Source organism: Brassica napus, chromosome C5 (genome assembly GCF_020379485.1).
Source record: "Brassica napus cultivar Da-Ae chromosome C5, Da-Ae, whole genome shotgun sequence".
NCBI lineage: Eukaryota > Viridiplantae > Streptophyta > Magnoliopsida > Brassicales > Brassicaceae > Brassica > Brassica napus.
Genome location: NC_063448.1, coordinates 10046172 through 10103952, shown reverse-complemented (window position 1 = coordinate 10103952; position 57781 = coordinate 10046172). Strand labels below are relative to the sequence as shown.

Here is a 57781-nt window from a genome sequence, read left to right as displayed (position 1 = left end):
GTTGACTGAAGGAGGGATCTTGAGAGGGGGCAGTATTATACTCAGTGCCACTAGGGTGAGAGTCAACTGGAGGCTTAAGGGCACTGTCTTTCGGAGCAGTATCAGAGGCCGTGGAGAGTCTCATGGGTACATTGTTCAGAGGGCAGGATCTGGAAAGGTGGGTTAGCATATCGCATCTGGAACAATTGTACTGGAGGTCTTCATGCTCCAGCGTGATGGGAAGTTCTTCACCAGAGGCGAAGTTGATGACTGTTTTCTTGGTCAGGGGCTTTAGACCATCGAGAAGGACTCTTAGTCTAGCAGAGGTTTTGGAGATTTTGAAGTCATCAAGAGTTCCCAATTCATGAGCTATAGAATAAATCATCTGGTCATGCCAGAAGTGGAGGGGAAATCCTTGTAAGCGAATCCAAAAAGGAATTTGCGAAGGGAAGAGTGGGGAGATGACTAGTTCCCATCTCTGGAGAATAACCACCCAGTGGTTGTAGTGGTAAGGTCTCTCAGCCAGGACCTTGAGGAGATCTTCCTCGAGTTCAAACCGGAACTAGAAGCAGTTGAGACCTAGATCTGATCCTGAGACTCTTCCTTGCAGGGTCCATTTACGAGGGAGGGCAGAGAGGAGAGCTCCAATGGGTTGTTCCCTTGCGTTTACGACTCTTCCTATCATTGTAAGGAAGTTTTCACTGATGAGCGTGGAGGTGTCGATCTCTGGAGCTCTGATGCGCTTGTGGCAGATGTCTTCTTCAGTGGTGACATGTTTTCCTTTCTCTTCGACCGTGAATCGTCGTGGAGCCATAACGGGATGTAGAGAAGATAGAGGTGTTGAGTAGGTAGACACAGAGAAAAACCGGTATGGACTAACGTTGAAGAGGGCACTGAGGGTCTTCTGAGGATGAGTTTCCAAGTGTAGAGGAGTCTTTGTCCACTCTACACAAAGCTGAGGCTTAAGAGCAGATGAGTGGGAGGATGCGATGTGAGAGGTAGAGTAGGAGAGCCATAGCCGTACCGTAGAAGCGGTGGTCGGAGACAGGGAAGCCTCCGACTGACGTCGGAGAAACCGACGGGTAAGAAAGATCTGTATAAAGACCGAAGGAAATTACTAAAGAGGGTAAAAAATTCAAAAGAACCGTTGCGTGTGCAGAGATCTTTTGCCAAAAGAAGAAAGTTAACTAAGGGGAGAGCGAAAAAACTACGGTGTAAAGACCGTTATCGAGACTCGTGCCTGAAAGCGTTTTTTGTGTATACAATCTTACTCTCTCTAGCTATCACTCTCGCAACTTTATACTACATATTTCAATTGGGTATAAATCAGTAAACCAGTAAGAAGAAATGTATGTACCTTGACTAGAAGAGTTTTCGATGGTACTGTTCATTCAAATCAAATTCAAAGAAACATATCATGTAAGAGAAAAAAAAATCGTTTTATACTGTAAACAAAAATATAAGAAAACCATGTCAATGGAAAACATGTATAATATACGGTTTGTCTATTATTGATGCTGGTTAAGTCGCATTCAAATTTAACTGAACCGAAATCAATTACATACATTTGTTCTCTTATGGTTAGAATTGAAGAAAAAATTTAACGTTAACGTGATACACATATATAAATGATACACATATATAAGATAATGGAAATTTATGTAAAAGTAATTATTTTGTTTTGTCAATAAAAGAAAAAACATAAATACAGAAAACTTTATTACCAAATGAATTTTATATATCGTATATTTTTCCTTGCTACACAATTTTTTAGAATTTAACTAGGAAATTTATATTGAAGATTAAGAAAAAAACTTTGAAACCAATGAATGAATTGCCTAATTGTTTTTCGTAGTTTAGGAACATGCTAATAATGATATTTTATAGTAGTTAATGCTATATATCACGTCAACCTCACCCTATATAAAGTATTGGTTGCAAGCAAATAATATCATCATCAAGTACTTGAAATAAAGTATCGTTGCAAACAAAAAACTAATTTCAACTTCTCTGGGTCTTAAGTATAATAATAGTCGGGCTGCTAAATTTTATGTTGTGTTAATGTGGTCCATAACCAACCATAATTCAAATTATAAGTCTAACTCAATTTGTAATTATTCTTTTTAAAATTTTAATTTTCCATCATATGTTGTCAAAAAAATATAAAAATCTGATATTCTGAAAATTAGGGTAATTTCAAATCGAAAAATATATTCACCGATAAGTTAGTAAAAACATATATCTAGATTTATTGGGTCCATCATAAATTTTAAGTTTTGATCCAAAAATCTAATTAAAATTGTTCTCGACCCAACATATTGATGATTATATAAATAATCCAAAACTGTACATATATATATATATATATATAATTTGATCATATATAAATCTTAAATTTTTCAATACCATATGTTTTATATTTTAACTATATAATTCACCATGCGCAAAACACATGTCTTATCCTAGTAATTGATGTATATGCACATTTTTTTAATGTTTAAAATTTTTCACACATTAAAAAAAGTTAAATACATTTTTATGTTTGTTATTTTCAGTTTTTCCAATAAAGTTTCTCTACTCATATTTCTATATTTTAATATGTTTTAGTTTTAAAATAAATATATTAATTATATTTAAAACGTCAATCATTCATATTCAAAAACAAAAAAAAATTTTGTAAAAAGAAACCAAAATTTAAAACATCAATCATTCGAATAGGAGGAAATATAAAACAACTTTGGACAAAAATCATACTCACTGCATTCCATAAAAATCAAAATGTGTAAAACCCAATAAACAATTATGCCTTTTTTAATCGTGGATCAAAAATCTAGTACAAATTAATCCTCCATCATAAAGTCAACTCTTACTTTAGATTTCATCCATATACATATTATTATAACTATATATTGGTTTAAAAAAATTATTAATCTAAAATTTCAAAATATTGAACTCTTAAGAATTTTGTATAAACATTATATATCATTTTGCCACGATAATTTTTGTTGTAGTTACAAACATATACCTTTGTATATACAAAATTAGGGCCGGCCCGCCCTACGGACGGGATGAATATTTAAAAATAGTTTAAATTGTTAGAGTAAATATTTAATATAAATTTTTATTAATCAAAAATATAAATATTATTTAAATTTTGTACATGTTTTTTTTTTTTTGAAAACTAAATAAACCATGCTATGTTGGTCATTAGTTATATCTTTTTTCTTGGAATGGCATTACATCATTTTTTCCTGAGTATTCATGTTGTTGTGCTGGAAGTTATTATCATATAATAACTTATGTGGTGCATTTTATATTTATTATAATTGATTATTTATATATATAAGTGAGAAGTTATTAGTACTTTGTAAGTTGTGATTGAAATGTAAAAGTAAATCGTAGGCTAAAAATATATTATTATGTTTAATATTTATTTTTTTCAAATTATAATTATTTTGGGTTAAAAATACAAATATTAAAAAAATATCTTTATATATTTAGCATTTAATTAAATAGTAAAATTGACCAATGGTAAATTATAGGGAAATTATCTCAAATAGACATTTTTAAGTTTTTGCCACAAAAATAGTTCTCATGGAGAAAATGACCAAAATAGACCATTTTTATATTGAAATTTTAATTTTAATTTTTTAAAATTTAAAACTCTATCCTCAAAACCTCACCCCTTAACTCTAAACTCTAAACTCTAAATCTAGATTAGTTAACCCTATTGTAAACACATTTTTACCCTTTAATAAAATTTATTTTGATCATTTTCCTTTTTGAAAGCTATTTTTGTGAATAAAAATTCAAAAAAGCTATCCTAGCGAATTTCTCTAAACTATATTCTAAATTTTTTTTTCAATTTTGTTTTAATTGATTTACTTTTTTATTGGATTTTGAAAATAACATAAACTGTGAAACAATAAAAAACTCTTCAAACTATTTAGTTAAATAGTAAAAGTGACAAATGATAAATTATATTACGTTTACGTGCCAACCAATAGCTGAGTTACACATCAAATTCAAATGCATATAACACATACGGAGCTGAGATAATTCTATAATTCACAGAAGTGTTAGTTTTTTAACTGTTAATTATTATCTTCTATACTCTTTTGTTTTTATAACTTTTTTGACATATAATGGCATTATATTAAAAGAAGCAAAAGTTTCCTTTTTACATAAATCAACTTTTGTTTGGGTCCAAAGAAGCTAAATCCTGATATGCCAAATTGTAAGGCGAAGGATAAATATTTGCAAGGTTAAAATTTTTAATGTGAAATCGTAGGCAGTTAATTAATTTTTTTGGTCTTAAATCAAACCAGGAGAACATATTTGTTGGAACTTGGAGAGAATTTATTTAATTTCTTATAATATGTGAATTAAGAGAATTATAAGGTTTAAATTCAACTCCCTTAAGACATTAACTAAATTATCTTTGCACAACAGTAGCAGTGCTTAAAGATTTATATTTAGGACTTTTCGTGGTTAGAAGGTTTGAAAGTATAGATGAAATCTACTTCTCCACACTGTTACTATAAATAAATGTTTTCCTTTCACACTTACCACATAGTAAAATATGTTACATATCTCGTGAAGTAAATCACGGCAGTTCACGTCCAGCATTAGCATACAACATTCACTTTGAGAAACTGTATAATATTTTTTGCTTTCTCGTGAAATAAGGGCTTACAGTATCAGAGAACTCAGAAAACTCAGCAAGAAAGCTGATGAAGATATCCTGATATTGGTTTAAGTTATGTTGCATCACCAAACTATTCTTCATACATCGCTTCAATCATCGGTTCATACAGCAAACTCTCTAATTAACAAAACCAAATCACAACTGGAAGTTTTTCAGGAACCAGAAACCACTCAAATCAAAGTGACACCAAAGAGACAATAACAAAAGTTTCATCTATACTTCTTGTATTACTTTGTTTTTTCTAGTCATGTCTGCTTCGCAAGCCTGATTTTCTCTAGTTCCTTTGGATATCTGGAAATATATTGAGATGGTTATTAATCAAGTAAAGAAAAGCAAGAATGATGTCTCTTGATCAACACTTACGAATGAAGTAAATGCTCAAAGAGTCAAGTGCAGAATATAGAGACATACTTTTCAGGTAAGCCTTTTTGCGGTCTCCAGACTTGTCTACCCACGAAGCTGTTGATGCAAGTCTCACTACAAGAAAAACCGATATTAGTAGCACCCGAAAAATGCTATTATAGGGTTTTCGTAGCGTTTCGAAGAACGCCGTGACAGCCGCAGCTATAATAGACCTCCCACTTGTTGCAGCGTTTTTTCATGTGCTACAATAAATAGACATATTATAGCGTTTAACGTCTGCTTTTGATTAGTCTTTTTATAGCATTGGTTTAGTGCTATAATGTATTTTTCATGACGTTTTTATAAAGCTGTAAAATATGTTATAATGACATAAATATAATGCTATGTTATTATTTCTCATTTTTATTTTTAAATTCATAATTATTAATTAAAATTATAAATTAATATATTTTAATCCACGTTTAAAAATAAAATAAAATTCTGATATAATTGGTTTGTGAATAAAATTATTTATTATTAAAATTTTGGTTTACAAATGTATTGGTTTATTACAAAAACCGGTTTACATACAAATCCGGTTTATAAACTAACCATAACCAAACCTAACTAAACCTAACTAAACCACATTCTTCTTCGATCTCTGCCGCACTCCTCGTTGACGCCGAGACCAACACCGTTCGATCTGCTCGTCATCTTCCTACTTCATCCTCCTCCTCCTTGCGTCTCTGTCTGCTCTCCTTCTCCGCCTTTCTTCTTCTTCTTCTTGCTCGGCTCCACCACATCCGCCGTTGCTTATTCCTCTGCCTCCGCCTCTTCTCTCCATCTCCGGCTGTTCTTCATCCTCATCATCTCGTTCTTCCTTGAAACCCAATTTTCAAAACAAAAACAGAAAAAGATTCAAACTTTCATCAACAGTTTCAGACAGGGAAACAATCCAAATTTGGCACTTCACATCATAACTACAAGACAGATTCAGAGAAACCCCTTAAACAAACAGGAAATTCTGATGAAGAATCATCAAATCACGGACTAAAAGTTTAGCCATATCACCTTCAAGTCTCTGAAATCAGGGCTTTCGATTTCCTCAAACGTACATGGTGTGGTCTCGGCGTTTGATCCAAGTGTTTCGTTTCCGACGAGCAATTGAAAAAAAAAGAAGAGATGCAATGTCGTGAGAGAGAAGAGAGGAGGAAAGAGATCTGAGAAACCAGAAACAAGAAAAGGAGGAAGAAGAAAAAAACAAAAATAATATTAAATGTGTTTAATTTTATCCGTTGGATAAGAGTTTATGAATGGTTGTGAACCATTGATTGTTTGGTCCATGCCATAAACAAATTGGCCAATAGGAAAAAAATGTAAGGATAGATAGACAAAATGATTTTGGGTCTTTGATCTAAATCAAAATCAATGGCTCTAAAAAAATAATACAAATTATCTCTCTATTAATTTATAGTTATTATAAAACTTATTTAAACTTTAAATAATTTGATATCATAATTTAAAATTATAAATATAAATTTAGTATTTGAATTTTTGGTTGTGTGATTGACTAAAATATTTAAATAATAAAATTTAAATGAGAATATTTCTTTTATTTTGTATTTTGTTATTTATTACTTGGTGATTTGATTTATCTTGTAAATTTATAATTTGAAATATTATGTATAATTTGGAGTGATATATTTATCTTATAGGAATTAATAATCTATTTATAATTTAAAATTTGATGTTTTATGATATATGTTAATATGAGGTAAGTGGTTTAGGGTTAAGGGTTAAGATTTATAATTGATTTTATAGTTTGAGTTTTAGAATATAATGGAGTTTAAGTTTAAAATTTATATTATAAATTTGAAAATTTTAGATTTATGACTTTGTAGTTTAGGGTATTAAATTTAGGTTGTAGAATTAAGATTAGTGTTTGAAATTTATGTTTCATTTAATGATATAAGATTAACAAAATGATTAGATTTAAAATTTAAATAAACAAATTTAAGCTAAATAAAACTAATGATAAAAAATTAACAAGATGATTAATGAGTTTAGGGTTTGGAATATAGTGTTTTGAGGTGTGTGGTTTAGGGTTTATGTTATTAGTTTTAGGGTGTAGATTTAAGATTTAATTTAAATTTGAGACTGTACATTGAAAAAGATTTAATTTTAGTTTAAATTTAAGATTTAAGTTATACTATCAAAATATTGAAGTTTTAAGGCTCAGTGTAGGGGCTAGGGTTGAAACCTAAAACTTTAATCACAACTCTTAAAACTTAATTATTTTCATAGAGTATACATTTTAAAATATTATATTTTATGTAAACAATGATTTTAATGTTTAAAAATAGAGTTTGGAGTTAAGAGATAAATTCAGGATTTAGGGAATGTTTAGGGTTTAGAACATGAAGTAAAAAAATTATTATTTTTGTTAGATTTATTATTAGTGTTGGATTTTTTTTTTATGATATTACTTTTATGTTATCTTTGGATTTTATGGTTAATTATTATCAGTAAGTAAATAAATAAAATAAATTTTTATTGACCATTTTAAACATAATCTTGCTCATTACTCATTAGAAACCAGAAGTGCTCCAACATATAAAAACTACAAATGCCATGATAATATCAATGGCAATCGGACTTCTCCTGCATCTCCAAGGCAACCACTACATTGACTAACTACCATCCAAAATATACACAAGGCCAAAATAATTCATAAGTTAACAAATATAACATATATAAGACTAATAACTTCCTTAATATTTCCCAAGCTGGACTCAATCGTACCCATACGCTCAGTCTCTTGTGAGCAAGTGATTTTGATTTCCAGCTTTGCTTCAAAGTCTTTCAAAAAGTTAAGCATCACTTCTGGTTGGTAATTGATGGCCAGAACCACTTCATCAACTCCAACTGCTTTAAGCTCATCTGTCTATAAGAACACATGCTTGGTTAAAAACTGAGACAAAAACAATAACAACTAGCGGAACCTAGTTTGGAACAGAAGAATGATCATTAAGTTAACTTTAGCTAAGAATGAGAGGCTTCATCTTGATCAAACTAAACTTCTTTTTTCTTCCTGTGATTGCCAAAGTCAGACTTAAAATTGTAAAATAGAGCATAGAGATGGTAACAAAAACAGGGGAAAAAGTATAACTTTAGCCAAGAACGAGGCAAAAAGACAAACTTTAGCCAAGAACAGAGCAAAGGCAGAGACTTTTAACTACCTAGCAGAATTGAAAACTAAGAAAGAAGGGAACAACATTGCAACATCAGCGAAGGTTCTTACAATGGACGCAAAAGTTGCAGGAAGCAATGCAGTTGAACAAAAAAGAAAAGTTGGAGTCTTTATCTATCGAATCACCCACAAGCTTAACTGTGACCTCTTCTTTGAACATCAGTTCATGCAATCACAAGAGTCTCAGACTTACTCATCAAAACTGAAAGTAGAGAATTTTACGCCTAATCTGAAATACCTCATTGACGACCTAGTCACACAAACACAATTGTGCATGCACATGAGTGAAATATAGAAGAGCGGAGAGAAACGAACAGAGGTAAATCTACATCAAACCTTCAATGGCGTCACGGGGAGTCTGGAAACCCAAACCAATGTTCTTCCGGAAACGGTTTCCACCTTTAACATGTTTCTTTCCTTTCCCAGATTTCTTCTAGCTGAAACACACACATAATCGTCATCATAAGGACCAACTCGTAAAGCAAAATGATAAAGCTTCATTCTTGGGTTGCTTAAGAAAAGCTGTCTCAGTCTGCAAGAGAGAGAAGAGGATGAGAATATTTGTAAGAAGTATATAAACAAAGAGACAGAGAAAGAAGAAACAGAACCTGTGCAGCCATGGCTACTGGTGCATTCGTCTCTCTTTATCGAATCAGAGGCGTTGGGATCTGAGGAGACGCACGAAAGAGTGAAATTGAGGGGTTTGCGAGGTCTTGCGGAGATGATTATGAGACGTAATCGTCGTTCAAGGAGAGATCGTGGTTTAGGGTTTGGTGGAGACGATGATGATTGATATACAGAGTGCCAAATGGAGGAGTTTGGGAAAGACGAGATCCCATCCTTATGTGGTTTCTTCGATTGAAAAAAAAAAACCAAACTGAAGTAGAAGATGGAGGATGAACAGAGAGATTGAAGTAAACAACGAAGAAGAAAACAAAGAAAATGAATTAAATTTTTCTTTTCTTTTTTGAAAGAATAACATGACTTAGGCAAAAAAAAAATATTATTTTTATCAAAATGAAATACTTTGCCAAGTGTTTTCGCCTCCGAAATGACATTCTAGCTATAGAGCAGTGATTTTTGGGTTTTCACTTAATGAAAATCAGCACGATTTTAATGCTACGACAGAGTTGTGCTCTGATTTTTTACACTTTTAGCAGCAGTTAGTAAATTCGTGCTACCGCGAACTGCTGCCAATACCCATATTTTTTGTAGTGTCTCTCGGTCGTCTTCACATATGCTCTAAATACCTAATATGTGGTAGCTTCTAAAAGTTACAGATGCAGGTGTACGCAAACTCTTGCGCAGCAGCATGAGCGAAAGTGTTAATGAACATACAGTTCCGATATAAACTATATCGGTTCCAAATAGAATATTATATATATATATATATATATATCATATCACCATAAAACACTCAAGCCACCCTCAAATCATCAGCACTCAAGCTTCCTGTGTTTAAGAAGCGCTCGTCTATAAGACAAAATATCATCAAGCTACGAATCAGTGAGTTCCCACAGCTGGGGAAACAGCTCAACTACTTCGGTTAGCGTCTCCTGCAACTATGTATCACCTGACACATGTTCGGACTCAGCTTCCGGTTAAAAAGCCTCCGTTGTTTCAGTCTTCTGAAAAAAATCCTCCATAATATCATACTAACTCTGCGAGACTGTGGCGCTTCTTCAATAAGAATCGCTCTGTTTAGCAAAATGAAAAAAAAAATAGTGACTTGCAGAACTAAAAGCAAAGATTGTTACTTGTGACTACCTTGGAACCTTTTAAAACGCTGGAGATATTTGGATTCATCAGTTGGCTTATTATAGGTGGAAGAACACCGCCATGAAGAGGGATAACTTACAATCATTTTCAGATCGTGTTTAGGTAGCATATATGAAATTAAGAACACGATAATGATGTTGGATTTGTAACTCTGACGGCTTCCGTTGAGTAGATTAGAAAACTAAAGGACGTGAGTGGAGATAAACAAAGAGATTCTTCATCTCGATTTCATCATCCAAATCCCTCCAAACACCATTGAAGGTGTGGGAGATCACTGAAGAAACTTTTTTTAGGTATGGCTTATCGAAGAAGAACACGGCGTGAAAGAGATGAAGACTAAAAGACCACTCAGTTTTGGGCTTTAATTGTGAAGACTAACACAAAGCCCAAATTTTCTTCTGTCTATCTTTAAATGAAACGGTGAGTTTCAAAAACAGGGACACGTGTCAGATGTAGAATGCACGAATTATTGACTTGTCATCCCATGTGGATATCCTATGAGAGAATGAAACTCTATTTTATATAAATAGATTTTCAACAGCATATAGAAGTTATTACGCAATGGCTTTCTCCTGGTCCCGAAGTGATTGACTAATTTTCAATCTGTGTTTCTAATTCTCGTAAGAAAAAATATATTTTACGTTTCAGAATCCAGCGGTTTTATTCCCACGTTCTTCCATAACTTTCGTTACAGTTTTTGTTTAGTATGGTTTAAAGTTCTGTATCCATTTCAGATAATTCATTTTTTTTTGTTTAATTTTGAGGGTATTGCAGATCTATGAAAAAATCCAATCTAATTTTCAAAAGAGTGGTGCGGTCCACGGATGAACTCTTACTTCAGATATTTAAATAGACCGTAAAATAAATTCATATCCGGGTGGCCACAAGATGAAGTGTAGTGGGGTGTTTTCCTAAAATTTGTCTACCACTGGACCACCGCCTTGTGGTTAAGAACGAATTGCCTGATATCACTTTTTTTTCAGGTCAATCTAATTGTCAATGAATCAGTATTTTCTAACATTATCAGCGTCTAATCTCTGCTTGTAATTCGACTGGTATAGAAACTCAGTTTCAGGATCTCTATGTCAAAAAGAGTGTAAAAGAGGATGGAAGAGGCATATATGTCACGGGACAACTGGACATACGAAATTGAATAGTGGAAGATTATTACATAAACCAGAAACATGATTGGTCATCTACACTTATTATTAAGGCAACAAGGATTATGGTCTGGGTGAAGAAGGGGAAAACATTGGAGCTCGTGGTGCTGCTCGTGGTAGAACTTGGATAGTTTGTTTTCTATGGTTTATAGTGATTGAAACATGGTTATATATATATATATATATATATATATACTAGAATCGGTCCGCATTACGGTCGGTATATATTTTACTTGTGATCTAGATTATTATTTTTGTGTATAAGTTTGTGGTTTGTGTTTTAGGATTTCACTTGTAAGAAATGTGTTAAATGATTTTTTGTCTTTTAGAAAGTTTTAGGTCAGGAAAGATTATATGTAATAAGATATATTTTTCTTGTTTACAATACTTGTTTATGTTTTCAAAAAAAAATAATAATAGTTGTCTCTATATTAAAATGTTATGATATTGATATACTGTGAGCATTTTAAATGGTCTTCATGTTGTTTCATTTTACAAAATTTTGAGTATATACTAAAGTGTACTAATGGAGGTTATATTGTTTTCTATAATTTTAAATTATGTTTTGGTTTCATATGAATTTAAATATACCTTAAATATAAAATGAACCGGTTACGCAAATATATTATGGTAGGTAAATAAAAATTTTGTTTGGTTTTATTTATTATGAACGAACTAAACTTATTTGTACTAATATTATTTAATTTTGCATAACTGAAAAATTATATTCAAGAAAGCAAGCTACACGAATAAAAGTTAATTAAACTTTAGATACGATCAAAATAGTCTTTTATCTTGTTCATTCAAATTTTTATGTAAAAATTAATTTAATTTACAACTGAATTTTTCTTTAAAATGACCTTTAGAATAATTGAATTATCACCTCCAATCTTAAAAACAAACAAACATATAAATAGTTTTTTTGGTTTAGTGATTAAATAGATTTCTATATACAGTTTTGCAATCGACAATATATATATAATTTTTAAAAAAATTTGATTAAACTGAAACGTGTAATGGAAAAAAAATTCTGGACAAAATGTTTGTGTTTTAGCATAAAACTATTTTTTTACTAATCGTCATTAATTGTATTTATATATCAAACGAACGGTGGAGAAAAGTTGTCAGCACTATCTCTTTAATTTCAATTATTTTTTTTCCTTCTTCCTAGTCTTTCTCTCCTTTCTTTTCAAATTTACTTTCTTGTGCAAAAAAACCACCGTGAAACTCCTGGTTCCACTGCAACAGATGCTAATCCCTACACCACCACTCTCTGCACATCTTTCACCGCCACTGCCGCAACTCCTTCATCGCTTCTGCCCCAACTCTTTGCACCGCCACTACCACAACTCCTTCACCGCTGCTACCGCAACTTCTTCACTGCCGCTGCCGCAACTCCTTGCACCGCCATGCCTCTTTCTTTGCATCCAGCCACCGCAACTCCTTGCACGACCACCGCTACAACTTTGTTTACCACTTCTTCTATTCCGCTCAATTATCATCCGCTATCAGCACCGTTGCATCGTACACCACTAATTTTATCAAATTTATTGCCAACAGGAGATCCGTTCTTTCCTTTTGATTTTTTTGTTATTGAATTTTTACATTTATTATGCAATGAAATATATGAAGATTTTTAATATTTGTTATATTTTAATTAAAATAATTTTTTTGTATAGATATATTCAGCTGTCAGAAATTAATCGGGGTGTATTACTCAAAAATTCATCGGTACATTCAGATGATTTTCCGATGAAATTAGGATTATCGAAAAATGATAGGAAACACTCGTTCCCGATAAACTTCCGTTTAATATGGTTGTCGGATATCACTTCTTTTGCTTGTAGTGGATGAACTTTATTAAGCAAAACATAAAACACAATTCTAATCGAAGCTCACAAATATTGCTTACCAAATTAAATGAAACTATGTGTTTTAAAGACCATGATACACGAATTAGTGAGCTGGAATCTTAGGTGAACACCTTGGGAGAGAAGCAAACCCAACTTTATATATATATATATATATATATATATATATATATATATATATATATATTCGCATTTACATCAAAATTTTATCATGGTTTATTGGTTATATGCGTTTAAAAATTGCTTAAAGTTCAAAGGTTTCAATTTTCCATTTTAATTTTTAAATATTCATGATTTTAATATCTCAGATATCTAATTTATTAATTTAGAATCCTATTTTTTTTTATCTACTACAAAGAAATCATACGAAGACCATTATAATAACAGCTTTAACATATTAATTAACATTTATATATCGAACTACTTAAATTAAAATCCAATTTATCATTCTTATTTAGAAAATATATCTAACTTAATGATCCGACGTACAATTAACTACTCTCTATCATCCCACATTACAAACAATCGACTTTTTTCACATACAACTAGGATAACGCCTACGCCTTGCGTAGGGTAAATTTATATGAAAATTATTTAAGAAATATCGTATGGAAAAAAATTTATATTGTTGATCGAATTAATATATTTGGCTCTTAACCAATTTTTTAAAACTTTTTTTGTTAATTACATAATTTCTTTGCTAAGAGAGAATCAAGCCCAACTTTATATATATAGATAGATATTCGCATTTACATCAAAATTTTATCATGGTTTATTGGTTATATGCGTTTAGAAATTGCTTAAAGTTCAAAGGTTTCAATTTTCCATTTTAATTTTTAAATATTCATGATTTTAATATCTCAGATATCTAATTTATTAATTTAGAATCCTATTTTTTTTTATCTACTACAAAGAAATCATACGAAGACCATTATAATAACAGCTTTAACATATTAAATAACATTTATATATCGAACTACTTAAATTAAAATCTAATTTATCATTCTTATTTAGAAAATATATCTAACTTAATGATCCGAGGTACAATCAACTACTCTCTATCATCCCACATTACAAACCATCGACTTTTTTCACATACAACTAGGATAAGGCATACGCCTTGCGTAGGGTAAATTTATATGAAAATTATTTAAGAAATATCGTATGGAAAAAAATTTATATTGTTGATCCAATTAATATATTTAGCTCTTAACCAATTTTTTAGAACTTTTTTTGTTAATTACATAATTTCTTTGCTAATGAACTGATCTCATTTTTAAAAATATTTTAGTTCAAAAAATTATTTATCGCATAAAAACCTAACGTTTAGACCGAAGAATCTCATACTTACTATTTGGTTATAATGAAACTTTGCCAGCTCGGTTTTATATCATGATTTAGCAATTTAAAAGTTAATTATGGTTATGAGAAGTTTACGTTCACGTGCCAATCCTATCTATCTTCGATATTTTTCTCATTTTTGTGTCATTTTGGTTATTGCTCGATATAAATATTGATTTTTGAGTTTATTCTCATTTCTTTCTTTTATTTTGGTCTGAGATTTAGAAAATGTTTAAGATTCAAAATTATTAAATAAATTCATACTTAGGCTAAGATCTGCGCCTTGTGCAGAATAAATATTTATTTTATATTTTTCTGCATATTATGAAATAATAAAATAATAGTTATATATTAAGTAACTAAGAAATAATTTACTATTATGTAATAAATTGGCTTGCACATATAAATCAAATGACCGCTATTGTTTATTCGCAATCGTTTTAGAATAAATAAATCAAAACAATCAATCTTATCTATTGTATATGATATATAATTAAATTTAAACGATATGAAGTATATATATATATATATATATATATATTAACATAAAAACCTACTAGAATAAACTTATTTATTTATATGATTTTATTATCATTGTATCTTATTGTAGAAAAAAATTAAACATTGATCACAAAAGTTTATGTGAGACTTTTAAAAGTTTTAGTAATTTATACTCGTTTTGAAAAATTCAAAATACAACATATACAAAAAAATCTAAATTTTTAATATATTATTAATGTAATTGTATAATTTATTTTAATAGTAAAAATTAAACAAAAATGATAGAAATCATACAAATTATCATCAAATCTTCATTATTTAAAATCATTAATTACTATATATATCATAATCACATTAGATAATTTCGTAGACTTTATTTAAGGAAATAATATATAATAAATAGCCACATTGTTTTAGTTAATATCATATGATATCATATAGTTGGCATTAAATGTTTCTAGTGAGATAAAAAAATCGAATTGGACCAACATGTGTTTTAATTTCAATGTGAGACTGACACGTAGGACTAATTAACTACTTAATTGATTGACACATAAGCAATGAGTTTTTTTTTAATTATTACAAAATTGAGGTTACATTTTTTTAAATATTCCTCAATTAATCAATTAATATATAGGGGATAATCTTTTCTACGATGATTCCATTGAACCAAACATACAAACATTAATCATCCTTAGATTGATTTCATCAAACAATCCTATAATTATAAGGTTTGTCGAATACATCATATCCTTAGCTTTCAATGTTCACAACCTAAATTTCATCTGTAATTTAATCATCCAAATCTTCAGATACATTTATGTAGTGCTGTTTCTGGGTTGATCATCTATATTATTATTGTCCCTCTATTTGGAGCTTCTCATGATTTTTTGTGTTGGCCCTGTAGAAGACGGTTTCAAAATTCTTTACCATCGATTTAGTTGGTTTGTTTTTCAATACAAAACCCAATTCTGATTCAAATGAAAACATCAAGTAACGTTTGGTTAGTCTACCAAAAATGAGTATATCATTTAAAACCATTTTGAGTGAATATTCTCTTTTTAAACTATATAGATTGTGGAAGCACCCTAGCATACTGGTTAAGGTTTAAAGGTTTCTACACCCAGGTCTGGGGTTCGAATCTCAGACTATGCAATTTATTGCAGATTACAGGAAATCCAGGTTTCAAGTCCCGGAGAGAGCGATTTTTTAAACAATTATTCAGACTACAGAAGAAAGGCTTACAAGAGATCTTCAACATTGTGCAAGTAAATCTGGCTAGGCGTGGATCTTCATAGGACGGCTCAAGTGATGCAGTTAGACGTAGGTCTTCATAAAGCAGGTAGTATTATCGGTTGTCGAATCGTCTATCTAATCTTTCTCGTATCATAATTGTAAGATCTTAATAAATCAGCGTTAAAAAAAAAAACTATATAGATTTTGTTTCCTATATCATAACAGCCAATTATCCCATAAATATTATAACAACCAATTATGCCACAACATATATATATATAAATGACTTATTCTTGGATTTACCCCCTATGATGAACCTCTAAGTTCACTAACCAATAAGATTGTGTTATTTCATATTTGATATATTTTAAAAATAGAAAAAAAATATTGTCAAGTTATATTATGTTTTTTAAATAAAATAAAAAAATAAAAACAAATAAATAAAAAATAGTAGTAGTTTAAAAAATATATATTTTTAACGTCGTCAGCAAAATACTAAATCCTAAACCCTAAATCCTAAACCCTAAACCCTTGGGTAAACCCTAAACCCTTGGATACATCCTAAACTCTAAATCAAAAACACTAAATACTAAAAAAACTCAAGGGTTTAGGATTTTGGATTTAGGTTAGTGTTTAGTGTTTTTGAATTAGAGTTTATGATTTATCCAAGGGTTTAAGGTTTATCCAAGAGTTTAGGGTTTACCCAAGAGTTTAGTGTTTTGCTAACAACGTTTAAATTTTTTTTTTTAATTTTGTAACTACAATTATTTTTATTTAATTTTTACCTTTTTATTTTAAAAACGTAATATAACTTGAAAATATTTGTTTTCATTTCTAAAAGATATCGGATATGAAATAAAAAAAATATTATTGGTTGGTGAACCTATAGGTTCACCCTAGGGGGTAAACCCAAAAATAACTATATATATATAACTAATTTTACGGTAACAATCAAAACAACCTTCTAAATCATATCTACAAAATATAATCCAATGATATACAAAATTTAAAAAATGAAAATTTTGGATAAAATTATTATAATTTAGATTTGAACAAATGTTTTAAACTAAAAATTTAATAAGATATTACAATTTTGAATTAAAAATATATGTTAACATAAGCCTTCCCATAAAATCTGAGAACCAAACAAAAAAGTTGAAACCAAAACAAATTGCATAAATAATCGAACAGTGAGTATATCTCTAGACCTAAAAACCGAAAACGTAACAACCCGTACAGAATACCGAACACCCTGACATATGTTAACATTGTAATATTACAATTTCATCTGAATATTTGTTTTCACCAAATATAAAAGTATCAAAATAAAATTATATACAAAAATTTACAAATTTATAAAATGCATATTTTTATAACTTAGTTTATATTTACAATGTTATTTTTTAAATGAAACTATATTCGCACAGGTGCGCGAGTCAACTCTAGTACAAGTTCCAAAATATGTTCACATATAAGAGATATTAAAAGATTGATTGTATGGAAATTTGTTGATTTGTATTTTTGTTACGATATGTTAGATTTTTTGTTGCAAATTCGACTGAGGTGACATGTCTTTTAATATAAAATTCAAAAAAATCATCATTTTGTTAACATTGCAATATGAAAATAGATTTATTTTTTTAATTGTGTATCTTAATTCTATATGGTGTAAGAAAAAAGTTTTAGAAAATATAAACACAGTCGATTCTAGGATAAAAATCCCAAGAAACTGAAATTGGTGTTTTGAGCGCTAAAATATATTTTTTTTGGGGTGTAAATGTTAAGATTTATACCAAGCTTTTCTGTTTTACATAGTTGTGGAGATCCACTTATTACAAAAGAATTGCAAGAAGAGGAGAAAAGAGAGAAACAAGAGCTAAGGATTTTTCCCAAGCTTTTCTGGTACTGGTGTTTGTTTTCAAACTAGGGGATTTTTCCCTTCTCTTTCTTTGTCCTTTTGGACTTCCAATCAAATGAATTTTCAGTGTTAAAAAAAAGAGCTAAGGAGGCCAAAAGGTAAGGGAGAAGAACAGCTGGAGCAGAAACGGAGACTCTGGTCTGGAAGGAGGGATGGAAAGGAGCCGATCCCGGATCAGCCAATCAACAAGCGTGATCAACCCCTGCTTCAAAAGTTGCCACCTGCTTGAAAATGCGAAAATTCCTTTCGCACCAGATGAAATAAACCATAACCCCACCCGAAATCGAGCAGAGACAGCAACAATATCTGCCACATCGAGCATAGAAGACGGAGCAGCTTGCCAAACGCTTCTGGAGAAGTGAAACCAGACAGCATAGACAAATGGGCACAAAAAGAACAAGTGCTGATGGGATTCATGGCCCGAAGAGCACAGAACGCAAAGCGTAGGGACATCCATGGCCCACGAGGACAATCTATCTTTAGTAGGGATCCTGGAGAGTATAGCCATCCAAGACACAAAGGAGCATCTTGGTATCTCTTCTTTAAACCGTATCAGGTCAAACCAAGGAACCTCAGGTGTTATCTCTCTGATACGGGGCCAAGTTGCTTTAGAGGAAAATTTTGGAACGAAATGGTCAACCCCATTACGCCAAAGATACTTGTCTGAGCCCCGATCTGAGTGAGGTGGGGCCATGGTTGAGAGCACGATCTGCAAAGTAGCCTCTTCAGATCTTACCGGAGGAAGAAACCAATTTCCTTCTACCACTGCTGAGATAACTGGAGATTCGAAGTTCATCCTCAGATCACGTGGAACCCTGGTGCCCAAAGCCAAGATCAGTGGACCTAACTCCGTCCAATAGCCGTGCCAAAATATATAAATGTATGTATACTCCGTCAAATGTAAAAAAAGTTATTGATAACAAAATATATATTATTTATAATATTTAAGTATAATATATTCTTTTTAAATCACTCCGCATAGGGCATTAACTATATTTAAGTATAATATATTATCTAGTAACTAAGTAAGTCGAAGATGGAAAAGTTTGATAGTGCATTAACTAAGGGTATAACTGGTTTTTCGCTACCACCCGCAAACGCAGCTTTTGCGGTTAGTAACGGTCGTTGGCGTTTTGCAACAATCACTCAAACCACTCTAAACCGTTTCAAACCGCTCTAAACTTCATAAATTCAAAAGCTAGTTCCATCTATCGTTTGCGGTTGCAAGCGGTTGCGGGAGGATAATTCTTTTCTTTTTTATAAAACAATATAAATGCAAAAATAAAAAAATTCAATAAAAATTTTAAATTGGAATTATAAAAATAGTAAAATATATCTATTATATTTTAATTAATATATAAAATTTTAAACTAAAAATATTTTCTATAATTTTTAAAAATTTAAAACTATAACTTTCTAAATATAATTTTTATATTTATTATAATATTATGATTTTTGATATTTTTATAATTATATAAATTATAAACATTGTTAATTTATTATTTAACTGCTGCTGCATTTGGTAATTAATCAATCATAAGTATCCCACAAACGCACCAATTTCTAACTGCAGAATCATTAGTACAAATTTCTTAAAACCGCTAAAAACCGCAACCCCCCCATCCGCAAATTCCCGCAGCCGAAACCGCAGCCGCTGTGTTTGAACCAGTCAGTCCCTAAATCAGTAATATGTGAAATTTTTTATTGTGCATCTTATTCTCATGTTAAATATCAGGCGAGCAACGTCTGTGTAGTTACTTCTGTAGTTTAATGCAAGTAGCATTAACAAGGGTATGCATCTCTTGACAATAAAATCTTAACCATTATTCTACAAATATAGTTAATCAAAAATCAAGTATCTGAGTACTCTCGTACAAGACAGAGTCATACGGTGTCGTCTCGTACTCCATTGGGTCAATGTCCATATAACGTCTAACTTCTCCATCGTCCCATATCAGAAAATCATCTTCTTCGCCAATCTTCTGGTCCCTCCTTAATCCTCCTTCTTCGTCTTGATCATTGATAGTGATTTTCCGGTCCAACAAGATGTTCTTAATCCTGTCGAGATCGTGTTGTCTAGATGCGATACCTGCGGCAAGCTTGTTCAGGAGACAAGCCGACCCGGAAGGTGAGGAGGAAAAATGGCTTTCCGTCGTCAGCGACGTATTCGTGGGAGAGCTACTTAAAGTTGCACAAACACAAAGATTTTAAGAACTTCTCTTCTTATTAGATTTAGAAACTCTCTCAAAACTAAACATTTCAATGTGTTTTTTTTAATAGAACATCTCTCCATGAGAACTTTTTATATAGGAAGAAGCTACATCTTTTCCTAAGGGCGAAGCTACATCTTTTTCTAATAATAATATAGAAACATTCCTAAGCTCGATATGTTTTCTTTTTTCCTTAACCCATCAAACTTCACTTTAATAAGTTAACTTGCTCCTCAAGTTAATTGGAATTATCCAACATTCTCCACCTTAATTCCAACTTGAATCTTAGGTATGTTGATCTTCTCAACTCCGATGAACTTGCGCATTGCTTCGAACTTGATCCTTGCCAATGGCTTAGTGAGTATGTCTGCCTTCTGCTCCACTCCAGGTACGTGCTTCACTTCGATAAAGTCGAACTCCACACATTCTCGAATGAAATGGTACTTCGAGAGTATGTGTTTGCTTTTACCGTGAAACACCGGGTTCTTGGTGAGGGCTATCGCTGACTTGTTGTCAATCTTCAACACGACCTTCTTGTCTTCTTTGTTCATGATCTCGACCATCAACTCCTTCAACCATATTGCTTGTTTTGCAGCTTCCGTAGCTGCCATGAACTCCGCCTCACATGAAGAGAGTGCCACTGTGGGTTGCTTGCACGATGTCCACGTGATCGGCGATGTTCCTAGGTAGAACATAAACCCTGTAGTGCTTCTTCCATCATCAACGTCTATGTTATGGCTACTGTCACTGTAACCTGTAATCTCCGTTGTTCCATCCCGTTTGAAGAAGAGACCATACTCTGTAGTGCCCTTTATGTATCGTAGTAGATGCTTCACTGCTTCTCCACGACTCTCTCTTGGACTCTGCATATATCTGCTTAATACACCAACCGAAAACGCCAAGTCCGGTCGTGTATGAAGAAGATACCTTAAGTATCCTATGATGCTTCGATACGATGTTGCATCAATCTCAGGCTCCTCCTCTGCCTTTGATACTTTCAAACTCGTGTGCATCGGAACATGAGTATAGTTACATGACTCCATTTTCGTCTTGACAAGTATACCTTGCGCGTATCCTTCTTGTTTGATGTGAATGCCATCAGCTCCTTGCGTTACTTCTATACCAAGATAGTATGTAAGCTTCCCGAGGTCTGACATCTCAAATCTTCTTAACATATCATCTTTGAATTGCTTGATAACGTTGAGTGAAGTCTCTATTACAAATAAGTCATCAACGTATATAGCCATGATCAGAAGCTCCCCCTTCTGTTTCTTTTGATATACCGCAGGTTCCTTGGTGCACTTCGTGAACTCCATCTCATTGAGAACACGGTCGAGTTTGATGTTCCAAGCTCTTGGAGCTTGACGCAAACCGTATAGTGCTTTGCTAAGTTTGTACACATGATCCTCATTTCCTTTCTCCACAAAGCCTTCTGGTTGAGTAACGTATACATCCTCATTTAAGTCTCCATTCAGGAACGCAGTTTTCACATCTAAGTGATGGATCTCCCATCCATTAGTTGCTGTTAACGCCAAGAGTAGTCGTATGGTTTCTATCTGAGCAACTGTTGCAAATACTTCGTCGAAGTCTATGCCTTGCTGTCGCACGTAACCTTTTGCAACTAGCCTTGCTTTGAATTTGAACACCGTTCCATCTGCATTCCTCTTGATCTTATAGATCCACTTCAAACCTATCAGCTTCACACCTGTCGGCTTCTTGACGAGCTTCCAGGTCTTGTTTTTGATGATAGATTCGATCTCTGCCTTCATTGCATCGATCCAAGCTTGTATTACTGCAGCTTCGATGTAACTTTCTGGTTCACCATCGACGGTGAGCAAGAGTCTGCCACTTTCAACTTCAGCGAGTAGGATGTAATCATCGAACCGCTTTGGTTTTCTGATGTTACGACCATATCTTGATGTTACATGCGGGTCTTGGTTTGCATCGTTGTTCTCTACTACTTGTTCTTGTCATCTGCGTCTACAGCTTCTTCTTCTTTATTCTTGTTTTGCTCTTCGTGGTGTTGGTGATCTTGATGCTCATCACCATCTCCTTCTTCTGTAACATCAATATGAGGAAGCTTGAATGATCCTGGTTCTTCGTCTACGTTTGTTGATAGTGTGGACCAATCCCAACTTTTCTTCTCGTCAAAGATTACATCTCTACTAACAACTATCTTCTTCACGACCGGATCATAGAGTCTGTAAGCTTTTGAGCCGGGCTCTGTGCCTAGGTTGATCACCATCCTTGATCGATCATCTAGCTTCTTGAGATGAGGATTGTTGATTTTTGCAAAAACTACACATCCAAAGACCCTTAGATGCTCAATGTTCGGTTTCTTAACATACAAGCCTTCGTATGGAGTTTTGTTTTCCAAAGCCTTTGTAGCAATGCGGTTTATGAGATACGTTGAATGACGTACTGCTTCTCCCCATAGCTGATTAGGTATCTTCATAGCTTTCATCAAACTTCTAGTCATCTCCATTAGTGTTCTATTTCTTCTCTCAACCACACCGTTTTGTTGCGGTGTATACGGTGCGGTGAGATGTCTAGTTACACTGTTTTCTTCAGAAAAACGAATGAACTCAGAAGATGTGAACTCTCCTCCTCTATCGGTGCGAAAAGTCTTGAGTTGTAGCTTCGTTTGAATCTCCACGTACTCCTTGAACTTTTTGAACCGATCGAATGCTTCACTCTTCTCTCTTAGCAGCATCGTCCACATATATCTTGAGTAGTCATCAATTAAGAAAAATACATATCTATTGTTTGCTGGTGTTGATGGTGATATCGGACCACACAAGTCACCATGTACCAACTCCAATGTGTGTGATGCTCGATACCTTGCTTTAGGCTGGAAAGACTTCCGAGTTTGCTTCCCAACTACGCAGGCGCTGCACACATCTTTCTCGTGTATCACCTGAGGCATCCCTACTACCATCTCTTTGTCTACCATATTCTTCATGACTCCAAAGTTCACATGTCCTAGCCGTGCATGCCACGTCCATGTAACATCAGTTTCTTGTATTTGAAGACACTTCGGATATTCAACCTCCATTGGCGTCTTGTACAATCGGTTTGGTTGCGTTGCGACTTGTACTAATAGCCTTCCACGGGGATCTTTCAGCATCAGTAAGTCTTCTTTCATATTAACCTCACAACCCATCTCGGTTGCTTGTCCAAGACTTATGATATTGTGTTTAAGACTTGGGATGTAGTAGATATCTTTGAGTGCTCTTCTCTCCCCTGTTTTTCTGATGAACATGATCGAACATTTCCCAACAATCTCGATGTTTGATCCATCACCGAATTTGACTTTGCCTTTGATGCTCTCATCTAGGTTTGAGAAGAACTCTCTCTTGCCTGTCATATGGCTACTTGCACCATTGTCAAGGTACCATATACTCATATTTCCATCGCATTCATCAAACCTCTTAGGAAACACTCTCTCTTCGTTGAGGAATACTACTTCATGCATATATAATGCATCTGCTTCTTATGTTTCCGTTAGGTTAGCTTCTTCTCTTGGTCGTGTAGGACAATGTGACACAAAGTGCCCCATCTTGTCGCATCGCCAACATCTAACCTTAGAGTAGTCCTTCTTGGTCTTGTCTGAAGCTTCTCCTCCTTTGTTATGACCATCAGAACCATTAGACCTTCTTCGTCCTCTTCCTCTTCCCCCATAACCTCTACCTCTGCCTCTTCCTCGCAACTTGTTATGGCTTCCACTACCTTGCATATCATTATTTCCAAACATGAGCTTCGATTGAGCTTCATCTTGGGTTTCTTTTTTTATGCGTTCTTCGAAAGCCTTCAATCTCCCAACACTATCTTCGAATCGCGTTGAATTTAGATCCAACACTTGTTCTAACGAAGCTACGATGTGAATGAACTTCGTTCTTGGAAGTCCATTCAGAAACTTCTTTACCAGCTTTGATGCTTCCATTATCTCTCCTAACGCGGCTGCTCTCGATGCTAAGCCTGAAAGTTTTCCTACGTTGTCATCCACTGTGTATGTGTCTGTTATCTTCAGTTTCTCGAACTCAGACATCAAAGTTTGTAACCTTGCTTCTCTCACGCGATCAGCACCTAGGTTAAGGGATTTGATAGCTTCCCAAATCTTCTTCGATGTATCATGTTCTCTAATCTGAAGTATTAGCGCTTCCGGGACTGATTGAAAGATTAGAGCAATCGCCATATTGTTCTTCTTTGCATCGTTACTCCCTGGATCAATCTTATCCCAAACTTCGTATAAATGAAGCATCACTTTCATTCGCATTGACCATACGGTGTAGTTGGCCGATGTTAGCATCGGACATCGTATGTCCTTCTTCATCTGAAGACCTTTATCACGTGCTTGAGAATCGTCTCCCATGTTTTGATCGAAGTTACAACTCTTCTTGTAAACGACCTTCGAAACCTGGAGCTCTGATACCAATTAAAGTTGCACAAACACAAAGATTATAATAACTTCTCTTCTTATTAGATTTAGAAACTCTCTCAAAACTAAACTTTTCAATGTGTTTCTCTTAATGGAACATCTCTCCATGAGAACTCTTTATATAGGAAGAAGCTACATCTTTTCGTAAGGGCGAAGTTACATCTTTTCCTAATAATAATATGGAAACATTTCTAAGCTCGATATGTTTTCCTTTTTCTTTAACCCATCAAACTTCACTTTAATGAGTTAACTTGCTACTCAAGTTAATTAAGTTAATTGGAATTATCCAACAGCTACCACATTCTTCTTCGTTAGTGGTCGTTACGGTTAGGTTATTGATAATGGGCTCGTGGGTCATCGGGTCGATTCCATTCTTCGACAGTCTTTTCTTGAGACAAGAGTTCCAATGGTTCTTGATGTCGTTGTCTGTTCGATTCTCCATCTCCTTCGCTATGGCTGCCCACCTTCAATTTTCAACAATAAAGACAACAAATTTTAGAATTATCTTTTATAATTATGAATTGTGAAAGGACAAAGAACGTAGTTAGTGATCTGGCTAAATCGGAATTAGTGAATAACTACATGATCTTATCATATTGTAATTAGTAATGTTGATATAATCTTGTAGTCAATGTTTATTATTTCCTGGCGTACGTGCACACATTTGTAACATGCCGTGTGATATATGTAAAGACTTAGAATTGATTTGGATACCTATGTCACCAAAGTTAATTTATTTTTTCCGCCACAAATGATGTTTAGAACTACACGGTTAAGCGTGTTTGATCTGAAGTAGTAAAAAGATAGGTGACCTATCGGGAATTGATTCGCGATACCGTACGAGTGCGGTCAAAATACGAGAAAATGTCATGTGGTGATTGCATGGTCAGTAAATAAGTCTTTATGGCCTTGGAAAATTAACGCACCGCCCGTAAGATGAGATGAGGCCCATGGTGATTACATGGTCAGTAAACAAGTCTTTCGTGCCTTGAAAAATTAAAGCACCGCCCGTCAGATGGGATGGAGCCCACAGACCGAATGAGCGGGCGTGGATGGTCCATTAGCCGTGGACTGTCGGGGTGTTGTATAACATTATTTTTATTTCTTTTTGTAATCAATCCATGAAAGATCATACATAGAGATGTTAAATTCGGGCTTCGGTCTGACACTCTTTTGTTTAGTTTAAATTCAATCATATTTTAACTCAGTTTTGATTACACGGGCCGAATGAGCAGGCGTGGGTGGTCCATTAGCCGTGGACGGTCGGGGTGTTATATAACATTATTTATATTTCTTTTTGTAATCAATCCATGAAAGATCATACATAGAGATGTTAAATTCGGGCTTCGGTCTGACACTCTTTTGTTTAGTTTAAATTCAATCATATTTTAACTCAGTTATATCTTAACCATATTTTGTTTATCCCATTTAATTTTCATGTAACTTAACAAATGCTTCTATATCAATTTTAACCAGAGTTTACATGTTTTAACAACTCAAAATATGATCATAAATATTGAGTTTTTCTGCTAAAACCACAAAAAATCAAGTCTTTTTGCAAAATTCGCAAAATCAATTTTTTTTTCGCCAAAACTGAAAATTGATTTTTTTTTGCCAAAACCAAAAATTGATTTTTCCGGCTAAAAACACAAAATCGAGTTTTTCCGCCAAATCACATAATCAAGTTTTTCCGCTAAAACTGTAAGCTCGAGTTTTTCTGATAAAATCGTAAATCAATTTTTTCCGTTAAATACACCAAATTGAGTAACCGGCAAAACTTTTAGTTCGAGTTTTTCCGCCAAAACCGTAAAATCAAATTTTTCTGCTAAAACTGCAAAATCAAATTCTCTCGCCAAAACTGAAAATCGAGTTTTCTCACCGAAACCACATAATCGAGTTTTTCCGCCAAAACAGTAAAACTGAGTTTTTAAGAAAACAAACTCGATTTTATGTTTTGGCCAAAAAATTGATCTTACGGGGTGGTGAAAAAATTAAGTTTTGCATAACATACCAAAATTAAAATTTTAATACATAGGTAAATATTGTATAAAATTTGTATGAAGCAAAATAAATGGGCAAAAAATTAAGCTCTATAACATTCAGAACTAATTGTGGTCAACCCTTTTCAAGTTTTTAAGCCATGTGTCAAAAGTAAATTACGGTTAGGGCTAAAATAATTGATGATTAGAGCCCATATTAACATTCCTAATCATACACACACATGTCAATGTGTTCTTTAACATATTAATCACTCAGACAAAAAGAAATTCTATAGTGTTCACGGATTAAAAATATAATAAATATATACAATTAAATATATTATTTTTATTAGATATTTTCAATAATTATCGACCAATGAAATTTATTCAATTCAAATATTTTTTTAAAAAAATCATTTTTGTGAAACAATAAAAATGTCTTGAAAAATCTATTTACAGAGACGAAGTGAGTCGTGTAATTAAACATTTCTTTTGCATGTGACCCCAAAAAAAAAAAAAAGCTTTCTTTTGTGATCAAAATTTTGACATTCACTTGTATTGATTCTGGAGTGAGTTGGATCTTTGTGCATCAGTAAAAAATGCAAAGAATATTGATTTGTAATCAAGATCGACATTCAGGAGTGCAAGGCCGAAAGCATTTGTGGTACTGTATGCTTTTTAAGATTTAAAAACATATTTATTAAGATAAAAATGTTTTCTAAAAATAATATATATCAAATTTTGAGATATGGGTCTTGGTTGTAAATTATTTATTCACATAATCAATATACAAATTCTAGATAAATATTGAGAAAAAAACAAAAATAGCACTAAATCAAGTTTTTTCTCAAACTAGTATTCAAGGTCAAAAGTCACAAAAATAGCACTTAATGTTTTATCAAAAGTAACAAACTTAGGGTTTAGAGTTAAAGGGTGGGGTTTAGAATTTAGGTTTTAGGGTTTAGAGTTTAGGGTTTAGGGTTTAGAGTTTAGGGTTTAGGGTTTAGAGTTTAGGGTTTAGGGTTTATTGTTTAGGATTTAGAGTTTAGGGTTTAGGGTTTAGAGTTTAGGGTTTAGGGTTTAGAGTTGAGAAATGAGGTTTTAGGGATAAGATTTCAAATTTTGAAAAATAAAAAATTAAAATTTTCAAATGATAAACTTAGAAATGTGCTATTTTGATTATTTTAGTTTTTAAATGCTATTTTTGTGATATAAATTTAGAAAGATGCTATTTTGGAGATTTGCCCATAAATATTTACTCCACTTCTGTCTTGTTCTCTTAAATTTATTTACGATAATTCTCGTTTGCCACACATTTCATGTTAATACAAATTGGTGGTTTAGACTTTTGACAGAGCAGTAATTAGTTAAGAAACTAACCTGTTTCCGAGAACAGCATGAAGTTTGATGATCGCTTCTTCTTCTTGAGGAGTGAATTTGCCTCTTCTAATCCCAGGCCTTAGAGAGTTAAGCCACCTTAATCTGCAGCTCTTTCCACCTCTCTGCAAACCTAATTTTCATGATAAGTTATTGAAATGTCAAGTTTATCAATTAGTAAGGAGTTTAATTGGGATTTTGTAGTGGCAAACAAAAGAAGTTGCTTGTACATATATGCTTTTTACTGTGATCAATAAATTTAAATTTTATCAAACAAAAATAAAATAAAAGAAGTTGCAAAAATATAAAAATGTAAAACTGAAAACATATAAAGATTTTAACACTTCCATATGGGGTCACAAAACATATAAGTTATAAAGATTTTAAGATTTCGATATTGGTCACAATACACAACATTAAAGTTTGAAGATTTATAAAGTATAGTAACACCTGTCGCTCGTGGGCACCGCTAACAGATTGCAATCATTTAAAAAAAAAATATTTTATGGATAAAATCGGTATATAGAGGATTCAACTTTACAGAATCCGGAACAAATTAATCATATCTATACAGAAATTTTGTGCTCATTCATGCAACTTAGCCACAGAGCACAGTATACTGTACAAGATGACGGGTGGTCACTACAAGAAAACACCAAAAATACTGAGGGAAAAAATCGTCGGAATTTCGTCGGAATAACGTTATTCCGACGACATACCGACGAAACAAGTCCTTGAAAATAATTTCTCGGAATTTCTTCTTTCCTCGGAAATCCCTCGGAATTTTCCGACGGAATTCCGAGGAAACAAATTCCCGAGGAAATTCCGAGGATCACTAGTTTGTCGGAAATCTCCTCAGAATATACCGAGGGAGAACTTCGTCGGGATATTTCCTCGGAAGTTCATCGATCGATGCGTTTTTGGACATATATCCATCGATCGATCCGTTTATAAAAAAACGTTCGGAATATACCGAGGGACATCTTCCTCGGAATATTCCGAGGAAAATGTCTCTCGGTATATTCCGAGGAACATGTCCCTCGGTATATTCCGAGGAAAGGTGTCCCTCGGTATATTCCGAGGAAGATGTCCCTCGGTATATTCTGAACGTTTTTTTATAAACAGATGGATCGATGGATATATGTCCAAAAACGCATCGATCGATCGAGTAAAAAATATAATTAATTTCCTCGGAAAGTAAAAAATATTAATTTTTTTTTAAAAGTAAATTTTTTGAAATTTAAATTCGAAAATATAAAATTAAAATTAAAATTGAAATCATATTAATTAATATTCAAAGTTTCACAAATAAAAATAAAACATTCCGAGTTTTTGGAAAAAAAAAAGAACTACGGGTCTGGCAAGTCCGGGAACACCTCGTTCGGGTACATCCTCTGCATCATCTCCATCATTTGCTGGTTCAGCCTCCTCTGTGCCTCATAGCCCGCCTGTTGAGCCGCCATCTGGGTCTCCAACAAAGATATGCGATCATCCTTGTCCTTCAACTGAGCCGTAAGTACTTCAGGATCAACAAAGGGCGGTGGTGCAGAAGAAGAAGGAACCGACCGGGTGCGACGACCCAAACCGACCAAACGTCCATTCTTCTTTGGAACCGACTGAATAGAAAATAGCCAAATTTACAAATTTAAACCAAGAAATAAATGAATTGAACTTTAAAAAAAAGAGAACTTACGGATTCAACGATTTCGTTGATTCGAAACCGGAACAAGTTGGTCGAAGCCGTCGAAGCATCATCCTCGGTTTGAAGCTGAGACACTTCGTCTACCACCTGAGTTTGGACCAGGTCGACCACGTCCCTCACAAGACCGTCATCAATCTGGCCGGTCTTCTTGTTGGTATACGCCCTCCTCATTAAGGCGAGATCATCAACCGGCTCGCCATCATTTTCTTCCGCCTTGAAAAAAAACATAAATTAAAGAAACATTAGAAATTAGAAGAAATGCACAATAAATTTAAATTCTGAAACTCAAATAATTGAAGAAAAAGTGGTTGAACTTACCATGCGATCTCCCAGAGTGGCAATAGATTGAGCACCCAAGTTATGCTTGTAGATGCCCTTCCCTTTACGGTTGCTCCTGCGGTTGGTGGAGTTGGTGGAAGAAGTTTCTTTCGTCTCTTCCTTATCCCAATGCGCACACAACTCCTTCCAGACCGTGTCGTTCATCGACTTTGGGACCTTTTAATAAAAAAAAAATAGTTTAATAAATTAAAAAATAGTTTAATAATTTTAAAAATTGTTTAATAAATTAAATCGAACCTTATTGATTTCCCACTTCTTCTTCCACTCGTGGATCTGCTTCCCATAGTTGTCCATAACTTTATGGACGAAGTGGTGATAGATAAAGAGCGTCTCATCGGAATTCCAGTTGAACTCTTGCTGAAAAAAAACACAATTAGTGGAAAATTTATATTAAAGATTAAAAATATAAGAAAAAAATTAGAATACTTACCGCAAACTGACGAAACCACAGAACCTGCTTGTCGGTAGGAAAGTGAGTGAAAGTCGGATGTCCCCTGTCGAGGGCCGAGTACATCATACGGTTGATCCATGCGCTGATCCCGTTCCCGGATCGGTTGAACCTAATAAAAATAACAAACGGTTAATAATGAATCCAAATTTAAAGAAAAAAAAAAGTTTAATTACCATGTTTGACCCCGTCCATGTGGATACGGAGTGAGATACGGAAGATGGTCACGACCGGGCTGTTGAACCAACTCCGCAACACTCATCACTCCCGGAGGACCCGGAGGAGCAGGAGCGGATGCAGCAGCGGGAGCGAGAGGAGCAGGAGCGGGTGCAGCAGAGGGATATGTATGGTTGGAGCTGTGGGGCGAAGGGGAATCCTGAAAACGGCTGGAATCCCGAGACTGGCTCCTCGTACCACCATGACCACGACGCTGTCGAGGCCAGGTCTGATCATCATGAGACCTGTAAATTAAAAAAAATATATTTAATAAATACAGAAATATATAAATTAATTTTTTTTTTAAAAAAATCCCAAATAATTTAATCACAAAAAAAGATTTATAGATATTAAAAATATTTAATAAATATATAAAAATAGTTTTAATAAACAAAAAATAGTTTTAATAAATAAAAAATAGTTTAATAATTACAAAAAATATAGTTTTAATAATATATATATATATATTAAAAATATTTTTAAATCCCAAATAATAGTTTTTAATCACAAAAAAAGTTTTATAGATATTAAAAAAATGTTTTGTAAAATCCAAAAAATTGAATTTATATACAAAAAAGATTTTGTAAAATCCAAAAAATCGAATTTATATAGAAAAATCGTTTTGTAAAATACAAAAATCGATTTTATATACAAAAATCGATTTTATAAATACAAAAAAAATAAAAAAATTCTAAATCAATTCAACAAAACAAATTATTCAACCAAATCACAATTCTAAACCTATTATACAACCAAATCACAATCCTAACCAATCACCCTAACAAAAATCTATCAAAACTACACAAAAACCTAACAAATAGAACCTAAGAGAGTGGGATAGGGTCCTTACATGATTTGTGTAAGAGAAGGGGGAGATCGCCGGAGATATCGTCGGATTTCAGAGGGAAATCGCCGGAGAGAAGAGAGGAGTCGCGCAGAGGAAGAAGAGAGAAATGGGGAAGAAGAAGGGGCTCGTGGTTATAAAACCTAGGGTCCGACGGACATTATCCGTCGGAATTCCGTCGGAATTCTAATTTCAATTTTCGCGAAATATTTGCCCGGTAAAATGAAAATATTCCGAGGAAATTCTGACGGATAGTAAAATATCCGTCGGAATATTCCGAGGAAATACCGAGGAACTAGTGTTTGGGGTTTCAAAACATCAATTTTTTTTTGCCGTATTTCATTTCTTATACAATTGTAATGCATACCATTGAGGATTCTTTGTATAGATGAGCATAAACCATGAAATAACAAATTTCAAAACTAATTGAAAGTATTCCTTGGTGCTTGGAACTAGTGCTTGGAACTACCTGGATGTCATTTCTCTAGTAAGTAAGGAGTTCATAGCTGGTCCCCACTCGAGGATCGATCGGGAGGTCCTTACGTCTACGTATTCCAGGACCGAGCGAAGAAAACACTCTACTGCCACCTGACTGCTCTACTTTCAGAGGCTGCAGTTGAGTTCCTACCCCCTGCTACCGCACTAGTAGACAAGCCATCCTTCTTCACGCCAAAATATCAGACCAAAGGCAAGGCCGTGGATGATGAAGAAGGAGAAGATGAGGCTGCACAAGCCATTCCAGATGATTCACAACCCCATCAGCTACTCCCATCAGACTCCAGCCAGTTTAAGCTGCAAGAGCTTCCACCGAACGCCACTTCTTGCCAGCAACAACATTGGAGAGATCAGAGCATAAAGACAAACAACGACATGCTACACAAGATCTGGGCTGCCATTTCACGTATCAGGTCGTGTCGTTGCCAAAAGGATGATGCAGTTCATCGGGACAACTCTCCATCCAGCTCTGGTTCGGGTTTGAGTGGTACACACAGGGTAAGAAAGAGGTCCAAGAGACCCAAAGATGCAGGAACATCTGGAGCAGGAGACGAGGAGTAGGAGCTATGTTTTTTTTTCGGTTAATTTTGAACTTAGTTTTGAACTTAGTTTTTTTTTATTTTTTTTCTTAATTATGAGTTCGTATTTCTTTTACATGGTTTCTTCGTTTTATTTGGTTGTGTTTTGAGTAGTTTTTAATTCGTATTCAGCTTTGCCTTGCTAGATAAACCAAATAACTAATATCCGAGGAAAGAGGTTATATCAAGTGTTCCTCGGAATTTCCTCGGTATTTCTTTAAAAAAAAAAAAAATCAATGGTAGTCTTTTTCCGAGTCATCATCACCAGATGAATCTGAATCTGGATCTTGGTGAAACTCTCCAATCACTGGTTCATCCTCTACGTGAACGACGGCTTCCTCTCCGAAGTCGGTTAAATCGACTACAAGGCCAACTCCAGCTAAATCCTCTGAAAATCTCATAAGTTATTTTATAAACGGATCGATCGATGGATATATGTCCAAAAACGTATCGATCGATCACTAAGATGGACCAAAGCGTAACAATGTGATCGATCGATTAGATTATCCCACCGATCGATCGAGAATATCAAGTGTTCCTCGGAATTTCCTCGGAAAATCTCGTAAGTTTTTTATAAACGGATCGATCGATGGATATATGTCCGAAAACGCATCGATCGATCACTAAGATGGACCAAAGCGTAACAATGTGATCGATCGATTAGATTATCCCACCGATCGATCGAGAATATCAAGTGTTCCTCGGAATTTCCTCGGAAAATCTCGTAAGCTTTTTATAAACGGATCGATCGATGGATATATGTCCGAAAACGCATCGATCGATCACTAAGATGGACCAAAGCGTAACAATGTGATCGATCGATTAGATTATCCAATCGATCGATCGAGAATATCAAGTGTTCCTCGGAATTTCCTCGGGAAATTCCGAGGCTTTTCCGAGGAAAGAGGAAGTGTTCCTTGGAATTTCCTCGGTATTTCTTAAAAAAAAAAAAAAAATCAATGGTAGTCTGTTTCCGAGTCATCATCACCAGATGAATCTGAATCTGGATCTTGGTGAAACTCTCCAATCACTGGTTCATCCTCTACGTGAACGGCGGCTTCCTCTCCGAAGTCGCTTAAATCGACTACAAGGCCAACTCCAGCTAAATCTTCTGCTGCACTTAAGTTGCCGGATGTGCTTGGTTGTAGTGGGTATTCCAGCTCAGAACTTCCCTGAACTCGGCCTCTCGGGTTGAGTCTTGTAACACTAACCCATGGATCATCTCTGTTCCTTACCCGGGGGTACTTGATATAACAAACCTGTAACATTTAGAAAATTATTAATAAAATTATAAATTAATACACATGATGATGAATCATTCTGAATAATTAACATTTAATTACCTGATCAGCCTGAGAAGCAAGAATGAAAGGATCATAATATTGCAGCTTTCTCCTCGAATTTACTGATGTAACACCAAATGCATCTGTTCTCACACCTCGTTCTGGAGTGTTGTCGTGCCAATCACAATAGAAAACAGTACAGCGCAATCCAACCATGCCCAAATACTTTATTTCCAAAATCTCATGTATGTGTCCGTAGTATACATCATCTCCTGATGCAGAACAAACGCCAGCATCATAAGTCGTACTCGAATATCTCCTCTTCTGAGTTGTGAATGCATATCCTCGAGTACAAAATCTCGGATATGACTTCACAACAAAGTTTGGTCCAACGACCATCTCACGTATCCAATCGTCAAATGTTTCACCTCTGGCCAAACCAGCAGACACCTATTAATAGCACATATATATATATATATATGTTATATCAATAAATGTGAATTAGTATAAATATGTGATAAAATATATTTTAATTTGTTTAAAGCACTCACATAAGTAAATATCCATCCAGTAAATTCTATCTGCTTCATTTCTTCTAGTTCGTCCTCTGTGGCGTATCTATACTCGAACCGCTTTTCTGCCATGAAAATCCTGTATATGATGACAATAATGTAATTAATTAAGATTTAAATTTCAACTTGTTTAAATAAAAATTTGTAAGCTAATTTATTTACCTCTCATATTGAAGAACGTCTTCGCAGTTGGTGAGCAAATATGTTTGCAAATGACTGCGCTCCTGCTCAGTAAGTCGACGGTCCTTTGGTTTTCCGCTAAGTCGTCCAACGTCTGTGAAAATGTTTGGAACCGTAACATGATATGTTACCCGTTCGCCTCTATCATCATGCCGTGCAGGTCTTCTGTTTTTGGTCTGAACTTCTGCTGGAAAGTAGTACTCGGCAAAGTTTGAAGTTTCTTCATTGATAATCTGTGCGACTATAGAACCTTCCACCCTACTTAAATGTTTCACCATCTTCTTCAAATGGAACATATACCGCTCATACAGATACATCCATCTATACTGCACATGACCACCAAGTTCCAATTCTCTTGCCAGGTGAATAACAAGATGCTCCATAACATCAAAAAATGAGGGAGGAAATATCTTCTCAAGGTTGCACTGAATCACGGCTATGTTAGTCTTCAAATTTTCAATACCTTCAAAAGTCACTGATCACGTGCATAAATCGCGGAAGAAACCACTTAGCCCTGCAATTGCTTCATGAACATTTCGTGCTAATAGTTCCTTGAAGGCGAACGGAAGGAGGCGCTGCATCATTACATGGCAATCGTGGCTTTTCAAGCCAGTAAACTTTCCTTCCTTTCTGTCGATACAGTTACGCAAATTTGATGTGTAACCGTCTGGAAATTCCACATCGTTTGAAATCCAATCAAAGAACGCATCTTTTCCCTCTGCATCAAGTCGGTATATGGGAAAAGAAGCCCTAACATTCTCATCAACATGAAGTTCTGAACGAGCACATATATCGACTAAATCCAGTCTTGACTTCAAATTATCCTTTGTTTTACCTTGAACATTAAGGATCGTGTTCATGAGATTGTCAAAAAAGTTCTTCTCAATATGCATGAAATCTAAATTATGCCTTAGCAGATGATCCTCCCAGTATGGCAGATCCCAGAAAATACTTTTTTGTGCCAGTTATGTAGTTCTCCAACAGCATCTACCGGAAAACGCTCATGTCCACCGACGTCTGGCGTCCTTTCTGCACCAAAATCTCTTAGTTGTATCTTCAAATCTTTCCCACAAATTTCCGGAGGTGGACTGTCAAACACCCTCTTGTTCTTCGTAAACAAATTCCTACTCCTACGATATGGATGATCAGGTGGAAGGAATCTCCTGTGACAGTCAAACCAACACGTTTTCCTTCCGTGTTTTAGTTGGAAAGCATCAGTGTTATCTTGACAATATGGACATGATAGCCATCCATGCGTTATCCATCCAAACAACATACCATATGCTGGAAAATCACTTATTGTCCACATTAGTACTGCCCGCATTTGAAAGTTTTCTTTACACGAAACATCGTATGTTTCAGCACCTTGAGCCCATAGTTGTTGCAACTCATATATTAGTGGTTGAAGAAACACATCAAGTGATCTCTTAGGATGCTCTGGTCCGGGAACGAGAATCGAGAGAAACAAAAACTCTCGTCGCAAGTACAAGTTTGGGGGTAGGTTGTATAGTGTAAGAATGACGGGCCATAGAGAATACTGTCTTCCACTCTTGCCAAACGGACTGAAACCATCAGTACATAATCCAAGGTAGACATTTCTTCTCTCATACGCAAAGTCAGGATACTTTGACTGGAAATGCTTCCACACTTTTGCATCTGAAGGATGTCTGATCTCACCATCTGTTGAGTGCTCCGCATGCCATCTCATTGGTTGCGCTGTGCGTTCAGACATATACAACCTCTGCAACCTTTCCGTCAAAGGTAAATACCACATCCTTTTATATGGCACTGGAACTCTTCCACTCGTATATTTATAACGAGGCTTTCCACAAAATTTGCATGTAACACGTTGTTCATCCGCCCTCCAATAAATCATGCAGTTGTCGCCGCATACATCTATTACCTGATACGATAAACCAAGACCAGCTACGAGTTTCTGAACCTCGTAGTAAGAACCAGGAGCTACATTATCCTCGGGTAGAATACATTTTACAAAATTAGCAATCGCATCCACACAGTTTTCAGCCAAATTATAATCTGTTTTAATGCCCATCAATCTTGTAGCTGATGATAAAGCTGAATGATCATCTCTGCAACCTTCGTACAATGGTTGCTTTCCAGCATCCAACATATCATAAAATCTCCTAGCTTGTGCATTGGGTAAATCTTCCCCTCTAAAATGATCATTTACCATTTGCTCTGTACCTACACCATAATCTACATCCGTTCTAATTGGTTCTTCTAATCTAACCGCTGGCTGATGTTCGCTAGTACTACCATGTTCATAATCAGTTTCCCCATGATGATACCAAATTTTGTAACTTCGTGTAAACCCACTCAAATATAGATGAGTCCAAACATCTCACTCTTTAATAACCTTTCTATTTTTACAATTAGAGCAAGGACATCTTAACATACCTGTTTTTGCTTCCGGTTGTCGGTGAACTAACCCCATGAATTCGGTTATACCTCGTTGGTATTCTTCCGTAAGCAATCTCGTGTTCAGATCCAAATGAGGTCGATCGATCCAAGAACGAAAATAATTTGAAGAATACATATTTTTTATGAATCAAATTCGTGTGTAAATAGAGTAAGAGTGAGGATGAAGATATGGAGTGGATGAAGAGGAAGAGGAGTGCTTGTATTTATAGTTTAAATCCTGCCGACAGACCGAGGAAATTCCGACGGAATTCCGACGCCAACGGCTAGTTCGTCGGAATTTCCTCGGAATTTTGTAAAATCCCCCAACGGCTCTCCAACGGCTATAATATTTCCTCGGAATTCATCGATTTTTTCCGAGGAACACATATTTCCTCGGAATTTCTTCGGAATATTTCGACGGATTGATATTTCCTCGGAATTCCGTCGGTATATTCCGAGGAAATTCCGAATATACCAAATTTTGTGTTTCCTCGGAATTTCCTCGGAAATTCCTCGGAATATTCCGAGGATTTCATTTTCCGTCGGAATGTCCGTCAGAATATCGATGTTTTCTTGCAGTGGGTACGTGCACTTTCTATTCTTGGCTTGGTTACGAAAATGATCTGGCTAGGATTTCATGAAGTTTTGTTTTATAAACGAGGACAGGATTTCATGAAGTTTTGTTTTATAAACGAGGACAAACCCCAATTCTGCATGCTATATTCACTTCGATAGGTATGTAGAATTTTATATCTACAAAACAAAAATATTAATAATGAAGTATCAACAACAAAACCAAAACTTTTTCAAAAAAAGAAAAAAACAACAAAACCAAATTTACAATCAAGAGAAAAATGTTAAGTGATCTGCTTAATATATGAACTTAGGTTCTCAAATCCAAGAATTTCAAGACACATATACCCGCATTATTATTTTTTGGGTGTGTGAATTTCAGTTTCGTTTATAAGAATGAAGAGGAATCGTAATTATTATTTTTTTATCTGAAGATATATATATATATATATATTGATTCATACTGAAAATACAAAATTGAAGATATCCCCAGAAACATAAATCCATAAATCGGACAGAACCAAGAGGAATCGTAATTAATTATCTTAGCAAAAACGTGAGAAAACAAATAGGACGAAAAATTGGTTGTTTAATCCGCGTTTAAAGTACGGAATCATTTATTATCGTAAGCAGAAACTTGAACTGATCTAGACGTCTATAAACCCCTTGTTCCAGAAATTTATTTGAAAAAAAAAGAAAGAAAGATGAAGCCAGATACACACAAAAGTATAAATGCATTCTCCATATAAATCTATATATACCAGCTCGTTCGGGGAGAGAACGCCAATCACATAAGCCATGCTCGTTGATGTAGGCAACAAGCTTTTGGTCTTCCTCCGCCGTCCACTCTCCTTTCTTCATCCCGTCGTCGTCGAACCACGTCTTCCTCCCCATTTTTCTCAGGCCAAGCAATCCTCTAGATGCCACGTTAATCACCTCATGATAAGACAATATATTAATAAAGATAAATAGTTTTTTTTTAACTTTAATAAATAGTTTTTTTTAAAAGGGAGTCTCTATTTCTTCCCGTCTCGTTTTAACTAATAGTGGGAATAGTCTCGAGGGAGTGAGCAGTGGGATGTGTATACAACTCATATATATGCCCTCAAGTTCTGATTTTTATCAAGTTTCTGTAGAGGATGGATTCGACCATCCCACAGGGCCCGAGGAATAGGAAGGCCTGGCCCGAGTTAGGAAGAGCGACGGCTCGATCTGTCGGCTCGAGAGTCAGGTCTCTCGGCTTGACTCTTGAGTACTTCTAGCTGACCATCGTCGACTGAAGAGCGTTCGGCTCAGCGGTTGCTCGAACACCTACGGGCCTCTCGGCCCAGCAAAGGAGGCCCACCAAGATGGCGTAAAATTAGGTCAAGAGCGAGGCATCGGGACGTCTATATAAGGGAAAGAAGAGACAACGAGAAGAGGATCCGAAATCACTGACCAACACCTGACGGCTAGATTAGGGTTTTCACCTTTACTTCGTCTCGCCGTTAGTTATACTTCTCCGGTAGCTTATCGAGCCACCGGTTTCCTTTCTGTCGCACTCTCCTCTTATTTCCTTGTAACCGATCGAACGTTTTATCTCCGACCATTAATAAGACGTCTTTGTTTAAGCCCACATCTTATTTATTACCGTTTCACGATCAAACAGTTGGCGCCCACCGTGGGGCCCTAGCAAAGTAACGTCAGAACGATGGTCGTTAGCAATGATAGTTCAGGCGAGGAGCGCGAAGCTCTCGAGGCGACGCCTACGCCTACACCAGCAACTCCACTTCCCCATCCCGCAACCATGGAAACTATCCTGGCGCGCCTGGCCCTACAAGAAGCGGCACAGAAGGCGGCAGTTGACCAAATCACGGCGATAGCAAAGATCCTCGCTCCCCTCGCTGCAAACGTCGAAGCGTCAACAGCGCAGTATCGTCGACACCTGTTCGCCACAGAACGAACCACCGACTTGGCGCCTACGCGGGATAACGATAACCAAAGTGCCGGTAACGACACCGGTGCGCACACCGCAAGCGAACTAGCCGCGTTAAAACAGTCGGTCCTCGATATCAATTCTAAGATCCACCAGGTGACGACGTCCGCCCCCCAGATCGAGCATGTACTCGCGGATTCTCTTCGTACACCCTTCACGCGAAAAGTTACCGGCGTACGGCTACAGAAGATGGACAAACTCCGTCTTCCAACCTTCAAAGGCCTCTCCGACCCTTCCACCCACGTCACATCTTTCAACATAGCGATGCGACGCGCAAACCTGACCGACGAAGACAAAGACGCCGGCTTTTGCCAACTCTTCGTCGAAACCCTAGAAGGCCCGGCCCTTACTTGGTTCACCGGCCTCAGAGAGAACTCCGTGGACTGTTTCCACGACCTCTCAACGGCCTTCCTTAAGAACTATATCATGTTCACCAACCAGGAAGCAACAGTGTCAGATTTGTGGAACCTCACTCACGCCAGCGACCAAAGTCTCCGCGACTTCATGGAGAAATTCAAAGCTATTGTCTCGAAGATCGATATCCCCGACCATATCGCCGTCGAATCTTTGATGAACACCTTGCACGTCGATTCCACATTCCGCCAGGATCTTTACCGATACCCGACCAAATCTGTCTCCGACGCCATCGCTCGCTCGCACAACTTTATCCGCATGGAAGAAGACACCAGAGCAAAGTTCGCAAAAGAAGCAGCGGCCAGGCAGCGAGCCCCCCGAACGAACGATACCCGCTCCGAGCCTCGCCAGCATTCCTCCGGTGGAAATACCACTCAGAAGCGAGGCTACGTAAGTTCGGTCGATGATGAGGAGTCTCCAAAATCAGCAGCCATCACGCGAGAGAAAGGCTGGAATCACTGGGATCGAGACCCCGCCTCGAAGCAATCAAAGTCGACCGAACCAACGAGTTCAAACTCCGAGGAGCCAAGGAAATGGTGCCTCTACCACAAAAGGGATTCCCACGATACAAAAGAATGCAAAGTCCTCATCGGGCAATTCTTCGACGGGATCACTAACGGGACGATTCAAATGCCCACTTCTCCAACGACACCGAAAAACACCAAAAGTTGGAGTAAGAACAAGGAGAAGAAGGCACAGAAGTCTCAACAGAACACGGCCCCGAGCGAGGAAAGAGCAAGCCCTGAGCGCACTCCTGTCAACAACGTTGGCCCCGCCAACGATTCGTCAGAAGACGAACATCCGCGTCGCCGGCGACGAGTGGAAGTCATACTCTCTCGCCCTTGCGACTCCTCTGACGACGACTCCTCGATAATGCAACCAGATGTACGCGACAAACTGAACAGCACGGTCGAGCAGTCTCTCACTCCCCCGACAGCAGACAAAGACCTGCGCACCTTACTGAAGCGAAAGAGTGCTACGAACGAGCACGTAGGAAGCGCCGATCTCGGCGCGACCATCTCCAAATCCAGCGCCAGGAGAATAGGTCAAAACGGCGACCTTCGCGACCAGCTCAATTCAAAGGCCAACGACCTGCGAATCCAACTCAACCGTTCGAAAGGATCCGATCTGCGACGACGTCTCGAATCAAAAAAGAAAAAGCCCGCAGAAACTCCTCAGTTCGAGAACACAACCGATGATTTAAGGAAGCAACTCGAGTCAATGCGAGCTGCCCACACCCCGCACATTAGCGTCATAATGGGAGGATCACCTCCTTGCGGCGACTCAGTTCGAGCTGTCAAAGACTACAAGCGACAAGCCACCGCCTCCAAGAAGTGGCCACCTCCAGTCGAAAATGATCACCAGATCACTTTTTCGGCACTAGATACCAAGGGTGTCCACATGCCGCACAACGATCCTCTCCTCGTCGACCTCGACATCGGAGAATGCCTAGTCGCGAAAGTCCTTATCGATACCGGCAGCTCAGTCGATCTCATCTTCCGCGACACACTCGACAAAATGGGAGTCGATTTAAGGGATATGAAGCCTTCTTCTCGTACGCTCACTGGCTTCAACGGAGCCTCGGAGCAAATGATCGGAACAATTCGTCTTCCAGTATACGCAGGTGGTATAACCCGTACCGTCAAGTTCTCCGTCATCCGAGCCAAAGCACCATATAATGCCATCCTCGGAACACCATGGTTGCATTCCATGAAAGCCGTTCCCTCGACGTACCATCAATGCGTCAAGTTTCCCGGCAAAGACGGTAAAACACAGACGATTCGGGGAGATCAACAAGCCGCGAGAGAACTGCTAATTGCAACTGTAAAGATGCAGCAACAGACTTCCCTCGTCAACTCCGTCGGCAAACCACTCCACAAGATATACCCCCAGAAGGAGGAAGTTCGCGAAGTCGCAATTGACGAATCCGACCCAACGAAAATCATCCGAGTGGGCGTCTACCTATCCGACGACATATGTTCAAGGATCATCTCTTTCATCAAAGATAACGCTTCAACGTTCGCCTGGAAGACCTCCGACATGAGGGGGATCGACCCCGCAGTTACCTCCCATGAACTGCATGTCGACCCGACGTTCAAACCCATCCGACAGAAGCGACGGAAACTCGGTCCAGAAAGATCTAAGGCAGTGAACGACGAAGTCGACAGGCTCCTCGACGCGGGTTTTATTACCGAAGTTCGATACCCCGAATGGTTAGCCAACCCGGTCGTCGTCAAAAAGAAGAACGGCAAATGGCGCATATGCGTCGACTTCACGGATCTCAACAAAGCATGCCCAAAGGATAGTTACCCGCTCCCTCACATCGATCGTCTCGTCGAATCAACCGCCGGTAACGAACTCCTAACCTTCATGGACGCTTTCTCGGGATACAACCAGATCCTGATGCATCCCGATGATCGCGAGAAGACGGCATTCATCACCGACAGAGGAACTTATTGCTACAAAGTGATGCCCTTCGGGCTAAAAAACGCCGGCGCGACTTATCAGCGACTCGTTAACCAAATGTTTGCTGATCAGCTTGGTAACACCATGGAAGTGTACATCGACGATATGCTAGTCAAATCGCTCAAGGCCGACGACCACCTAAATAACTTGCGCGAGTGCTTCAAAATCTTGAACGACTATGGGATGAAGCTCAACCCGGCCAAATGTACCTTCGGTGTCACCTCCGGGGAATTCCTCGGCTACATCGTCACTCAGCGAGGAATAGAAGCCAACCCCAAGCAGATCTCGGCGATTCTCGACCTTCCAAGCCCGAAAAACAGCCGCGAAGTGCAGCGACTAACAGGACGCATAGCAGCTCTCAACAGGTTCATCTCACGATCGACCGACAAGTGTCTTCCCTTCTACGAGCTGCTAAGAGGGAACAAGAGGTTCGTCTGGGATGAAAAATGCGAAGAGGCGTTCAATCAACTCAAGCATTATCTTACGACCCCACCAGTGCTATCGAAGCCAGAAGCCGGCGACACACTATCTCTCTACATCGCCGTCACATCCTCCGCCGTCAGCAGCGTATTGATTCGAGAAGATAGGGGAGAACAGAAACCAATCTTTTACACAAGTAAAAGAATGACGGAGCCTGAAACGAGATATCCAACACTCGAAAAGATGGCCCTAGCCGTCGTCACCTCGGCGAGAAAATTGCGACCCTACTTCCAATCGCACACGATTGAAGTACTATCCAACCAACCACTCAGGACGGTGATGCAAAATACTAATCAATCGGGACGGCTGACCAAATGGGCGATGGAACTGAGCGAACATGACATAGTATACAAGAATCGCACAGCAGCAAAGTCACAAGTCCTTGCCGATTTCTTGATCGAGTTGACGCCAGAGCTGGAGCAAGACCTCATCTTACCAAGTGTAAACTGGATCCTCCACGTCGACGGTTCATCAACGAGTAAAGGGTCAGGAGCAGGAGTGCAATTGCAATCGCCAACAGGGGAACTCATTCGGCAATCATTCAGTTTTGGTTTCGCGGCATCGAACAACGAAGCTGAGTACGAATCCCTCATCGCGGGGCTCCGTCTCGCCAAGGCGGTGAAAGCCAAAAGAATCAGCGCCTACTGCGACTCTCAACTCGTCGTAAGCCAATACCTCGGCGATTACGACGTCCGCAACGAAAGGATGGACGCCTACCTCAAACTAGTCCAGGATCTTACGCGAGACTTTGAGTTCTTCGAACTCACGAAGGTTCCTCGCGGAGAAAATGTTTGTGCCGACGCCCTCGCCGCTCTGGGAAGCAAGCTACACGACCAAGTCAAAAGGATAATCCCGATCCACAAAATCGAGAAACCAAGCATCGACACGAAGGCAGAACAGGCCGCGATTATAGCAGCAATCGACGACGCAATGGACATTGACGAAGTGGAATCTCGCTCGCCAGATGATCACCCAACAGATTGGCGCAAAGAACTCATCGATTACCTCGCGGAAGGTTTACTGCCCATCGGGAAATGGGACGCCCGGCGATTGAAACGACGCAGCGCACACTACGTCGTCATGGACGGGGAACTACACCGATGGACTGCAACAAAGGTACTACTCAAATGTATCGCCGGTGAAGAAACGAGACTCGTCATGGCCGAAACACACGAAGGAGCAGCAGGCAACCACTCGGGCGGGCGAGCTCTCGCATTAAAAGTTAAAAACCTCGGATTCTACTGGCCAACCATGAACGCCGACTGCGAGACATACGCGCGCAAATGCGATAAATGCCAGCGTCACGCCAAAACCATACACAGCCCAACGGAGTTTCTCCATACCTTGACTGCTCCATACCCATTTATGCGATGGGGAATGGACATCATAGGTCCGATGCCGGCATCTCGACAAAAGAAGTTCATACTGGTCCTCACCGATTACTTCACCAAGTGGGTTGAAGCCGAAGCCTACGCCAACATAACCGACAAGGAGGTACAACGCTTCGTCTGGAAGAACATAATCTGCCGATACGGACTACCTTACGAGATAATCACGGACAACGGTTCGCAATTCATCTCGCATCATTTTAAGGGCTTCTGCGACAGATGGCGCATTCGACTCAACATGTCGACACCAAGAAACCCGCAAAGTAATGGTCAAGCCGAATCAACGAACAAGACCATCATAGACGGTCTGAAGAAACGACTCGACTTAAAGAAAGGTTGCTGGGCAGACGAATTAGATGGTGTCCTGTGGTCCCACAGAACCACTCCTCGCGGGGCGACGAAGACTACACCCTTCTCAATGGCATACGGCGTCGAGGCAATGGCTCCCGCAGAAGTGAATGTGACGAGTCTGCGCCGATCACGAATGCCACAGAACACCGAACTCAACCGCGACATGCTCCTCGACGCACTCGACGACATCGAGGAAAAGCGCGACCAAGCGTTACTCCGTATCCAGAATTACCAGCATCAAATCGAAAGCTATTACAACAAAAAGGTCAAGTCACGTCCTCTCGAAATGGGCAACCTTGTCTTAAGAAAGGTCTTCGAAAACACTAAGGAGTGGAAAGCCGGCGAGCTCGGAGCCAATTGGGAAGGACCATACAAGATAGTCGAAGTCATCAAGCCAGGAGTATACCGCCTCGAGACTTCAACAGGCGAAGCAGTACCGAGAGCCTGGAACGCCAAACATCTCCGCCTCTTCCATCCTTAGTCAAAGCAAACACCAACCCGAGTAAATGCGCCCCAAAGGCCACTTTTACTCGCCAAAAAAAAAAAAAAAAAAAAACTACGAATGGCTTGATTCCCGCAAAGGGATACGTAGGCAGCCCAAAGAAAAAGGGTCCAGCCGAAATAAAAAAAAAAAACAAAATCCCTCCCCGAGGAATCGATCTCAGAAGCAGACGATCACTTAAGCGATGCCTACACGAGCACGCCCCGGCTCCTCGAACAAATGTATCGGCACTCGCATCCCACGTTGAATACGTCCCGATCAGACACATATTCACGGAAATCGACCGCGTTGCGACCGAAACCAACACGGCCGAGACAATGACTCCAATTCATCCTATAATTGACTAAGTAAGGTCCGACCGACCAAACGCTTGAAAATTACGGTAGGATCGACTTGGAACCGTCAAAGTCGAAAACTCCTCCCCGAGGAATCGATCTCAGAAGCAGACGATCACTTAAGCGATGCCTACACGAGCACGCCCCGGCTCCTCGAACAAACGTATCGGCACTCGCATCCCACGTTGAATACGTCCCGATCAGACACATATTCACGGAAATCGACCGCGTTGCGACCAAATCAACACGGCCGAGACAATGACTCCAATTCATCCTATAATTGACTAAGTAAGGTCCGACCGACCAAACGCTTGAAAATTACGTTAGGATCGACTTGGAACCGTCAAAGTCGAAAACTCTTGACTAACAATTAAAACTCAAAATGGCAAACGGTCGCGACTCAAAGAGATCGACCGAGACAAAGTCATAATGAGCTTAAAACTATAACGATTCGACATCTCGAGTCAGCATCTCGCACCGAACGAACAGAGTCATTTCAAATCTTGAGAAATTTCGATTTTTGATAGACAAATCTAAGTTGAGAGATTCAGTTCGATCACTAAAAGAGTTCGAGATGACAAGAAAATAACAAAATAAAAGCCTCGAAGGCGAAGGTTCGAAAAACTACAACAATGAGTCATCTATGACTCAAAAGAAAACAACAAACAAGGAAAACTAAGCTTCCCGATCACTCTCGCGGTCATTAAGCGCGGAAAGCTCCGAAGCTCCGACGCTCGATCCGCGGGCAATCGGAAGGACTTGCACCGCAGCATCTTCCAACACCTCGCCGGTGTCTTCTTCGCCTCCTCGAACAGTCAAAGGATTTTCGATACGAAGCGTCGTTTCCTCGCACCCTTCTCCAACCGGGCGAGTAAACGAGACATGAAGATTCGCCGCGGTCTCCGAGTCAATTAAGCCGGCGTTGGAACCAAACGGATCGAGGCCCGCCAGAATCCGGGCATCCACGAACTGAGACTCCAACGTAAGAGGAGAGAGTCTAAAGTCGCCCTCAGGGATCTCGCCAACCTTCAGCTGCTCGGCCTCTTGTTCGTACTTCCTCTCATACTCGACGAACATATCAATGGAGGCTTGCGGTATGTCGTTCCCGGCTCCCTTCAAGGCCTCGAGGCACTTCCTAGTCCCAAAGGCTTGGCTGTAGAGTAACCGAGCCTCGTCGTAAGGACCCCGACGCTCCTCTCGAGAACGAATCCTGGCAAAGCAACGATTAGCCTTGGCGGCCATTTCCGCCTCTACTCTCCCCCTTTCTCTCGTCACCTCCAAGATTCTGGAGTCTCTCAGACGTTTCATCTCTCGCTCGTGCGTGGCGGCGAGTGAAGCCCTCTCACTCTCGAGATCGGTGTTTTTCTGTTCAAGCTCGCGGACGGTTCGTCGAGACGAATCCAGCGCAGCTTTAAACTCGTCGCGTCGAGCAGCGGTGCGGGTCATCACCCCGTCGAGCCTCTGCAGATCAGCCCTCGACTCGTTCAGTTGACGAGCAGACACCTCTTCCTTCTCAGCGAACTCTTTTTTGGCCCGCTCGAGCTCCTCCAAGGCTCCTTTAAGGGCCGTGTCGTATTTATCAATCACGACATTCATCGTGCTATCACCCTGAACGCGCGACACAACAGAAATCGTGAGAAGTTAGGAGTCAAAGGATTCAAAAAAATCGTGAGAAGTTAGGACCAAGCCGTTTACCAGCAGTTTGACCCTTGCAGCTTCTTCGTATTCACCCCCGAAGATCAGGTCCTTCACAGCAGGAAGAGGTTTCGCCCTCCCTCTTAGTTGACGGAGAAACTCCCCACATTTCTCCGGAACATATACTAAGGGAGCCGGTCCCTCGTAGTGAAAGGCGACCTTGTCGGGAAAGTTGAATCCAGGAGCCCTCCTTAGAATAGCAGAGCCACCGGAAGAAGTGCCGATCTGGACGGCCCCTCCTCCGACGGGAATCGGAGTTCTCTCGCAAGGAAGCGTCAGGACAGGGGACTGCCTCTCATCGTCGCCTTCATTATTTCCCCTCCTTATCAGGAGTGGCGACCCCTCGCTATCCCCTTCGGAATCATCCGAGCAAGCGACATTAAGAGAAGTCTCGCGCTCCCCTCCTTCACTCACTCTTTCCTCGTTATTCCGTCCCTCCGAGGCTTCGACCTCAGAACCCCCTTCTTCGGGTTGGATTTCTTCTCCTCGAGCATCTTCTTCCTCTTGCTCGATTTGCTCGTTGGCATTTTCCACCTGCTCATCGGCATCTCCCAACTGCTCGCCGGCGAACTTCTTCTTTGTCTTTTTGGGCTTGCTCTTCTTCCGGGGCTCAATAGAAGGAGGGGCCTCGCTCGTCCCCTCGGCGCCCCTCCCGGCTCCCGAACCATCGTCTCTTTTTCTTTTCTTGCCCTTCCCCGCAGTTCTGGCGCCGGAAGGGAGAGGCTCGCCAGAACGAGGAACCGCTGCTGGGGGTCCTTCCCCGCTAGCCAGCCCCAGCTGGGCCGCTATTATTACGCTCAAGTCAGGGAGAGTGCCCATCTTCTTCGCCTCGGTAATTTGTTTTTGGATATCTCTCGGGAAGATGTCCAGTCGCTTAGCACGAATGGGAAGAACGGTCGGGAGGTCGGATCTCCACCCTCCTGAAAACATAAGGCAGAAGAGTCAGGACGCAACAAAAAAAATTGCGACTAAAAGAGCACAGTCTAGAGGTGCGAGAGAACGTACTTCGAGCGATTCGATCTTTAAGCCCACGGATCCTTTCCACGGATATCTCAGACCAGCGATAGACTCGAAGACTCAAGAAATCTTCGGGATAAGCTGGGGAGGTAGGATGGCCGACTGCATACAAAAAAAAGGGTTGGTCAGAATCGACAAATCGCTTACGGTTCGCGATAGAGTATTCTACCGCAAGAACGGTTCCAAAGAACTCGGTAATCGTCTTGGGGAGGCTCCTCGAAGGCCGAGCTGTCGGACTTAAGGAAGAAGTAGGAGCGCTGCTAATTCTGCGTCTTGTTCGGATGACCGGCACATATGTTGCAGTTTGGTCGCATCTTCACCGAGTAGGTGCCATCTTTCATATCGGTTATCGAGGTCATCTCCTCGAACGACCTAACGCTCATCGGCATGTCGATCTGCTCCGCCAAAACCGACAAAGTAACCGCTAGACGCAGCGAGCCATTCAGCAGCTGACTGATCGCGAGATCCCGACGTCTGGCGTATGCTGTGATCAGTCGCGGGATGGGGAACCAGCAACGAGTGTCCTCCTGAAAATAGGATTCGTACACCGTCTGGTACCCCATCGGAGGAGACCAGGGTCTCTGCGCTCCCGTGGGCACAAGGAAGGTCACGCCTACGGCACCCGTAGCCCGAAGAACCCTCTTCACGCTTCCAAGAGTCGACCTCGTCTCCTCTACGCCTTCCCAGTCCTGACCGGCCAAGAAGGCAGGACGCAATAAGTCGGGATGAAGTTGAGGAAGCTCCTCGAAAATTCCATCGGGGTAAAAAGTGGTCGGGAAGAACTCAACCTCAGAATCATCGCCATCCGAGAGACCAACCTCCGCAGGTCGAGCTCTCAGGGTGACCGAGTCAACGGGCATCGCCCCGCTCTGACCGTCTCTCGAACATTCCACTGCATCCCTCGCAACGACGTTCTGACATCCTTCTCTCGCGAGTCTCGCAGCATCCGCAACCAGAAGTCGATGAGAGCGAGATAGATTTGCCGTGTCCATCATCGCCTCGCGATGAATCGCCTCCGAATCTACGACACGACTCCCGTCGGGATTCCTCGTCGGATTCGACGTCGCTGCGGCTGCCTTTCCTTTCGATTGTTCCGATAACCTCTGACCCGACGACATCGCAGAGCGAAACAGCGAAGAACGTTTCGAACAAATCTAACAACGCTTAGAGAGATAAGGGAAAGAGAGAGAAAGTACCTTTGATCGCGGAGAAAAACTTGAAGGAATGGAAGGGGATCCGCGTATTTATAAGGAAAAGAGAGGGGGGAAACTCGAGGCGCCATCATTAGGTCTATTCGGGCCTAAACGGGCCTCGAAATCCGCCCTAAAAACCCAGCGGACCCTCGCGGCGTTTCAACTTCTCGATTCATCTAGAAGAAGAAAAAAGGGGTGGGGGATTCGAGGTATCGTCATTAAAGCCTAAACGGGCCTTAATGGGCCTCGAAACTCTCCCAAATATCCAGCGAACCTTCGCGACGAACCCTTCTTACGACACGACGACCAAAAGGAGAGATAAAAGCCTCTGCTGCTCGCTTCCGAGAGGGCAACGCTGTGCGACTCGCCGACCGATCGTTCAAATCTTCCGACAGACCTCCTATTCTCTCAAACCTTCAAACCTTAGAATCCATCACGAGCTGGAAATCACCCGCTCACTGATGGACTAGGGGGGGACTTACTGTAGAGGATGGATTCGACCATCCCACAGGGCCCGAGGAATAGGAAGGCCTGGCCCGAGTTAGGAAGAGCGACGGCTCGATCTGTCGGCTCGAGAGTCAGGTCTCTCGGCTTGACTCTTGAGTACTTCTAGCTGACCATCGTCGACTGAAGAGCGTTCGGCTCAGCGGTTGCTCGAACACCTACGGGCCTCTCGGCCCAGCAAAGGAGGCCCACCAAGATGGCGTAAAATTAGGTCAAGAGCGAGGCATCGGGACGTCTATATAAGGGAAAGAAGAGACAACGAGAAGAGGATCCGAAATCACTGACCAACACCTGACGGCTAGATTAGGGTTTTCACCTTTACTTCGTCTCGCCGTTAGTTATACTTCTCCGGTAGCTTATCGAGCCACCGGTTTCCTTTCTGTCGCACTCTCCTCTTATTTCCTTGTAACCGATCGAACGTTTTCTCTCCGACCATTAATAAGACGTTTTTGTTTAAGCCCACATCTTATTTATTACCGTTTCACGATCAAACAGTTTCCATCGTCGGATTTTGTTTTGAATTTCTTCGCCGTTAGATTCAAGGTTTTTTTGCTGACAAAACAAATAAAATCAAGAATTTGTTTTTTTTTTAAATCTGAAAATTGTTTTTGGAACAGTGTACTTAATGACTAAAAGAGAGTCAATAATTAAAGGTACTATTATGATTTCAGAGGCAATACTTAGAAAAAAAGATTTCAGAAGCAATTGAGTAAGTAACAAATGGGAAATGTGGTATCTGAAAGACCGTTATAACCTCACCGTGGAAAGACTTTTTATACCATTTCTTAGTGTTATCCAAAAAAAAAGAATAATACCATTGCTTAGTTCTTTCTGCATTAAAATATACTCCATTTCATATTGCTCTTAGTTTTAATTATATATATATACTAGTATATCGTAATTCTACTAATTTTTCTTCTAATTTGATTGTTTTTTTAAGAATAAACATAAATTTTCTAAAACAGTAAACATTATTTCCACTAAAAACACACAACATTCCATTTTTTTTGTCAACACAACATTCCATTGAACTACATATAAAATATAATAGCATGTTATACCATATTCTATATAAAATATAAAATACTAAATGAAATGAAATATAATAATTTAGTTTAATTTGATATAAAATACTAATTTCAAGATAAAAATTGATCCTACTAGTTATTTTCTCCGTTTCGAAAGAGTATCGTTTTGATATTTTATGTTTATTTACAAAGTGTCATTTTTTGTATTTTAATACAAATAATTAAAAAATATTTAGTTTTAACCATAATTTTAATTTATTAATTAGAAAAAGAAATTTATTAAATGTACAATCAAAAGTAAGATAAGATTTTTAATACTTTTTAATTATGTAAAAAGCCTAGATGATATTTTTTGTGAAGTAGAAAAAAGTATATAGTTTTAGCTATTTGTCTATCTTAACTTAAACAAAAAAAAAAACAAACCCACACACGCATACCCAGATATGACTCAGCCTTTTTATATGATTTACTAAAATGAATATATATAAACAAAATTATATTTTGTGAAATCCTCAAGGACGGCCAAGAAACATAAGCGGTTAAATTCAGTAAAAAAAATGATTAATGTTATGAACCAGATTGTGGATGGCTCAAAAATAAGAGATTATAATTTGTAATCTTTCCTTTTATCTATGACGGTGCAATCTCCTATATAAGGAATTTCTATGTTATGAATAAAGATAGACTTTTCCATTACTTTCACAACACGTTATCAGCACGAAACTCTAAATCCCTAAGCTAATACCCAAATCGAAAAACCCTAAAACCCTAACCCTAGCCGGCGATCCGACGAACCCTAAACCCCGATCGTGTCTCTTGTTTCTGCATCTGTTCCAGCTCGCGTCCCCGATCAGCTTCAGCCCAAGGCGTTCCTGATCCTAGTTCAGACGTTCGCGACCCGAGAGCAGCTCCAGCACGCGACCTCTTCCTAAGCTAATACCCAAATCGAAAAACCCTGTGCAAAATAAGTCCGTGGATGAGTCTATTTCTAGCTGTGCAAAATAATGGATTACTGATGAGAAACAGTGAATTGAGACCTCCTGGATTAACCCCATTACCTGATACCAATAATGCCGCAGAAGAAAAAAAAAAGATAACCACGTCCAGAATGATAGACCACACGGTCATAGCCATGGAGGGTGGAAAGGACGTGGCCATGGCCACTATAACACATTTGGCCGTGAGAATCACTATGACAGAGGCCGTGGGTATCAACCCAATTTGAGCCATGGTCAAGGCAGTGGCCGTGGTATATCCTTTAAACCACAAAGTTCGACCAAATCAGTGTGCCATAGATGTGGAATGGGGAACCATTGGGCTAAGATATGAAGGACTCCCAAACATTTTTGTGACCTCTATCAAAGATAGTCTGAAAAGGAAGAATCCTGAAACCCACTTGGTCTATAAAGATGGTGAAAATAATTTTGAACATGATCAAGATGATCTTATGGAATATGAGACTTATGATTGCCTAAAAGAATCAAGTTGATAATCTGATTTCGACATCAAACTTGTGTGATTGCTTTGCTTGTATGCTTTCTCTGATTTTTATCTCCTTGAATTTATTTCTATTATATTGTCTGCTTAGATTAAATGAATGAATGATTTTTCTATATGAGTACACTGAAAAACGCCAATATAAGTACTAAAGCAGGTATCGCCATTCTGAAAGAAGACTATGGCTAGGCTAATATATTATTGCCTAAGGGTATGCATCTAGAAATCAGTGATGCCTTATATTCACCCAGCTCTAAGAGCAAGAGCAGCCTATTGAGTTTTAAAGATATAAGAATGAATTGTTTCCATATTGAAATAATGGGCGAAGGAAACAAAGAGTTCCTTCAAATATATGTATAAAATCCCCCAATGCCATAATAAGTCCTAAAGACTATACATGCATTCTCTACTGACCTAGACTATGTATAGATCAGTATGATAGAGGCTAAAAGTCTGCAAAAATATACACTTTATGGCACGACCGGATTGACCATCCTGGTCCAAACATGATGCAAAAATTGATATTCAGAAGGCACACATTAAAAGATAAGAAGAGTTATCCCAAAGAATCTCACGTGTGTAGCATGTACACAAGGGAAACTCATTAGGCCATCACCAGTAAAACTGCTACGAGTCCATTTTTCATAAATAAAGACTATATGTCTAGATAATACTAGTGAATACATGTCCCAAGCATTTAAATGATTATGGTATGTCCATGGGGGTAAGTGTGGACAATTCTGTGATACATGTCCATACCAAGAATGGCTTGGCCGAAATCTTTTAAAACGCAAATAGCTGATTGATAGACCATAACTTATAAGGTCAAAACTCCCATTCACAGCTTGGGCCACACGAAATTTACATGCATCTAAGTTAATACGCATCAGGCCATTTAGTGAGCATAGATATCCCCTATCACAATTATTAACGGGTCAAGAGCCAGACATACCCCATCATAAGACATTTGAATGTGCTGTCTATGTACTAATTGCTCCACCACAGATAACTAAGATAGGACCTTAAAAGGAGGATGGGGATATATGTTGGATATGATTCTCCCACAATAATAAAGTACTTTGAGCCAACTATGGGTGATTATATTTGAGGTCAGGTACACGGATTATTTTAAGACCAGGAGGAGAAAAAAAAAATAAAGCTGGTAAAAGAATGGTAAAAGAAATAGAATGGAATCAACCATCAATGTCTTGGCAAGATCCTCAGATTAAAGAATGTGAAATAGACGTCCAAAGATTATAAATTTACAAAGCTAGCTAATCAAATGTCAGACACATTTGCTGACCCGAAAAAGAATGACTAAGTCATATATAAACCAGCTTGTAAAGCACCAACAAATTTGATGTCCAAGAAGAGACACAATCAAGTTGCTACAGAGTCTAGACAACGTATGAAACGTGGTAGACCAATAGGTTCCAAAAGATAAGAATCCTCGGAAACAAAAGAAAGGTGCAGAGAATGATAATCAAAATCCAAATCCGAGGTTACTAAGGAAACCATCCCAGACATGGAGATAAGGTCGGCCGGCTCTAAGGTACATGTACCAAACAATGTAGCTTGGGACGCCAAGCTGCAAAGTATTAAAGGTCCTGATAATAATGAATCTCAATCGATTATATCATGTCTGGAACATAATGGAACCAATAAGGAATGTCGACATAAGATAATTTATTTGCATTCAAGGTAGCACTTGAATTTATGAATATAAGCGAGGATCATGAACCCACGTCAATATAAGAGTACGCACTCGTAGAACAGATTGGATTGAATGGAAACGTGGGGTTAAATAGTTTAAGGAAGAAAGACGTATTTGGCCATATGATTAAGACGCCATATGATGTTAAAACCAGTGGATATAAATGGATCTTGTGAGGAATAAAAATCGTGAGATATAAAGATGATGTTGCACAAGGATTCTCACAATGACCAGTAATAGATTATGAGGAGACATACTCCCATGTGGTGGATGCAACTACTTTTAGATTTCTCATAAGTCTAGCTATATAAGAGACAAAATTAGACTTGCAACAAGTTGATGTAGTGACTGCATATTTATATGGTCCACTGGATAATGAAAGTACTAGAGGGTATTGAGCTGAAAGTACAACAAGTTCTCGAGAACAATATTGATAATCATCAAAGTATATGATCTGAATATCCTAGGAACCTCTGGATACAATTTCCCAACAGTTGAATACCCTTTTCTGTATATACTATTTGATTGAGACTGGTCCATATTAAATCTCTTGAGTACCTTGGAACCTTCTAAAATGCTGGAGATATTTGGATTCATCAGTTGGCTTACCCTTTTATAGGTGGAAGAACACCGCCATGAAGAGGGATAACTTACAATCATTTTCAGATCGTGTTTAGGTAGCATATATGGAATTAAGAACACGATAATGATGTTGGATCTGTAACTCTGACGGCTTCGGTTGAGTAGATTAGAAAACTAAAGGACGCGAGTGGAGATAAACAAAGAGATTCTTCATCTCGATTTCATCATCCAAATCCCTCGAAACACCGTTGAAGGTGTGGGAGATCACTGAAGAAACTTTTTTTAGGTATGGCTTATCGAAGAAGAACACGGCGTGAAAGAGATGAAGACTAAAAGACCACTCAGTTTTGAGCTTTAATTGTGAAGACTAACACAAAGCCCAAATTTTCTTCTGTCTATCTTTAAATGAAACGGTGAGTTTCAAAAACAGGGACACGTGTCAGATATAGAATGCACGAATTATTGACTTGTCATCCCTTGTGGATATCCTATGAGAGAATTAAACTCTATTTTATATAAATAGATTTTCAACAGCATATAGAAGTTATTACGCAATGGCTTTCTCCTGGTCCTGAAGTGATTGACTAATTTTCGATCTGTGTTTCTAATTCTTGTAAGAAAAAAAATATTTTACGTTTCAGAATCCAGCGGTTTTATTCCCGCGTTCTTCCATAACTTTCGTTACAGTTTTTGTTTAGTATGGTTTAAAGTTCTGTATCCATTTCAGATAATTCATTGTTTTTGTTTAATTTTGAGGGTATTGCAGATCTATGAAAAAATCCAGTCTAATTTTCAAAAGAGTGGTGCGGTCCACGGATGAACTCTTACTTCAGATATTTAAATAGACCGTAAAATAAATTCATATCCGGGTGGCCACAAGATGAAGTGTAGTGGGGTGTTTTCCTAAAATTCGTCTACCACTGGACCACCGCCTTGTGGTTAAGAACGAATTGCCTGATATCACTTTTTTTTTCAGGTCAATCTAATTGTCAATGAATCAGTATTTTCTAACATTATCAGCGTCTAATCTCTGCTTGTAATTCGACTGGTATAGAAACTCAGTTTCAGGATCTCTATGTCAAAAAGAGTGTAAAAGAGGATGGAAGAGGCATATATGTCACGGGACAACTGGACATACGAAATTGAATAGTGGAAGATTATTACATAAACCAGAAACATGATTGGTCATCTACACGTATTATTAAGGCAACAAGGATTATGGTCTGGGTGAAGAAGGGGAAAACATTGGAGCTCGTGGTGCTGCTCGTGGTAGAACTTGGATAGTTTGTTTTCTATGGTTTATAGTGATTGAAACATGGTTATATATATATACTAGGATCGGCCCGCATTACGGACGGTATATATTTTACTTGTGATCTAGATTATTATTTTTGTGTATAAGTTTGTGGTTTGTGTTTTAGGATTTCATTTGCAAGAAATGTGTTAAATGATTTTTTGTCTTTTAGAAAGTTTTAGGTCAGGAAAGATTATATGTAATAAGATATATTTTTCTTGTTTACAGTACTTGTTTATGTTTTCTAAAAAAAAAAAATAGTTGTCTCTATATTAAAATGTTATGATATTGATATACTGTAAGCATTTTAAATGGTCTTCATGTTGTTTCATTTTACAAAATTTTGAGTATATACTAAAGTATACTAATGGAGGTTATATTGTTTTCTATAATTTTAAATTATGTTTTGGTTTCATATGAATTTAAATATACCTTAAATATAAAATGAACCGGTTACGCAAATATATTATGGTAGGTAAATAAAAATTTTGTTTGGTTTTATTTATTATGAACGAACTAAACTTATTTGTACTAATATTATTTAATTTTGCATAACTGAAAAAATATATTCAAGAAAGCAAGCTACACGAATAAAAATTAATTAAACTTTAGATACGATCAAAATAGTCTTTTATCTTGTTCATTCAAATTTTTATGTAAAAATTAATTTAATTTACAACTGACTTTTTCTTTAAAATGACCTTTAGAATAATTGAATTATCGCCTCCAATCTTAAAAACAAACAAACATATAAATAGTTTTTTTTTGGTTTAGTGATTAAATAGATTTCTATATACAGTTTTGCAATCGACAATATATATATATATATAATTTTTTAAAAAAATTTGATTAAACTGAAACGTGTAATGGAAAAAAAATTCTGGACAAAATGTTTGTGTTTTAGCATAAAACTATTTTTTTTATTAATCGTCATTAATTTTATCTATATATCAAACGAACGGTGGAGAAAAGTTGTCAGCACTATCTCTTTAATTTCATATATTTTCTTTCCTTCTTCCTAGTCTTTCTCTCTTTTCTTTTCAAATCTACTTTCTTGTGCAAAAGAACCACCGTGAAACTCCTGGTTCCACTGCAACAGATGCTAATCCCTACACCACCACTCTCCGCACATCTTTCACCGCCACTGCCGCAACTCCTTCATCGCTTCTGCCCCAACTCTTTGCACCGCCACTACCACAACTCCTTCACTGCCGCTACCGCAACTTCTTCACCGCTGCTACCGCAACTTCTTCACTGCCGCTGCCGCAACTCTTTGCACCGCCATGCCTCTTTCTTTGCATCCGGCCACCGCAACTCCTTGCACGACCACCGCTACAATTTTGTTTACCACTTCTTCCATTCCACTCAATTATCATCCGCTATCAGCACCGTTGCATCATACACCACTAATTTTATCAAATTTATTGCCAACAGGAGATCCGTTCTTTCCTTTTGATTTTTTTTGTTATTGAATTTTTACATTTATTATGCAATGAAATATATGAAGATTTTTAATATTTGTTATATTTTAATTAAAATAATTTTTTTGTATAGATATATTCAGCTGTCAGAAGTTAATCGGGGTGTATTACTCAAAAATTCATCA

The 57781-nt window shown here is 37.8% G+C and overlaps 2 protein-coding genes and 2 long non-coding RNA genes across 5 annotated transcripts; all 4 read right to left on the bottom strand.

Annotated features, from left to right (window-relative positions):
- Window positions 1–5539: 5539 nt before the first annotated feature.
- Window positions 5540–6562, bottom strand: LOC106409076. The gene is made up of 2 exons (XR_001281925.3): window positions 6101–6562; window positions 5540–5909 (listed from the first exon to the last, which is right to left on the bottom strand). It is a non-coding gene; the product is annotated as an uncharacterized LOC106409076 (long non-coding RNA).
- Window positions 6563–7563: 1001 nt separating this feature from the next.
- On the bottom strand, window positions 7564–9392 carry LOC125587531. Of its 2 annotated transcripts, XR_007323804.1 has the most exons (3): window positions 8888–9327; window positions 8331–8811; window positions 7564–7973 (listed from the first exon to the last, which is right to left on the bottom strand). It is a non-coding gene; the product is annotated as an uncharacterized LOC125587531 (long non-coding RNA). The 2 variants fall into 2 exon arrangements; XR_007323803.1 differs by having other exon boundaries at window positions 7564–8811; window positions 8888–9392.
- Window positions 9393–18167: 8775 nt separating this feature from the next.
- On the bottom strand, window positions 18168–18881 carry LOC106362783. The gene has a single exon (XM_048757191.1). It carries the CDS (start codon window positions 18879–18881, stop codon window positions 18168–18170), a length of 714 nt encoding a protein of 237 aa, XP_048613148.1.
- A 1031-nt stretch (window positions 18882–19912) lies between these two features.
- On the bottom strand, window positions 19913–38843 carry LOC106427093 (transcription factor MYB106). Its single transcript, XM_048758240.1, has 4 exons — window positions 38502–38843; window positions 28093–28222; window positions 25031–25197; window positions 19913–20267 (listed from the first exon to the last, which is right to left on the bottom strand). Exons 1-4 carry the CDS (start codon window positions 38632–38634, stop codon window positions 19930–19932), a joined length of 768 nt encoding a protein of 255 aa, XP_048614197.1. The 5' UTR covers window positions 38635–38843; the 3' UTR covers window positions 19913–19929.
- Window positions 38844–57781: the final 18938 nt, after the last annotated feature.

Bases quoted from the DNA above. Each gene is read 5' to 3' on its own strand.
- LOC106427093 (XM_048758240.1), bottom strand. From the start codon at position 38,634: ATGGGGAGGAAGACGTGGTTCGACGACGACGGGATGAAGAAAGGAGAG. The intron at 28,223-38,501 runs GTATATATAGAT...CATGAAAATTAG, and splicing joins TTCTCTCCCCGAACGAGCTG to GTTTGCAGAGAGGTGGAAAG. The intron at 25,198-28,092 runs GTTAGTTTCTTA...TGAAAATTGAAG, and splicing joins CATGCTGTTCTCGGAAACAG to GTGGGCAGCCATAGCGAAGG.
- LOC106362783 (XM_048757191.1), bottom strand. From the start codon at position 18,881: ATGAACTTCGAATCTCCAGTTATCTCAGCAGTGGTAGAAGGAAATTGG.